The sequence below is a fragment of the Podarcis cretensis genome, assembly GCF_951804945.1.
Source record: "Podarcis cretensis genome assembly, chromosome: 13".
NCBI classification, from domain to species: domain Eukaryota; kingdom Metazoa; phylum Chordata; class Lepidosauria; order Squamata; family Lacertidae; genus Podarcis; species Podarcis cretensis.
In genome coordinates, this window is record NC_137182.1 from 22,928,271 (window position 1) to 23,000,359 (window position 72,089).

At 44.1% G+C, this 72,089-nt stretch overlaps 1 protein-coding gene and 3 long non-coding RNA genes across 4 annotated transcripts; 2 read left to right on the forward strand and 2 right to left on the reverse strand.

Annotated features, from left to right (window-relative positions):
* The first annotated feature begins 11,553 nt into the window (after nt 1-11,553).
* LOC307200249 lies at nt 11,554-12,208 on the forward strand. The gene is made up of 2 exons (XR_013832354.1): nt 11,554-11,708; nt 11,858-12,208. It is a non-coding gene; the product is annotated as an uncharacterized lncRNA (long non-coding RNA).
* An 8,731-nt stretch (nt 12,209-20,939) lies between these two features.
* LOC307201156 lies at nt 20,940-35,735 on the reverse strand. The gene is made up of 3 exons (XR_013832596.1): nt 35,677-35,735; nt 25,115-25,226; nt 20,940-21,059 (listed from the first exon to the last, which is right to left on the reverse strand). It is a non-coding gene; the product is annotated as an uncharacterized lncRNA (long non-coding RNA).
* A 21,265-nt stretch (nt 35,736-57,000) lies between these two features.
* Nucleotides 57,001-65,713, forward strand: HOXB13 (homeobox B13). The gene is made up of 2 exons (XM_079948664.1): nt 57,001-57,884; nt 64,395-65,713. Exons 1-2 carry the CDS (start codon nt 57,194-57,196, stop codon nt 64,697-64,699), a joined length of 996 nt encoding a protein of 331 aa, XP_079804790.1. The 5' UTR covers nt 57,001-57,193; the 3' UTR covers nt 64,700-65,713.
* LOC307200251 lies at nt 64,909-68,866 on the reverse strand. The gene is made up of 3 exons (XR_013832355.1): nt 68,793-68,866; nt 67,359-67,426; nt 64,909-65,027 (listed from the first exon to the last, which is right to left on the reverse strand). It is a non-coding gene; the product is annotated as an uncharacterized lncRNA (long non-coding RNA).
* Nucleotides 68,867-72,089: the final 3,223 nt, after the last annotated feature.

Consider the following 72,089-nt stretch of genomic DNA (forward strand, 5'->3'; position numbering starts at 1 on the left):
TCTGTTGTTAGAAGTTGAGGCGGCACAGGAGGTAAAAAGGAATATCTCCTTTTAATATTTAAAATATTAAAACTAGGATCTCCTTTTAATATTATTTCGGGACCTTGGAGGGACCTGTAGAAGATCAGCTGTTAGCCCCGGAACCGGCGTTCAGAGCTGAAGTTTTGCCCCCGATTGTACAGCGGCTTAGTTAGGTAAGGGATCTCTCCCACATGCTCCGTTTAGATGGGAATGTGCTCACTTCCTTCAAAATGAATTAAGCTAGCCCTGCAGGGTGTGGTGTTTTTTTTGGGGGGGGGGCTCCTCCTGTTCATTCTACGAGTTGGGGACCCTGGATCTCTGCCCCCTAAGTCCTGCCCTGAGGGCACCACTGAGAATGTAAGAAACTCTTATCAAAAGGAAGAAATGACTCTAAGCATGTGCAGAGTGCTTTCCTCTCCCCGCGGAGTTAGCTACATACACTTAGTTCCTTTTCACACATCTGGAATCAGGTGGGGTGTGTGTGGACAGTTTCCATGCGTGGAATGGCAACTCTGAGCCCCAGCACCTATCTCTCTCTTTTTCGATAGGACTCCTGTTGATCGTTCTTGGTTTTTACACAGTCCAAGGTCGGATAATGTCTTAGGTCAAATAAAGGAACGAGGATGAGATCTTGCAACAGCAGGCCACTTTGATCCCATGTTTCCTTGGAAAGAAGCCCACTGAATATTAATAATAATAATAATAATAATACCCCGCCCGTCTGGCTGGGTCCCCTCAGCCACTCTGGGCGGCTTCCAACAAAACACTAAAATACAATAACCTATTAAACATTAAAAGCTTCCCTAAAGATGTCTTCTAAAAGTCTGGTAGTTATTTTTCTCTTTGACATCTGGTGGGAGGGCGTTCCACAGGGCTGGCGCCACTACCGAGAAGGCCCTCTGCCTGGTTCCCTGTAACTTGGCTTCTCGCAGCAAGGGAACCGCCAGAAGGCCTTCCGAGCTGGACCTCAGTGTCCGGGCAGAACGATGGGGGTGGAGACGCTCCACTGAATTCAATTGGGCTTCCTCAGTCCCAAGTAAGTGCGCACAGAACAGCAGCCTGAATTCCCAGGTATTTGTATTTTACTTCTATGTTTTTTGTTAAATAAACGCGTGCAAGAGTTGGCATCCTTCTGATGCCTGCCCTGTTATAAAATATCTGGGGGATATTTTAAGCGAGAAGGACCCAGACTGCAAGGGCCACAACTCGCACGTCGCCTTTGATGATCGAAGGTTTTGAAAGAGCTGCGGAACGACTGCCATTTACAACGCCGATTTTATTGATGTCTTTATTTCAGAGGATTACTGTATTCCGCCCTAGAAGCAGCGGTCGAGGCGGCTTACGGCAGTTTCAAAAACGAATGAATAAATAAAGTCGAGTGCACACAATGGACACAATCAGTCCGTAGTTGTTTCTGAATGAAACACGCCACTCATCGCTTCCCATTGCGAGTTTTGCATGCCTGCGTTTCAAAATCAACAATTTAATTAACACACGACTTTCCATTCAAAAAATTATGCACCTCTACTGAGGCCAAGCTGGGCTGAGTCAATAATTATGAGTGTTAAGCCCTGATCCTGAACACCCCACGGAGATACAGTGGAAATGGGGCTTGGCCCCACAGCAGGTCCGGGTGACACAGTATACAAGGAATAAACGCCTGTAAACAAAATAATACAGTAGCTGTGGGTATAGATACAAATTAGTTATAGGTAGATGCGGTTGCATAACGCGGCATTAGAAAGAAAATAGCTCCCTTATTCATTTCTAAGAATCGCTTGCAGTTAAGTAAGTTTACTGAAGTAAGTTCCAGGTCGGGTTGTTTCTGTACCCGCCTGAAAAAAATTGCAGACAATACAGGCAAAGAACATACTTGGTTTTGGTGGGAGAGAGAGGTGGAAGCGGAATTAAAAAAACTGGATTAAACATAAAAGAGAGGCAATCACGTGTTTAATATAAAGCTTTTGCAAGAGGTTCCTGTTCTTCCGCATCTCTGGTTCATTTCAAGGTGGCTTACCTAATAGATCTTCGAGATGGTTATTATCATTATCATTATCAACATTATCATTATCAACATCATCATCATCATCTTTTGGGACGTAGGAAAATAACTTGCCCCAAGAACGGAAAACAGAGAGTGCTAAAAGTTTTAATAAGTAATAGTCGCTAGTGCGTAGCAAGCGAAATAAGGGACATTTAAACCGACAACACAGTAACTCAAAGCTTAAGAATTAAGATGTGTTGGGGGGGGGAATACCATGTTAGAGGATATTATTATGGGAGATATGCAGCCCATAATTAAGGCCAGTTAGAATTAAATGATTGCAACTCAGTAGCAATCATTTCAGTTGCGATGAAATAGTTGTAACCAGGGGTGTTTTTTCTTGGGGGGGGGGGTGTTTCTTTAATAAATAAAACACCTTATGTCAGGGGAGGAAAAGGTACCGGCTGTGTTCTGTAAGGAAATGTGGACCTCCAGGACAGACCTGTGCTACATTAAACAAAAATAAATCAGGAAAATCTTATGCGAACTTTTTTTAAAGGTCAGCAACGCTGTCGCAGGGAAAGATTCCGCTCGACTTCTCTTCATTTCTCTCTCCCTCTGGCTGAAAACTGTGCATTGTAAAAACGCAGAGAGACGGGCAGGCATTTAAAAGAGAACCTCGCGTTCATTTAATAAAAGGAAACAAAAATGGAGATCAAGAAGTTTGCTTTCTTGGTTAACAATTCGTTTAAAGGTAGAAAGAAAGAAAGAGCCTTCGCGTAGGGTTGGAAGCGTCCGTGGCAGGTATTGACGGCAAGATTAGCAGCAGTTTAAAATGTGGATTTTTATTTGTTTATTGACCGCTCCTGTTATTTGAAGTCGCGATTAGTACAAAATGAAGTTAATTGTTGCTAAGCTGTTTAATACGCTCGTCTAGAGAAGCAAGGGGGATGCATTGTAGTAGACAGCAACGATCGTTGTTGTTGTTTAAAAAATAAGGGCCGAAGCTTTATTTATTTGCTATATAATATGCAGCTTGCAATAAGAGACTGACACGATTTCTAAGAACGTCAGCATCTTTAAATATAACAGGGTTATCTCCCTCGCCTACATTAATCCTCTTTACAACCAACGGTTTACTTTACAGATTCATTTTTCAGAGGTGAGTATTTTGGGACATTATCTTGGTCATCTGGCTGGGTTAAGTGGAACACCACGCCAACACCCTAAAATGGGTTTTTTCTGCACCAAGAAAAGCCGGCCTCTGCTCCCTGAAGAGGAAGAGCCATGTTGCAACTTAAGAAAATAATAGACGTTAAATTAAATGCATCTATGAGGAAGCTCCTAGGTGTGGTTTTGGTTTTTCTCTTTAATTAAAATAAATGTTTTCAACAGCTATTTTTGGGATTTTCTGCTCTAGTAAGTGGGAAGGTTCTTTTCTCTGTTCGGGAAAATTAAAATTAATTACTCTCCTCCCCCCCCAGCATTTTGCCTAAATAATAACTGTTTTCTCCCTTCTCATTTATCGATATAATTAGCAAGCTAATATAATCCTGCTTGGCAGGGGGTTGGACTCGATGGCCCTTGTGGTCTCTTCCAACTCTATGATTCTATGATTCTAAGCTGTGTTCGGAATCCAGAGGGGAATTCTCCTGCGCAGACCCCATTGCAGAATTGATGGGAACTGCGCAAGAGCTCTTTAAACAGTAACCTCAGGGCTCGTGTACTGCTTGCGCAGGAGAACGTCCCCCTCTCTTTCCCTGTGCCTTTTGCACAGATTCCTGGGAACTGTTCTGAAAAATATGCCCCCCGCCACCTATTTTTCAGCCTAGAAAATTCCACGGGCTGGGAAATTTGCTACAGGGGGGAAAGGAGGAGGAAGAGAGAATGATCTCTCCGGAAAAAGCAACCCTTAGAAAAACTCTATAAATTCGTGAAAAGAATGCTGTCCTGGGGGGGTTAGGGCTGTCCAAAAAGCTAAGCTTGTTTCAGGGTCAGCCTTCGACAACTACAGTAACAGGAAGCGCTCTGAAGCCCATCGGTGCTCCTTGCCAGCCCCAAACTTTGTGCGGGCCAAAGGCATCGCCTGTCCGCCCACACCTCACCCGGGAAAACAGGGGCGGGGGCGGCGTTTGTGGCACCCATGTGTTTTCGCTGACCAGCATCGCTGCAGCTGAGACGCGCCCCACACCCTTCCTATTAATACAGCTTGCTGAAGGCCCTGCTGGGCCAGGGCTGAGTGACTCTGCAGTGGCCCTTCCCACTGGTTTAAAAGGCAAGATGGAGTTTGCTCTCTGGGTTAAAGAGATCCTGGGGGCGGGGGACGCGCCATCGTGCTCCCAGTGTGTTCTGCAGAGTGCAGTATACCTCTGAAACATAGCTCCCCAGGCTGTCACTACCATGTTTTTATATGTGTTGGAAGCCACCCAGATTGGCAAGGGCAGCCCAGTCAGATGGGCAGAGTACTACTACTACTACTACTACTACTAATAATAATAATAATAAATGTATTATTTATACCCCGCCCATCTGGCTGGGTTTCCCCAGCCACTCTGGGTGGCTCCCAGCATAATTATTGATGATGATAATAATGAAACAGTAAAACATCAAACATTAAGAACTTCCCTATACAGGACTGCCTTCAGATGTCTTCTAAAAGTCAGATAGTTGTTTATTTCCTTGACATCTGATGGGAGGGCGTTCCACAGGGCCACTACTGAGAAGGCCCTATGCCTGGTTCCCTGTAACGTCACTTCTTAAAGGGAGGGAACCACTAGAAGGCCCTCAGAACTGGACCTCAGTGTCCGGGCTGGATGATGGGGGTGGAGATGCTCCTTCAGGCATACTGGGCCGAGGCCATTTAGGGCTTTAAAGGTCAGCACCAACACTTTGAATTGTGCTTGGAAACGTACTGGGAGACAATGTACTGTAGGTGTTGTTGTTGTTGTTATCATGGCACCTTAGGGTGCTTCCAGATGGGGGCTATTTATACAGCAATGCAAATGGGTCTCTCAGTTCTGCTTTTTGTGCATGCCAGTCTGGCCCACAAGCTTCCATGCATTCCGCATTCATTGCTGTGCAGACATTTGCCATCCACACCAGGAGACAGAGCTTGATGGAATGATGTGTCGGCGCTGCAGTGTTTTGTCACAGCCCCTCAAACGCTCCCCTGTACCACCACCATCTTCCACTAGCCTTTTTCTGTTCAGGACATGCCCACAGGTATTTCTGCACAAAACTTTCCCTCCCCTATCACAGAATCATAGAGTCAGAAGGGACCCTGAGAGTTACCCAGTCCAACCCCTTCAATGCAGAAACGTGCGGCTGATCGAACCTGCAAGCACCATGCTCTAACCAACTGAGCTATCAGAGGTGCGCAAAGAGCGCATGCTACCATCCTTTGTTTATATCACGTGTCACAATAGGCAACATGGAGGCTTGTGCTTTGCAGGTGGGATATAGCCATTTATTTCTCTCTTTATTAAAAACTGAGTTTTGCACAAGAGTGATATTTAGCTATACCAGTCTGCTGCTTCCCTTCATCTACCCTAAAGAACACAGCAGCAATGATATACTGGGATACAATGATATACTGGAATTTTGATCAAGAGGTCATGCGCAAAATCTCTCTTCTTTCTTTCTTTCTTTCTTTCTTTCTTTCTTTCTCTCTCTCTCTCTCTCTCTCTCTCTCTCCAGGGTGCTCCTCCATACATCATATTTTATTGTGTGTTCACGATGAGTTGTACTCACGATGCTATTGCGGTGATCACGCATGATTCCGCTTTCAATACTATTTGTACCCGCGAAAGTTCTAGGGTGGTCACATGACTTCATTTCCACAACTTCCCACTGAAATTTCCCTTAACTTTTAATACCACAAATATTCTGTTTTATTTTCTTCACTTTTGTTGTGCTGCAGCCCCTTCAGGCAGCGATAGGGTTGAAGCATTGGGGAAGCATCACGGAACTAATTAAAGCAATATAAAGCCACCACAAATGCAATATTATTGGGTCAAGAACTGGTTGCAGAGTACACCTGCAATGAAAGAGCAGTCTGGAGAGGGTGTATCCAGAGGACCTGTTTATTGAGCATTGCTCCTAAGTTGTTTGCAGGGAGGTTACATGCTGTTGTGTCAAAGTGATTTTTTATCCCATAGTTTCCAGTGCATTTCCCTGGTCATTTTCTTCATTGAGTGAGCCAGTGTGGGGTAGTGGTTCAGAGCGGTGGACTCAGTGGCGTAGCGTGGGGGGTGCCAGGGGTGCCGGCCGCACCGGGTGCAACATCTGGGGGGGCGCGAGTCCAGAGGGAAGGGACAAGTTCCTTCCTCCGCCGGGCTCCCCGCCACCACCGCCAGCCTTGCGCCCTAGCGTGCGCGCGCCCCCCGCCGCCGCCGCCGCACTCCACTCACTGCTCGCAGGAGGAGCAGCCGCTGCAGCAGCGCCGACGCCGCCACCAATGCCTGGCCGGGCACGGGCAGCCTCCGCACCCCACCGACATCCCCTCGGCCCAGCCACAGGCGGCGGCTGCTTCTGCCGACTGGGAGGGAGGAGAGCTCCGAGGGGCCTCGCCGCGCCCTGCTCTCCCCAAAACCCTCCGAGAGGAAGCCGGCGGGCGGGCGAGAGTCTCCCGGCGGAAGGGGGCGCCGCTGGCTCCGGCTCTCAGCGCAAGTCTCAGCCGCGGGGGGGGGGGGGGTCGGGCGAGGACGGAGCGCGGCTGGAAGCCCCCGGACCAGGCCGGGGGGAGGAGAGGCGCTCGCCAAGCCCGGATCTGGAGCGCCTCGGAGCGCGGGCTCCACCTACAGCCCAAGGAGAGGAGGGGGCGGGGAGGCGCCCGAGGGGAGGGGGCTTCGGCTGCCTCGGCCTGCGGGGGCTCCGCAAATAATAAATTTAATAAATTCCTGCTGAGCCTTAAGGGGGGGGGGTCCTTGGCTCCTTCACTCGCCCCCAGCCCCAGTGGCGTAGCGTGGGGGTGCAGGGGGGGCGGCCGCAACATCTGGGGGGCACGCTCGCACTCGAGTGCTAAAATCCAGGGGTTAGGGGGCGCAAATTACTTGCCTTGCCCCGGGTGCTGACAACCCACGCTACGCCACTGGGTGGACTCGTAATCTGGTGAACTGGGTTCGCATCCCCACTCCTTCACATGCAGCTGCTGGGTGACCTTGGGCCAGTCACGCTTCTCTGAAGTCTCTCAGCCCCACTCACCTCACAGAGTGTTTGTTGTGGGGGAGGAAGGGGAAATGTTAGCTGCTTTGAGACTCCTTCGGGTAGTGATAAAGCGGGATATCAAATCCAAACTCTTCTTCTTCATTGCAAAACATCTGATATTTTGAGGAAGTGGAACCATTGCACAATACCTCCCAATCAACCATAACTGAGTCACCTGAATTTGCTGGTTTGTGTTTGAATCTCACCCAAATATTGAGACACTCTGGAAGTCCCCACAGTTTCCAAGGCAATCCCACACTGTCTGCCGAGAGAGCAGGTCCTCTGAGCCAGGTTACTGAGATTCAGGTGTGCCTTCAGCATCCAGCAACTGGTGGGTATAGGCATGCTTGCATTCTTTGGGCTGCCAGAGTGTAGCTGGTGCTCAGGTGAGGAGCATAGAGAGCTAGGGGTGTGGCGACAGAGGTCATCCACTTAAATTCCACATAACAACAACCCACCCCATGCAGATGAGCCTCCTCGCCAGTAGCAACAGGATGCATAATGTTTTTTATAAAAATTATTTATTTGGATTTTCAGATTAAAATTTTACAGTCACATATCCAACACAAATCATAAAAATAAGATTCCAAATAATCTCCTGGACTTCCCTCCTCCCCTTTGTGGGTTCTATTGTTAATCATTTCCTCCTGCATCTTTTATGATAATCCAAATCTTTTACCTCTCCACTGTGTCCAAAATTCACAATTAAACTACAAGTGATAGTCCAATCCTACTAATGATTTTAACTGTCTTTAAGATAAGTTATAAATTTTCCCCAATCCTTATTAAAATTTTGGTCTTCCTGATTTCTGATTCTTCCGGTTATTTTAGCCATTTTGGCATAATCCATCAACTTGATCTGCCATTCTTCTCTGATAGGGATTTTATCTTCTTTCCATCTCTGGGCCAATAACATCCACACAGCTGTGGTTGCATACATAAATAGTCTTTTCTGCTCCCTTGGGATTTTGGCACCTAGAATTCCTAAAAGGATAGCTTCGGGGTTTTTTTTTTTAGAAAAGCTTATTTTAAACATATTTTTCAACTCATTAGAAGAGTTTGGATTTGATATCCCGCTTTATCACTACCTGAAGGAGTCTCAAAGCGGCTAACATTCTCCTTTCACTTCCTCCCCCACAACAAACACCCTGTAAGGTGAGTGGGGCTGAGAGACTTCAGAGAAGCATGACCAGCCCAAGGTCACCCAGCAGCTGCATGTGGAGGAGCGGAGACGCGAACCCAGTTCACCAGATTACGAGTCTACCGCTCTTAGCCACTACACCACACTGGCTCTCATTTCCCAAATTTCTTTTACTACCGTACATTTCCGCCACATATGATAGAAGGTGCCAACAACAGGATGCATAGTGGTTATTTTTTGCCGATTGGATTTTCTGATGAATTGGGAAATCTGAATTAAATGAAGAAAAAGTGCAATCTGGCATTTTGATGATGACATCATGTGGACGATGTAAAAAACCTTTGACCATGAGCAGCAGCAATTCTATATATATCAAAAACCTTATACCTGAAGCATCCTAATTGTGCAGCTACTTGAGATTATTTATGCCCTAGAGATCAGATGAATCCACTCCACCTACTCGGTTCTAAGGAACCTGGGGAGGCAGCTGAAACATCCTAGAGAATGACACCTGGAGTATCTGTAGCAAAAAAATGTAAAGGCATCCCTAAAAGGGAAAAAATAGAGACAGTTGTTTACCATTGACAGGTACCAGAAAACAGGGACTATTGCGAAGTCAATAGCTACAGCAGGAAAAGCAGGTGCTCTGAGGGCCTTCTGACAGTTCCCTCATTGCAAGGAGAAGAAGAAGAAGAGTTTGGATTTGATACCCCGCTTTATCACTACCCGAAGGATTCTCAAAGTGGCTAACATTCTCCTTTCCCTTCCTCCCCCACAACAAACAGTCTATGAGGTGAGTGAGGCTGAGAGACTTCAGAGAAGGGTGACTAGCCCAAGGTCACCCAGCAGCTGCATGTGGAGGAGCGGGGAAGCGAACCCAGTTCACCAGATTACATCTACCACATTTAACCACTACACCACACTGGCACACTGAGGTTACAGGGAAGCTGGCAGAGGACCTTCTTAGTAGTGGTGCCGGGGCGGAGGAAGAGGGCTAAGGTGGGTGTGGGCCGCCCCGGGTGTCACTACTGGGGGGGGGTGACAAAATGCCGGGCACCACTCACTGCAGGGCCTGCAGTGCATCCGAGCCATGCCTTTCTCCTGGGAGTGACGTGGTGGCTTGGGCGCTAGCAGGCTCCACGCTGCCCCAAACAGTCCACCCGCTGCCTCCCCCTCAGCTGTAGGGTGGCTGAGTGGGAGGAGGCAGGCAGACTCCTCTGAGGCCCCACAGAGTGTCTTGCCCTGGCTTGCACCGCCCCACAGGTGGCTGGCCCTGCCCCTGGGTGCAAGGCACGCACGCCATCCCAGGCGCCCAATCGGCTTGCTCCACCGCTGAGTGGTGTCGGCCTTGTGGAACACCCTCCCATCAGATGTCAGTGAGATAAGTAACTATACAACCTTTAGAGGAAATTTGAAGGCAGCCCTGTATAGGGAAGTTTTTAATGTTTGACAACAATGAGATATCAGCTCCGCCCAAGGCATGATGGATAACAGCAACAACCAGGGGGAAAGAAAGACATAACATCTTACAAGGACATGAAGAAACACCACAGACAGAATAATTGCCAACACAGGAAGAACAAGGATATTGTTTGAGTTTCTCACTTGTAGTTTTATAAATCGTTTAACGTGTCAACACAAATTGAAGTTATTAATACTGCAGATGTTGTATAAGGGATTATTATTATGACTGGAATGTAATGGAAATTAATGGGATTTTGGAACACAGAAATAAAGCAAATAATCAAATAATCAATTCTAGCATGTGGGAGGCGGGCACTTTATCTAAATTATATAATTCAGTATTTGAACTATAAATCGGTATTGTTATAATGAGGCTATTATTGGATTGTAATTGAAAATGAATACAGTGGTACCTTGGTTTGCAACTGTTTTGGATTACAACCACGTCAAACCCTGAAGTGTGTGTCCCTTTTTTTGGATTACAGCCCATTTTTTTTTATTACAACCCAAATTTTTGGATTACAACCCATTTTTTTCTTGGAGGCCCCATTGGCGAAAGCGCGCCTTGGGTTACAACCTGTTTTGGTTTACAGCCGGACCCAAGGTATCACTGTAGAAATTATTATTTTTTGAAAAATGTTCGATGTCGTACTGTGTTTTAATTTGTTGAAGCCGCCCAGACTGGCTGGGGTAACCCACCCAGATGGGTGGTATATAAAAAAATAACATTAGTAGTAGTAGGAGTATGGAGGCACTCAATCAGCGATCCTTATAATGAAATAAAAATAGGGTGTTGTAAGGGTTAACAGGGTCTCTGCTCAATGGCAGATTCAATTCCTGGCCAGGCTGGTAAAGACCTCCTGGCGCTGGAGAGTCACTACCAGCCTGTGTAGATCAAGTGTGAGGAGCCATTCAGCCTCCAGATGTTGCTGGACAACAACTCCCATCAGCCCCAGAAAGCATGGCCACCAGCCAGGGATGATGGGAGATATAGTTCAGCAAGCTCTGGAGGGTCAAAAGTTCCCCACACGTGGTGTAGCCAATACTGAGCGAGAGAGACCACTGCCCAGAATCAAGCACCTTCCTACTCTTGTATGTGGGGAAAGGCCATGGTTCAGGCCTACAGGCATACAGAAGGACCTACATTCAATACCTGGAATCTCCAGGTTAGGGCTGGGAAGAATGCACTCCTGTCTGAAATCTTGCAGCTGCCAGCCATTGTAGACCAGCCTTTCCTACTTAGACTAATAATAATATTATATTATTATTTATATGCCGCCCATCTGACTGGGTTGCCTCACCCACTCTGGGCGGCTCCCAACAAATTATTAAAAACATGATAAACATGAAAAACATTTCTGTACAGGGCTGCCTTTAGGTGTTTTCTAAAAGTCAGATGGATGTTTATCTCCTTGACATCTGATGGGAGAGCGTTCCACAGGGTGGGTGCCACTACCAAGAAGGCCCTCTGCCTGGTTCCCTATAACCTCACTTCTCACAGTGAGGAAACTGCCAGAAGGCCCTCGGAGCTGGACCTCAGTGTCTGGGCTGAACGACGGGGATGGAGACACTCCTTCAGGTATACCATTCCCATCTTTCCCATGCTGACTGAGGTTATTGGGAAGTGTGGTCCAAAATATCTGGAAGGAACCAAACTGGGGGGGTGCTGAGGGAGACAATACTAACATGGATGGACTAAGGATTGTTGACTGTTGCCCATTGTTACTGGTAGGGTGGAATGCAGGGAGCCCAACAGTAGGGGGAGCCAGAGCCAATGAGAGATTAGAGCCAACTAATCCTGGTTTTGACCCTCTCCTTTCTGAGTTATACAAAGGCAACACTGAGACTTAAGCTGGAGGAAGCTGACAGGCCGTTCCAACCCCTGGACTGGTTGTATGTAAGGAGGCAGGCAAGTGGGATTGACTGACAATGGAACTTGGTGGGGCCCTGCCCCACTTGGCCTAATAGAGCAGTCTCCACAGAATATAAGGTTAGACACAAATCTAACAGCAAAAATCCTCTTTGTTCTATCTCACTACCAGAAGAGTCTCTACTAGCTGAATTTCTGCTTCTCACCAAGGCACTGCCTCCACCTGTGGACACCTCAAGGGCATCTGCACCCACCTGAAGGACATGCTGTTCTGGAGAATAGATAGATTACATCTCTAGCCTTTTGATTCCTTCATTAGAATGCACATGACATCTGCCATATAAGGTTTAAGGATCCATTTACCTAGGAAGCAAAGTACAGTGAGGGTGAAACTCTTGTTAAAGCTGTTGAAAAGGCACTTTCAGAGCATTGGGGTTTAAGTCATTGGGGCTTAAATTACCTGCTGTTGCTTTAAAAAAAAATTGCTTGCGAGGCGACTAATTAAAAACAACAGCCGACACCATTTCTGTTCAGTTCTTCTGTCTCCTCCGTCAAGAAGACTTTTATAAAGCCACTTTTATACTAGCATGATTTGTGCACACATCATAAAGGGCACCCAGGCATCCAGGCAAAGTTATGATCATTTTGTGCAACTGGGGCAGTTTGGTTAATTAACTGTGAACTATATTGAATGGAGGGTGAGGATAAATTCAGGTGGAAAAAGAACGCCAATAAAGAAGGTGGAGGGCAGCCTGATCTCCACATGAACAAAAGGGGATAGTCAAATGGACTGTACTGTTTCATAGTGTGGAGAGAGGAACCATAATTTTGAATGTTCCTCTAAAATAAACAAACACGCCACATTCCCTGCAAGTAGAAAACTAGGGCAGCAGGAAGTTGATGGGTCTAAAATATCCTCTTCAAAAGTACTAAGTTGCTTTGTTCCAGGTTGTTGTTTTTTTGGCAGGAAGTTTGTTTGTTTTTGTTTTCTTACATATGCAAGCACTCAAAATGTAATTCCAGACCCTCCAAGTGTCCCTATTTTCCTGATTTAGAGAAGCTATCCCCATTTCTGATCTGATCCCAGAATTTCCCTCTTTTCCCAAGGATGTCCTTATTTTCACTGGAGAAATGTTGGAGGGTATGGAGTTACCCAACCCCCAAGCTGTCTGAAAGCAATCCTGTATAGGGAAGTTTGTTTAATGTTTTATTATGTTTTTTATATATGTTGGAAGCTGCCCAGAGTGGCTGGGGTGACCCAGTAAGATGTGTGGGGTATAAATAGTAAAATTATCATTATGGAATGGGATGCCCCTATTTTCATCAGAGAAATGTTGGAGGGTATGTAATTCCTCACATCTGAAGTATGAAATGGTACTATTCAGTTTACCATTTTTATTTTCTGAGGGGTGGTCCACACATTAGACAAAACAAGGTAGCAGATTGAGGTGGCAGAATTCTGAGCTGTATGACTTCAGGCTGAAGGAGGGCATGCCATATTTTGGAAAGCTTTTCCATTAAAACAAACAAACTTCATGCATGTAGTAAAGTAGTTCTTCAAGGAGAAAGGTTTAGCACAGAAGTTTTTCCTGCTATGTTAGTTTTCTACCTACAGGAAGGTTTTGTTTTTGTTTTATAGGTGGGGCAGCATTCAGTGACTCACCCCACACTTTGCACACTTACGACCTGAAGCCATACAATACAGAATTCAGCTGCCTCTGTTCACCACCAGTGTGTAAAACAGCTGGATCTTCATTTGCTGTAGAATGAGGGGTAGAATCCTGACAACGTGGAATGGGCCGAACCACTTCATACTGCAAAAGAGAACCATTCCGGTTCCCTAACCCCCTCAAACTCTTCCTGAAAATAGGAAACTTTTGTAGTAGTGCCATTCTTACTGATGAGCTAGCTTTCTGTTTGCAGAGAATTGTTGTGCACAGGAAAGTGTACAAAAATGCCCTGCAGGTAATCTAAAGGGACACTTGACCGCAATGGGACTTTGCCACAGTTTAGCCCCAGAAACTGGTCTGGAAGCCCCAGTCCTAGAGCACTGGTGAAGCTAAGGCAGTTTGGGCTTAATCGGTGCCTTAACAGACATTAACTAGAAAGCCCCATGTAAGCAGCTCTAAACATTCCAATAGGTAAAGGTAAAGGGACCCCTGAGCATTAGGTCCAGTCGTGGCTGACTCTGGGGCTGCGGCGCTCATCTCGCTTTATTGGCCGAGGGAGCCGGCGTACAGCTTCCGGGTCATGTGGCCAGCATGACTAAGCTGCTACTGGCGAACCAGATCAGCGCACGGAAACGCTGTTTGCCTTCCCGCCAGAGCGGTACCTATTTATCTACTTGCACTTTGACGTGCTTTCGAACTGATAGGTTGGCAGGAGCAGGGACTGAGCAACAGGAGCTCACCCCGTCACGGGGATTCGAACCGCCGACCTTCTGATCGGCAAGTCCTAGGCTCTGTGGTTTAACCCACAGCGCCACCCGAAACATGACAATAGGTAATCCCTAAATTATGTAATGTCCACCTGCCTAAATTAGGAGCACAGTTTGGTGGTGGGGTGTTCTTTTATGTAAGCCCCATCAAAATGAATGGGAGTTGTGCAAAGGTCACAGTACTGTGACGTGCCCAGACTGGAGACTTTAAAAATATACAATCCAAAGTCCAAGGCTCAGTACATGACTCACTTGACCGTGTCTTCCTCCTTATGTGCTGTGCACGCTCTGTGTTGCTTTTCCCGTCCTCAGGGGAATGCTGGGTATGTACACATGAGTGGCTTAAAACACAGCAAGGGCATTTCTCCCACAGCGTTTCAAGTTGTATTTGCACAGTGCTGTGCACATCAGAGAGGGGGCAGGGATGCCTTAACCCATGGGTAGGCAAACTAAGACCCAGGGGCTGGATTTGGCCCAATCGCTTTCTAAATCCGGCCTGCAGACAGTCCAGGAATCAGCGTGTTTTTACATGAGTAGAATATGTGCTTTTATTTAAAATGCATCTCTGGGTTATTTGTGGGGCATAGGAATTTGTTCATTTCCCCCCAAAAAATATAGTCCTGGCCCCCACAAGGTCTGAGGGACAGTGGAAAAAGTTTGCTGACCCCTGCCTTAACCCAAGGCACATGGCCTTTTTGGTTCCTCTGGCCCTGCACACCGCCCCACCCACCCCAATTCCTGAAGCTGTCTTCTATGCATGCGCTGTCATCTGTGTATGTGCAAATTATACTGGAACCTCTTGTGCATCAACAAGTGTGCTAACAGGGGGGAGGGGACTCCCATCACCTGCATCCCACCACACCCTGAAGGCTTTACATTTCCCTTTTTCGGCGAGAGGCCAAGAGGGTAAAATTCCAGCCTGGCCAGTAAAATTTAGGTCGGAGCAGGCCTCCTTATGTGCAGAGAGAGTGCCTTTCTTCACCAATAAATAATCACTAAGAGCCTATTTACGGAGAACAAAGAATTTCCAGGTCAGAGGGTGTGACTTCCTCTTGGCCAGCCTGTGCTTGACACCTCTTATTGTAGAAACTATCCACTTCCTAGTGCCTATGTACAGTTGCCTCAACTGTGGCCTCTTTGGCTTCGTGGTGGGAGACCACAAGAAATGCAGTTAATGGTCATAAAAGGCATTCTTATTTGCGGTAGGAATGGTTTGGCCAGTGCTATTTTTCTAGAAAAAGTGGTGCCAGGACTCACCACGAACTCCTCCCTTGTTCTCTTATAATGGCAATGGTGCCCACCTGAGAGGTGCCAGAACTGAGTTCTGGCGAGTTCTGACTGGAAAAAAAAGCCCTGAGTTTGGGCCATCCATGTGCTGCACTCTGAAGTATTTGTTTTCAGGGCACCGATGGTGTGCAGTGGCATAGCGTGGGTTGCCAGTGCCCAGGGCCACGTGGGGGGAGAGAGGGAAACAGAGGGAGCATGCATGTGTAATCAACAGCCTAACAGCATCCGCGTCACCCAGTTGATTGCAGCCACGGAGATTGGAAAAGTTGTTCCATTGCCTAGAGAGGCCACTTCCTGGTTTGCATGGAGAAGCCGTTTTCAATGGAGCCCAGAAACAGAAGCTCACAGCTGTATTGAGGCAGCACTGGGTATTGAAATTTAGCGCTCCTGACAATTTTGTGCCCGGGGCAACCGCTCCTGTGCTACGCCACTGATGGTGTGTTCAGACCATATCTTCTACACCCCAGATGTTGATTTGTCCTCACTCTAAATAACAGAAACTGTTTGTAGTCGGCATGGTTATCTGTAGCATGGTTTTTTGCTCTCTGAGCAACCACAGAGGGGAATTCCAGTGAATATGTTATCACATTTTCACCTCACAACAACCCAGTGAGGAGGGTTAGGCTAATGTGTGAGGCATATTCAAAGTTTGTTTAGCTGAGCAGCCTTGGGCTGGGGGGTAGATAGTGTGCTAAGCAGCCCAGGTCACCATCAGGCAGTTTCGAATTGAGTGCAGAATCTCAGATTTCCTAGCCTTTGTGCTTGCAAAGCATGGAAATGAGAGCTTTCGGGCATGATACAAATTGCTAGTAAACAGGGCTTCAAGGTTTAATTGGATCCAGTGCTGGATGAATCATCAGATAAAGTTCAGTTACTCCATGGAGACCAGTTTTAGTCAGGAGGGCAGAGAGTTCAGAGCAGAGTTTGTTTTTTAAATAGCTATTTTGGTCTTGATCTTTCACCATTAACAGGGAACAAAATAAGATGTTAATGGGGAACAAAATTTCAAAGATGTCATTTCCTTCTGACTCTTGAGTGTATTTTTTTTTAAAAAAATTGAAATTACTGTACCCTTCCTTATACATCTCAGAACATTGCTACTTATATTGAAGTTTTAGCAATATGCACTTTTATTACATTTATTGTTACACACACACGAGAATGAGATGCAGAAATGGGGCAAACCAAATTTAAGGGATTGACCTAGGCAGATTCATCCACCTCTATTTATAATGCCAAAAAATCCAAACTAGCTGCTTGAATTGTGCCTGGGATAGGAAGCCAAGGCCAGCAAGGAAATCGTGTTCTCTCAGGATTGGCTCCAGGTTTGAAGGCCTGGACACAGCACCGTCTAATGGGCCCCATACATCACCTCAGGCGTGGGGAACCTTTTTCAATCCAAGGACCATATTTTTTGTGTGGGGACTTTCCAGGGGCCACATGACAGACGACATCTGTTGGAAGTGGTTGACAGAGACCTGTGAAACAGCTCCAGATCTGCCCTACTCCCTTGGTACATAGGTGCAACTTTTAGGTCGTAACTTGTTGATGAAATGAAAAGAAGGCTGATCGCCAAAGAATTGATGCTTTTGAATTCTGGTGCTGGAGGAGACTCTTGAGAGTCCCATGGACTGCAAGAAGATAAAACCTATCCATTCTGAAGGAAATCAGCCCTGAGTGCTCACTGGAAGGACAGATCCTGAAGCTGAGGCTCCAATACTTGGGCCACCTCATGAAAAGAGAAGACTCCCTGGAAAAGACCCTGATGTTGGGAAGGAGAAGGGGATGACAGAGGACGAGATGGTTGGACAGTGTTCTCGAAGCTACCAGCATGAGTTTGACCAAACTGTGGGAGGCAGTGGAAGACAGGAGTGCCTGGCGTGCTCTGGTCCAGGGGGTCACGAAGAGTCGGACATGACTAAACAACAACAAAAAATGAAAAGGTGGTGTCTTTGGGCAAAATTACCTTGGTAAGCATCTCTCATAATAGCTAGGGTGGAAAGATACACACACACACACACACACACACACACACACACAGGAACTGGCTTTTGCACCTTCAATCATTTTGTGGAAGAAGGAAGAGGGACTTTCAGAAAATAAGCATAACAAACTTGAAGAAATTGCTGTGTATTGTTGTGTCAATCAACATGGTGAAGAAGGCACAAAAATCTATACTATGTGTTTATAACCACCTTACAAATACTCCGAATGTGGGTGTGCATTTGCAGGGGAGAATCAGCTGATGAGAGTGGCAATTTAATTCTCCCCTGATTTTCTTACACAGTCTGATTCCTCTTCCCAAATAGCCTTATTTTCAATTTCGAAACCCCACTGGGAACTGCTTTTTGATCAACGGTACTAATGTTCCCTGTGATTCCATTCAATGTGAATTAGAGTTTATTGAAGGGCACTTAAGTACATCTAAAGTAATTTTTAAAATAGATAACTGTCATCCAGAATAGCAGCCTTGACGCCCATGAAATGGTTGAGAAATTTTGTCGATTCAGAGCATGGAACATGGGTTGGGACCTTCAGACCAGGGACTAAAAGCAGCTCTCCTGTCTTCTTTATCCAACCTTCAAGGGTGTGTTCACACTGCTGTTTACAGTGGATTAAGGGCATCCCATGTGTGCCTGTTTTCCACTGTTTTCCATGTGATGTCATCTTCATCAGAGAGACAGTCCGCACTTCCTCCTCCCCATTTAATTTGGATTTTCCTGATCCTCAGAAAGAGGATCTGACCTATTACTACTCTAAATTCACTTTGAGTCCTATGGTGACAGATGTTGCCAAATAGTTTTTGCAAGTACCCCAATCATAAAAGGTCTCCAGGGTTGCATTTAGCAATGTGCTTTCTGACACACGCACACACAAAATTCTAAAAGTTTAGTGAGACAGGAGCTCCTCTTGCAAAAGCCCTGGTGATTCATCTCCATCAAAGCTGTTTTCCTATATGTTTAACAGTTCTGGCTTTGAGAACCCTTTCTATCCATTTTCTTTGAACAGAAGCCAGATTGAAAGGTTCGGAATTTCCCAGTTCCTCCCTGGATTCCATTTTTTAAAAGAAAAACAAACCTGTGTTACAATTCTTAATCCTCGGGTTGATTTTAATTATATTGGTTAGTGCTGTTAAAATGTTAGTATTTGCACACTTGGAGACTTTTGCCTGAATGCAATTTGACCTTGGCAACTTCTTGGTGAATTTGCCCGTTAGTTCTAAAGATTCATCCTTCGTCAGCTCGGTTTGTCATACTAGAAAATACTGGATCAGATATCATCACGACCAACACTTCCACGGTGAAGGCCAATGTAACAAACACCACCACAGAGTTACTCTGCAAATTCTGGCCTAATTCAGAACTCAAGCCCTCTTTGTAGGTTTCCCAATAGCCATCTGGTTAGTCAATTGAAGAACAAGATGCTAGACTCAGTGAACCTTTGGGCTGATCTACCAGGATTTTTCTTATGTTCTTATCATGCCTTGGCCTTTTATTTTTTGTTAGGTCAGACTGTGTTTATTTAGCAGCGAAGGGAAGACACATCCTCAAAAGACCCACACATATTCTAGAACTCAAGCACACTACAGTGGTACCTTGGGTTAAGTACTTAAATCGTTCCGGAGGTCCGTTCTTAACCGGAAACTGTTCTTAACCTGAAGCACCACTTTAGCTAATGGGGGCCTCCTGCTGCTGCCGCGCCGCCGGAGCACGATTTCTGTTCTCATCCTGAAGCAAACTTCTTAACCCATGGTAATATTTCTGGGTTAGCGGAGTCTATAACCTGAAGCATATGTAACCTGAAGCGTATGTAACCCGAGGTACCACTGTACTGAGACATATCCTTGGCTTCAGACCTTAGTAAGAGATGCCCACAGAACCAAGTGTTTGTTACTCCATCCCCCAGTCTCTCTCTTTTTCGCACATGCACACATACAGCTCCCCTCTTCCATGCAAACAAAGAGGTACATGATGGGTGTGTGCCTTCAAGCGACTGAAACCTTCTCCCTTTGACCTTTTAAAATTCTTTACTTGTCTGGCTGGCTACTATACATACACCTGCCCTGTTGACATATCCTCTGTCAACCTCTTAAAGGGCCCTGCAAATAAACTGAAACCCCTCTGAGCTGTCTGGGACATTTGTTCCGCGTTATTTTTGTGCATCATTTTCCCCCGTGGAGAAAGTGCTCCTGAGACATTATTATTTCTCAGCCTTGGCTTGTAAAAGCAAAGTTCGGAATGGAAGGTCACTCTTCATTCACGACTACCTGAAAGGACGATCGGACTTTGTCAGTCTATGTGGAAAGGGGTTAAAAGTGGGGAGGAATAACAATATCAAATATGCGATGTGTTTTTTTCATTTTAAAAAAAATTAGTCGCATTATTGAATTAGTCGTTAATATCCCACCCTTCCTCCTGAAGGAGCCCAAGGTAGCAAACACATCAATAATGAAACAATGGGGTTTTTAAAACCGCTAAAATGTTCTAAAAACAGTGATCCAATGCTAGTTCTGCTTAGAGTAAACTCACTGAAATTCAAGGACCTTACTAACTTCAATTTATTCACTTCATCAGGTCTAGTGTTGGTCACAACCCAGTCACACAAATATTGGTGTTAATTTCTAGAACTGGAGGCCGGCAGCAAGAATATTATTGGCACAAAAATGGAAGCAAGAAGAATTACTGACGAAAGAAGAATAGAGGATGAAATTAATGGACTATGCAGAACTAGATAAACTAACAGAAAGGATTCTTAATCGGCAGGACCAGAAATTCACAGAATACTGGAGTAAATTTACAGATTTTATATGAAAAGTATTTGTGATGATCAGACTACATTTGTAGGTTTGCAAGAAGTTTTGTGAGGAGCATTATTGGAACTATTGCAAAAAGGGATTAGAGGAAGGACGGTTAGCTAAGATAATTAAAGGCATTATGAATCTAAGAAATGCATAAAAAGTGGTTAAAATGGTGGATCATCAGAGGTGCTGATGGAAGTCAAAAAAAGATTGTATAAGGGGTGAAGCTTTGTGGTATGTTTTATAATTTATATGTTAAAACCAATAAAATTTATTTTTTTAAAAAGAAAAGAACTGGAGGCAGTTTCTCTACAGTAACTGGTTGACAACTGTGGAAGGAGAAATGTGTTTTGCACAAGAGAATTTCCTATCTTGATAAGAAAATAAAAAGGGAACAGAAGAGATTCTGTTGATCACATATTCTAGGAAGGATCCTAGGGCTTAAGTCAAACACAGGCACAAGAAAACCTTCTAACTCACTTAATGACTATAGCAAGATTTGGCACTGCTAAATTCTGGAGAACTTTGAATATAGACCTTTTGAAGCCCGATTTTTACAACTTTGGAACCTAATTTTAATGAACAAACCAAGCACTTGCATGCGAGGAAAAACCGAGAGGCAAAAAATCAAACCCTCCTTCTTCAGCTTGGTATAGTTTGCTTTTATACGCAACATCAAAGGAGCATGGCTACAGACCACCAGCAGCACACGGGAGTCTGTGGAATGACACCTTTATCCAACAAGCAAAATAAATTTATTATCCAAGGCTACTAATTTTGTGCACTGTATTTCTGCATGGTAGGGTGGAGGGGTTGCTCTCTGTTGTAGTCCCTTCTTTTTTGTATTGTTATCTGAAAAATAAAAATAAACAAATTTACGAATGAATTTTTAAAAAGCAAATAAATGAATAAAGCAAAAAACAAAAAGACCAGACTGGGCAACCTTTTGGCCCCTGGCGATGACATGTGGTGATTGGGTGGGTGGAGTGCTATTTTTTCTAGAAAAAGAGGTGCCATAACTTGTCATGAACCTCGTTCTCTTACAATGGCAATGGCACCTACCTGAGAGGTGCAGGAACTGAGTTCCAGTGAGTTCCGGCTGGAAAAAAGCCCTGGTTGGGTGGAGGCTGCATGCCAGTGGGAATAGCTGGACCTGGCAAAGGGCAGGAAGGAGGAAACGGTTGTGTGAATGCGGATATGTGCACACATTCACATAAACTCACAAACATACACACATACTAGAAAAGTTAACCAATAAACTGAAACTGACACGGGGACAAATAGAAGAAGATGCCTTCACCCCAGTATGGCTCCCCTTTATCACATACACTGCCCAACAAGACATTGACAAAAATCCACCAACAGCATACCAATAAATATGGCTAATCTGATCCAAAACACTCACCCACTCCACTCACACATGAAAACAAAGATCACCACAGCCAATCACAAACAAACAGCCACACCCTAGGCCAACCCCAACCTCTCTCACCACCAAAGGAACACAAGTGAATAGCACAGAACCTGCACAAGCGACGCTGACACAAAACTCCACATATATTAAGTGTAATAGAAACATTGCCACCCGACCCCCCCCATCTCCCACCCCCTTTCCCCTTCTTCTTCCTAATGTCTCAACAAATGAAACTGATCTGTAAAAAATGTTACTTGGAGGAAAAAGAGAGAGACATAGCACATACTTTTGTAAACTAAGAAAATATTTAATAAAAGTACATTAAAAAAACCATACACACATATTCATAGATGCATGAAAGGCAGGCGTTTAGCTACTGAAGTTGGTCCTCGTCTCTCCTTTTCCTTGATGGTGGGAAACCAGCCATAATAATAATAATAATAATAAACTTTTATTTATATCCTGCCCTCCCCGGCCGAAGTCGGGCTCAGGGCAGCTAACATCAGATATATAACATTAGTATAAAATCAAACAATAATTAAATTACCTCCTAAAAACAGGTCAAAATCAAATTACCGTATTTTTTGCTCTATAAGACTCACTTTTTCCCTCCTAAAAAGTAAGGGGAAATGTGTGTGCGTCTTATGGAGCGAATGCAGGCTGCGCAGCTATCCCAGAAGCCAGAACAGCAAGAGGGATTGCTGCTTTCACTGCACAGCGATTCCTCTTGCTGTTCTGGCTTCTGAGATTCAGAATATTTTTTTTCTTGTTTTCCTCCTCCAAAAACTAGGTGCGTCTTGTGGTCTGGTGCGTCTTATAGAGCGAAAAATACAGTAATTAGATGGCTTTCCGCAGGGTTGTGGTTGGGAACAGTAAGTGCTCATTTGAATCTTTGCCTGCCATACAGCTGCTAAAGAGATGTAGTTCTGCCATCGGTGAAACTTCCAACCTAAAGAAGCAAGAGAGGTGCTTTAAGAATGTCAGAGCTTTGGTTGGTTATGTAGGATTCCAAGCCTTTGCCCATAGATCTGGTATTCTTCATGATTTTTAAAGCACATCAGTAACACAGAGCTGCAAGCACCCAGACAAGTATATCACCCTCTTATCCTCCATTGCTGGAACCCAGTGTTGACTCAAAGGAAATATGCTTTTCATATGCTCACTCTTTGAGTTTTCTGTTTTTCCACCCCTAGTACTGTCACTAGGAATGGAATGATCTGTCAGTTTGGGTTTGCTCAATTTCTCATTTTCCAGTCTGAAACTCAGTTCTCCATGTTTCTGCAGCAATTTGCAAATTTAAAAAAAATTAAAATCCTCTTAAAAATTCTTCAGCATGTTAATTTCTACGAATAAACAGATTTTTGTATGGTGTTTTGGTGAACATTTTTTCAAGCAATTTCTCCTAACATAGTACATTATTTTTTTACTAATATTTTCATTTTTAGGCACATTTCCCCCTAATATGTGCTGTTTTGTAAACACTGGACAAATGCGTTGCAAAATTCAGACAAGTGTGAATTTTGACAGATGGCCTTGTTTAGGTTCTCCTGTTGTATCAGAAATTGCGAATTTCTTGAACTGGGTTTTAAATGAAAGCTGAATCAAATTCCTCCCCCATCCCTAACTGCCACCAAACACAGTTTGCTATTTAGCATTCTGGGAAATGACTGATCAGCACCTGTTTTCTTCTTGTTCCAGAGAGGTAGCTATTCTTGCCTGCTGCCAAAAAAATACGAAACCCAAACACTTAAAAAGTAATCGATTTACTTTTGCAGTAGCTTTTCTGGGTCTGCTTCATGATGAACTGTTTGGGAATCCATGAAAATTTATGCCACAATCAATCAATTCACCTTAAAGGGGCCACAAAATTCTGTTTTCTTCTCAGGATGTAGCTATTTAGTGTGTTCCTTCAGAGAAGAGAAAACTTGCCCATTGATTCCCATGAGGAGCTGCCTCTATGAACCAACCCAAAGAGCGTTGAGAATGAAGATCAATTTGCAAAGTCTAGGATAAATGAGGGTTTGTTTCGGCCTCCAAGTGGCTTATCAAATCTTGCATTTTAATATATTTCTGCAAAAAAAAAAAAAAAAGGAATTTGCTTCTTTATGTATTAAAAAAATCTATTTATTTCAGACATTTCCTCATTATATTTTGAAATACACAATCCTTCTTCTGTGGGGCACAATTTAGAATGACCAAGGAATATAAATTAGCAAACAAGCACCAATAAACATAAATAAAAACAAGGAGGAATGGTTAGAAGTATTTTTTAAAAAAAGGTTTGCTTGAATACATGTATAAAATAATTCAGTAAATCCTATTCCAATTTGTTTTAATTGTTTTTAATGTTGAATATTACATTATTGTAAAATTACAAAGCTTGAAATTATGTGTGTGCTCTCTCTCAGTTAGAATCTCTCTGATTCTACGAATTAAAGTATATCCAGTTTATGGAGTCAATCACACACACACACAATTAATTAGTTAATTAATTAATACCTGTTTTAAACTTCCTCTCATCCTTATGGGGATCAAAGTGGTATACAGTGGGCAGGACTAAGCAAATCATGCCAGGATAAAACACAGTAATGAAACATCAAAATGCCTAACTGTATGAAAAAGTTTTTAGCTTTTATGTTTTTAAATGAAAGTTGCTTGGAGACCTTCAGAAGCTACTAAGAAATCTGATCAACAACAACAGCAACAACGTCCCCAAAAAGATTGTAGTGTCAGTGCCAGTTTTATCGTTGTGGGGAGGATATTCTGCAATGGGGGCCACCACGGAAAAGGCTCTCTCTCTCTTTTCTCCCACCTTCCACGGCAAAAGTACTCAGAGGAGAGCCTCGAGTGAGAATCTGAGAACCTGGCATCAAGCTCTTACAAAACTATAATCCAATTTGAATTAGCTGTAGCCTGTAATTATTGTGAGGTTTTATATCTTGTTAATATTTCCCCCCAAAACTTATCATACCACCTTTGGATAGTAGGAAGGTTTTTATCTCTCCCCCCACCCTCCCACCTCGTATTTTGCTGTTCCATTTTGGAACTCTGTAGCTTTTATTATTATCGCTTCTCTGATCACCAAACCCAACAAGACTCTGATAGGATCAAAGGGGGACTGAAAGCTCTGTAAGTTGCTTCGTAGGTACGAGTATTTTTCACCCGATATCTTTGCACCGTAACACACGCTTCCTCCAACCGATATACGAGCCTGTTTTGCTACACGTCTTCCAAATATTAGTGCCCCCCCACCATTGCTTCTTCATAAATGGCATTTTATGGGGTGATGCATAGAGATGCCACCTTGAAAGCAATTTAAAGGCAAACTCTTCAATATTCCAGGATGTGGATTTGAGAGATTTAGAAGGTTTGAGAGGTTTAGAGGGATACAGTTTTCACAGTAGTCCTTATCCCCACCCGCTTCTTGCATGCAGTCCAAACTGGCAGTAAAGTTTGCTGGCGACTCTAGCACTAAAAGCAAATCACAACTCACCGGGCAAAATCTTGCGGGCTTGGTGCGTTAATCCCATCGCAAGGGTCCACTTCCTTACCCTGCGCTGCGCTTTTCCTGCGCCTCCGACATCGCAGGCGCCTCCGCGGGTGCGCTGAGAAGAAAAAAGCAAGACCTCCATCCCTTCCCCATTTAAGTCTAATGAAGGGACTCGAATTTGGGACGAACCCCCGCGTTAAATTAGATATTTGAAATGCATAAATAATTATGCTCTTTGTCTACTTAACGATCGTTATTTTAAAAAAACTGAAAACACCATATTTTTAAAAAATGATCTTGCTTATGGTGTGTGACGTTCTCTAACGCTCTTTGGTTGTAAACCGTCCTGCGCCCATTTTTTCTGGTGAAAGGCGGTATAGAAATATAATAGCTATAAACAAGTTTTGGATGGGATGCGCCCCAAATTCCCTCTCCCTTAGCTTTTGTTTTGTTTTGTTTTACGAATATGCTGCGGTGTTGTTTACTTCAGAGGAACCTGAGTCTAAAAGAGGAATTAAGCCGCCTTGAGTACCGGTTCTGGGGGAAAGGCGGAATAGAAATAAATTAAGTACAGTAACTATTTTTTTAAATGCCAGTCGAATGCTCTATACATTCCAAGCTGGGTTCCCTCCTACCCACCCATAGTTGCAATGACTGTTATAGAAATCTTTGGCTATACAGATGTCTGCTTGGGTGTTGTTGCTGCTGCTGTTTTTAGCGTGCGCGTCGGTCTGTCTGTCTGCTTCTTTGCAGAAACTACACCTGCCGCACTGAGAGAGCAAAAACCATTCCTGCAGCTCAATACTCACGCGCGCTCATTTGTAAACCCCGCGGTCTTCCGCGGAGCTTATGCCAAGGTAAATGCGAATAGCATCGCAACTTACAACCCCCTATTGTGTAGCTATTTATTTTTATTCTTTTTGTATCTATCCAAGCCACTAGCGTCAGCAAGTAAACGATCCAACCTTCCCCACGCCTTGGTGCCATCTATAAGCCAAAATCTAAAATTTAAAAAGGGCAGATCTATCCTTTCTCCAGCAAAACACACAACATCCACCCCCTTGAAAATATGCCTCAAGTTGTGAGTTTCCTGCCTATTAATTTCAGTTTTGAAGAAGGTAAATAAGTGTCCATTCTACCGTCCATCCTTGTATGGTGGGGACTATCTATACTAGAAAACCATCCCATTCCTTGTATGGGAATATATAGCCTGCAAATGAGTCGGGTGCCCAAACCTAGCACTTTAGCCATTTGCGCTATAGTAGACCTCAATACTTGAGGAAAATTGTTCTCGTTCAGGCTAACGCGAGCCGCCCCACCTTGTCCGATGCAAATCAAGCCTTGGAAAGCTAATACGCGCCAAAGGCCAGCCTGCAGCGCAATCAATAACAGCAAAAGTGGACATTCGTTTTAGGAGAAGTGGACAATGATCTCTGGTCGCTGTTTAGACAAAGTTAAGCAATTGTAAGAGGAATTAGTTCAAGGGGAAGTGATAGGCAGCCAGATCCAACACACACGGGAAGTCTCACCAAATTCGATGGAGGGCATACACACACACACACACACACACACACACACACATATATATGCAAGTTTAACAGGAAAGCACATACAAATTAACAAGGAAAGAAAAATGGAATTCAATAACTGTAGGAATGATAATGATAACAATGCAAAACACACACACGTCAAGTCACAGTAAAGATGAAAGAGCCATCAATGCATCCAATTTAAGTCAAGCATCTAAGTCGATATAAGCCCAACAGATTTCCAAATAGGCATCTGCACGAAATTGGCCTTTACAAGAAAGGATTGTAGACTTAAATAAGCGCTTATTAAACCTTCGCAATGACGCCAGTAGGATTTCAGATCGTGCCCCTTGTGGGTCTGGGAGGAAGAATCGTGTGACAATGAGAGCAGCGTGGCACTAGTGCGTCTAGTCCTCAAGAAAATCGAGGAGTCGTGGGATTTTGAGGCTTGGGAGGAAATGTCGGAATGCATCAAACCTAAGAAGAGGAACTGATCTCACCCTCTATTCCGCACTGTACCCTAATATGTATATGTGCGCACGTGTGTCAGAGAGAGAGGGTGTGAGATAGCGCTTTTTAAGAAAGTGCATTGAAGAAATGTCCTGGCTCAGTAATTTCTTTTTTAAATTACTCAGTTCCAGGCGATGGCTTATAACTGAACTGTGGCACTGACTCGGCCTTAGTCTCCCCCATCCCATCCCACCCCAAATAACCCTGCTGATATTCTTTTAAATCGCGTAGACTTTTTTATTACATTAAGAGGTATATAAATTGACTAAATAAAATAAATAAAAATAGGGACTAATAATAATAATAATAATAATAATAATAATGTGATATATATAAATATTACTATCGTTATGAAATAATGCATCATTCTCATCTGATAATTTATCCACTCTAGCTGTAACTCGAAAAAACTAACCAAACACCTTTTCTGCCCGCTCCTTTCCTTCTCAAAGATAGATTGTAGGAAGCGTTCATTAGATCTGGCGCTTTCCAGTTGCTTCTACCTGGCGCTTTAATTTCTAAGCCTCCGGAGGGCAAAAGAAAAGCGCAGCTGAACAATCCACGTGCCATGTGGGAGAGAAGTTGCTAGACAAACAGCGTATTGACGCAGGTGAGAAAGAAAGAAAGACTGCCAGGGTCGTATACCCACTTTCCTGGGAGTAAACATCATAGAACTCAGTGGAACTTAACCTCTAAGGAGGCATGCTTAAGATTGTTTTTGAAAAGGAGGAAGATTTGGTTTTATTCCACCTGCCGTTTCGACCCTCCCAGTTATTTTATTTTGGGCACAGTCTAACAGGACTTGAGAGGGAGAACTTGTTTTCTACTTTGCTGTTTTCAAGAGAAATTGTATCTTTGCTTGCTTGCTTGCTTTTATCTGCTTCTCCAAGAAAAAGCAGTCCGGTGCCTGCTATAAACCCACCACTAATGCTCTAACATGTTGCAGAACACCAAACTTGCCATCCTATACCCATTTGCCTGGAGTAAATTTTCTTGGGCTCAGTGACACTTACTTTTGTGTAAGGGCTGCACTGTAAAACTGCTACTTTTTAACATAAGTCCCTAAAAGGTTTCGGTAACCCTGTAGAATTATCTTAAGCATGTTTACTCAGAAGGAAACACGAGACTTGGTGCTACAGTAAGCGTTTGAGGATGAAGATGGATGGCTGGAAATACAGCCTTACAGCCTGACTTAGCCAAGAACGGTTTGTTTTGTTTTCAATTTTAGCTTATTAAAGATGCAACCCAAAGCTGAATTGCTTAGAAGTCAATTTAATTTATATCAGTTGTGTGTATGTGTTTTGAGACTTGCCGGCTTGTTTGCTTCTTTGTTTAATGTACTAGCGGTACCACCCTTAGCTGAGTTGCTTAGGTGTGACTTTCATCAAAATCAGTGAAATGTGCTTATGGTATTGCAGAATCAGCACCCCATTTCCCCCCTTAAGCTCTTCTGTTTAAGAACTGTGCCTTCAAAATACCCTTATGGCTTCCTCCTCTTGGCCCAATATTTGAGGTTTCTTTTTGGCTCCAAATTCAGCAAAATAAATGTGACAAATCTGACACCTTTGAGCTCGGTTTTAAAAAGGCAGCCATGGAATCCCGTGGCTGTCATTGTGAATAAATTATCTGTTACTGCACATACCGAAGGCAACTTGAAAGAGAATATTTCCAAATGCATTCCACAAAACCTCTCTTTAAATAGCAAATCCAATTTTGTGTATGTATTCCTTCCAAAATTTATATCAGCCTGGTGGTGGTGTTTTTTAGAAGACAGTGATATTTCCAAAGCTAAGAATTATGAAGGTGGTGTTCAAAAGGCAACAAGTGTTTAGAATTAAAGTTCTCTTTCAAAACTTTCCAAGGTGCCAGTACTTTCCAAGTGTTGTACATTTGGGGGGGGGGGAGTCTGGGTTGGACCAGGGTCTGACTCATACTGTTTGGATTCCATGGTGGAAAATTCAAACAGCATTCTCAGCTCCTCATCAGTAAACATGATGGATAACCCATAAAACCAGTGGATCTTTTTCCTTAACACTGAAACATAGTGCTCTTGTGCAATTCCCAGTCGTTTCATTGATGATTAAAAGGTAAAGGTAAAGGGACCCCTGACCATTAGGTCCAGTCGTGGCCGACTCTGGGGTTGCAGCGCTCATCTCGCTTTATTGGCCAAGGGAGCCGGCGTACAGCTTCCGAGTCATGTGGCCAGAATGACTAAGCCGCAAACCAGAGCAGTGCACAGAAACGCCGTTTACCTTCCTGCCAGAGCGGTACCTATTTATCTACTTGCACTTTGACGTGCTTCCGAACTGCTAGGTTTGCAGGAGCTGGGACCAAGCAACGGGAGCTCACCCCGTCGCAGGGATTCGAACCGCTGACCTTCTGATCAGCAAGTCCTAGGCTCTGTGGTTTAACCCACAGCGCCACCCGCATCCCATTGATGGTTACATAGGGAAAAAATCCCAGTGGATTGTGTCCATTCAGGTAAATCCTACTCAGTTGGCCCAATGGTGGCCAGGATCTGACACTTGAGGCAGATGCCCCAGTTGATGGTGAGGTCGCCTCTGAGGGAGTGGGGGCCAAGTTAGGTTCAGGTGTTGTGAACCAGGTTCAGTTCCATCCTTGAGCATGAAGTCTACTTTAGACTGGTCACTTTCTCTCAGCCTAATGTACCTCACAGGGTCACAGAATCATGGAGTTGGAAGGGACCCCATGGGGCCATCTAATCCACAACCCTCTGCAATGCAGGAATCTTTTTGTCTAACGTGGAACTTGAACCCATGACCCTGGCATTAAGGGGCTTATGCTTCACTGATAAAATCTAGGAAGGGATGAGTATATGGGCCACCTTGAGCTCTCAGTAGGAAATATGGGATATAAATGTAACAAAATGATAAGGGACTTATGAGGGAGAGATTATTTTGCTTACCCACTTAAGTGTGTGCAGAAATTGTTAATAATAATATTAATGATAAGAAACGTGAACATTTATATAGCACTAACAAGTGTCCAATGTGTTTCATCTCAGTTCTATCCTTACCAAGACCATGTATGCTAAGTTAGTACTGTGATCACTATATTAGATCTGTGTCAGGGCTGACAGAAGTGTGGCTTATCTAAGGCCACCTAGATGTGGATAATCTGAGTTTGTGAATCAGACACTTCCTGGCTAACAGGTCTTTTATTTTATTTTATTTAAAAATAGTTTTTATTGAAGATTTTTTAATGTGTGATATAAAACAAAGAAGCAAGCAAGGAAATGTACATATCTTGCCTCTATGAAGTCATAGAGTCTTTTTCACAGTTCATTTACATTTGGTATGAGACACTGTTGTCTTAGACATTGGGGGAAAGAGGGGGGAGAGGGGGAAGGAGAGGGTTGTGGGTAGGTCCTACTCTTAAGCTAGAATCCTATAGGCAATACCTGGTACTAAGCCTCACTGAACTCATGCAACATAATTCAGTGCAGGTGTATGGGAATTGTGCTGTAAGCTACTCAGGAGGATTCCCCCCCCCCAAAAAAAAAAAAAAATTCAGGTTATGTTCACAGGCAGAGCTGTAGCTTGGGGTGATGGAGCTAGTTTATGGTTACCAGATTTTTTTCAATGAATCCAGGGACACTTTTTATTTTATTTTTGAAGCTGAGTAGCAACAGGAAGTCAGTAGTGGGAATGACCCTGACCCCAAGCAAACATGCATATTGAATAAAGGTGCAAAGCCTTCTTTCGCACCTTGTGAAACATAAATGCGCAGAGTTTTTTTTAAAAAAACTGGGCAATGGCGTGCCACCCACCCATAACTCCTGAGCCGTCCCTGATCTCCTTCCCCCTTTGTTTTGACTGATCGGTGGAGGCTCAGGGGTCACAGATGGGCGGCCGTTGCCCAGGAGGGGCCAGCCTGGTAGTGCAGTTGGCTCTAGCTGGCTTCAGGAGCTGCTCACAGCTTGCTGCCGTGGTGCAGGAAAAATAGCGGGCGCCACAGCAGCAGGCAGCAAGCAGCTCCTGAAGCCAGCCAGAGCCATCTGCGCTACCAGGCTGGCTCCGGGCTGCTGAGGCTGCCGCTGCCACGTTTCCCAGGGAGAGATTTGCAAATCTGGGGAGATTCCAGGGATGGAATTTGTCCAGGGACAGATTTGCAAATCCGGGGACTGTCCCTGGGAACTGGGGATGTCTGTTAACCCTAGGCTAGCTGGGTTTTTTGCCCCAAGTGAAGCCTCCAAGGGGTACCATTGAGGTTTCCAACCTTTGTGTGTAAGCAATTGGGGGGAGGAGTCTTTGACCCAGGTGAAACTGGGTCTTTTACTCGGGTGAAATAAAGCCTAGTTTCGCCCTTGCCATAGGAAATACTAGCACCAGATTTTCAGTTCAGAGAGGGGTTTGTGGTACCATCATTCTAAGACTGTTCCACTTCAGTGCGCAGGAGGGGGAAAGCACACAAATGAATGTTCTCTCACAACAGAAGTTCCCACCCCATAGAAAGGTAGCACATCAGTGCGGTGGCTCCCTGTTTGTGGAATGCTCTCCCCAGAGGCATTCGCCTGGCTCTACGTGGGGCTACCTTTGAAGGTGACTCGGAAACTACAACTAATCCAGAATGTGCCAGCTAGACTGGTGACTGGGGGCGGCCGCCGAGACCACATAACACCGGTCTTGAAAGACCTACATTGGCTCCCAGTACGTTTCCGAGCACAATTCAAAGTGCTGGTGTTGACCTTTAAAGCCCTAAACGGCCTCGGCCCAGTATACCTGAAGGAGCGTCTCCACCCCCATCATTCTGCCCGGACGCTGAGGTCCAGCGCCGACGGCCTTCTGGCGGTTCCCTCATTACAAGAAGCAAAGCTACAGGGAACCAGGCAGAGGGCCTTCTCGGTAGTGGCGCCTGCCCTGTGGAACGCCCTCCCATCAGATGTCAAAGCGATAAATAACTACCTGACATTCAGAAGACATCTTAAGGCAGCCCTGTTCAGGGAAGTTTTTAATCTGTGATATTTTAGTGTATTTTTGGTTTCTATGGAAGCCGCCCAGATGTTGCTGGACTCCAACTCCCATCAGTCCCACTTAACACAGCCAACGGTGAGGTCCTTAGTCCAGCCACATCAGGAAGGCCACAGGTTCCGCAGCCCTGATCTATGGGCCTGTTTGAACATCAACGCACATCAAAAGCACCTTATTTGAGCCCTTCTCCCTTCTTGTGTCCAGTATAAATGCAAATAGGGAGGAGAACATGAATCCACATTGCAAACTGACTCAATCAATCATTCCTCGGGTAACTTAGCAATAGAAAGCACAGAAAGGCTTTTAAGAAAACCATTCACCAGATCATTGTGTGCAAATATTTATTTTTCCCAAATGCGTGTGATTGCTCCTCCATTGGTGGGCCTCAGCTCAGCAACACAGGCAATTAGAGAGAGCAGGCTGTGCGTCTGGGTGATGCAGGTAAGATGCCACCCTGGCTAGGAGACAGGGACTAGGGATGGAAGAAGAAGAAGAAGAAGAAGAAGAAGAAGAAGAAGAAGAAGAAGAAGAAGAAGAGTAGTTTGGATTTGATATCCCGCTTTATCACTACCCTAAGGAGTCTCAAAGCGGCTAACAATCTCCTTTCCCTTCCTCCCCCACAACAAACACTCTGTGAGGTGAGTGGGGCTGAGAGACTTCAGGGAAGTGTGACTAGCCCAAGGTGACCCAGCAACTGCATGTGGAAGAGCGGGGAAGCGAACCTGGTGCACCAGATTACGAGTCCACTGATCTTAACCACTACACCACATCCAGCAGCTCCATTCAGGTGGATGGGGCACTGCCCCATCAACCTTAGTCTACCAGTCTGTCTGACTTACAGCCAACCCAGGGGGCTGGCCCTGGTTGCCAACTTCCCCCTTTTCAGTCTCAGTTTTGACCTTGTAGAATGCAGCAGGAAGGCGGATGGGACAAAAGTAGAATTAGATGGCTCTGACTGCCATTGTCTCTGGTTCCACTTATCATCGTTTGCCTACCAGCCCCAATAAGCACCAGGTGCCACTGGGACTCATATCACTTTGAGAGAGAAGACGCAGAGGAATCAGCAGTGTAAGTGCCAATGATTTAAAACAGGGGTCAGCAACCTTTTTCAGCCGTGGGCTGGTCCACTGTCCCTCAGACCATGTGGTGGACCGAACTATATTTTGGAGGGGGGGGGAGAACGAATTCCTATGCGCCACAAATAACCCAGAGATGCATTTTAAATAAAAGCACACATTCTACTCATGTAAAAACACGCTGATTCCCAGACTGTCCGCGGGCCAGATTGAGAAGGCATCACCTGGGCCTTAGGTTGCCTACCCCTGATTTAAAAGGTTGCAATGTATCATGCCTGCCACAAGTCAAATATCAACCAAAGCCTGCCCAGTATGCCCAAAGAACCTTCCTAGAGTACTAAGTGGCCAAGAAACTCTATGAATGACATACAGGTGGTATTTGACGCCAAATAAACTGGCTATGATGTGACTGTGTCAAGTAAATGTTGGTAATGTAAGCATACTAAAGGGTCATTTCTTTCAGGTGTGGTGGACGTGTGAAAAAGCCAAGGGGTTTTAGGAAATGATATATAATGAAATGAAGATGTTATAATTGATAATCCCCCCCTGAGACTTTTCTTCTAGGGATACTGGGGACAAATGACCCCAAAAATATGACTGAAATATTTATGTATGCAACAACAGCTGCCAGAATCCTATAAGTGCAAAATTGGAAGGAAGAAAAAGTCCCAACTGAAGAGGAATGGACTGCAAAACTAATGAACTATGAGGAACTGGGAAAGTTGTTGTTTTTAAATATATATATATATATATATATATATATATATATATATATATGATTTATTAGTTTACAAAAATACATGCCTTGTCTCTTTTTCCAAGTTGTGTTTTCTACAAATCAGTTTCATTTGTTGTGAGACATTAGTGTTGAATACAGTGGTACCTCGGGTTAAGTACTTAATTTGTTCCGGAGGTCCGTTCTTAACCTGAAACTGTTCTTAACCTGAAGCACCACTTTACCTAATGGGGCCTCCTGCTGCCGCCACACCACCGGAGCACGATTTCTGTTTTTATCCTGAAGCAAAGTTCTTAACCTGAAGCATTATTTCTGGGTTAGCGGAGTCTGTAACCTGAAGCGTATGTAACCCGAGGTACCACTGTACATTGTTAGGTTAGGAAGAAAAGAGGGGGAAAGAGGGGGAGGGGGAATGATGAGTGGGGTGGGGTGGGGTGGCATTGCTTCTATTCTTCTACTTAGTGTATGTGTGGGGTTTTGTGTCAGTGTCACTTGTGTGGATTCTCTTACTATTCACTTGTTGTATTTCCTTGGTAGTGAGAGTGGTTGGGGGTGCGTTAGAGTGTGGTTGGTTGTCTTTGGTTGGCTGTAGTGAAATTTGCTTCTGTGTGAGAGTGGGGTGTGTGTGTGTGTGTGTGTGTGTGTGTGTGTGTGTGTGGATCAGGTTAGCCAGATTGATTGGAACTGGGGAAGTTGACACCAAGAGTGAGAGACCAAAGCGCTGAACTTTTTATTGAAGAATGGAAACTTCTTCTTTTTTAATATTTGAGAAACAACTATAGTCAAATGAATTTGTGGGCAGGATTTCAGATTATGAGCAGTGGATTGAGAGTGACAATAAATGTAACAGAGGAAATGTGTATTAGATATAGTTTGACATATAATTCAGCAGATTATGGGTGGGAATAAAAACACCACAGAGGTAAGGGTAGGAAGTCACCTTGTTCATTTTGCAAGAGAAACATATATTGAATTTGAAGTTAATGTGTTTTAAATTTTCAAAATTGAATTAAAAAAAATTATTAAAATATTATTTTTAAAAAAATAGTTAGTGACTTATTGAATAAGGCCCACAGGATCTGCTTATCTGTGACACCATTTTCCTTCACCCATTGTAATTTACAAGGAAGGGGAAATTCAGCTTTTTCATTAATGTTAGTATGAAAGAAACCTATTTTATAGGGGATGACTGGTTTTGAAGTGCCCCTGCATCTACCCTGACATGCTGGGGGCTGGCTGACAATCTCCAGTTTCTACTATCATTAACTAACTCAAAAAAGAAGACTCACATTCTAATTTTATTAGAAATTCCAGTACTTTACATCAGACACAAGGCTAGGATGAGCATGCTTAGGATAAATATATTCTTACTGAGCTTCCCATTTGTGACGACAAAAGCTACAATCTACAGAAGACTTTTAAAGTTGAAATTAAACCTTTTGGTGGCTGGAATGTGTGAATCCATGAATGCACCCCTCCCGGCGCTATTTATTCCACAGCAAAATGAAACCCACAGAGTGGAAAAACATCTTGAAGAAAAACCACCACATTTATATGGTACTTTAATTACTAGCTCTGAAAGCCATCAAACCCTCTAGACTGCATTCAGGACTCTGTAAAAAGTCTGGCTAGAGATTTCCTGTCAGTTCCCTCCAAATATGTGTGTAAACATTATTATTATTATTATTATTATTATTATTATTATTATTATTATTATTTTCACCTTTTCTAGTAAGAGAGTCCTATGCTCCACCTGAAGAAGATATTGCTTGGTGTGTGAAGTCTGAGGGCAAAACACAGCACAAGAAATCAATATTCAAATTGGCTCGGCTGAAGAGGTTGCCCATTTCAAATCAGTTGGCAGTTTGTCGGTTGCGTACAAACAGCTGCTGCTGTTGCTTTTCTCCTTTGGGAACCTAGATCTTATTAAGGTGGGAACATAGTTCATATTTTAATACTGTATGATTTCAGCGCTGATTAATCTTACCCTCATCCTACTGCAGATAATGTCTGAGCTGGATAGGTAGATAATTAGGAATGGATGAAGAAGGCCTTTATGGACATGGACTTTTCCCCTGGCGGCCTGTAGAGCCATCAGGAATCTGCTTAGATGATGTCACTTCACCAAATGCTCCCGCTGTCAGTAAATCATGGTTTCCCAGCACCAGGACTGCTAACTGCAGTTGCTGGGAAGCAGCAATTCTCCCCCAAGCAAATGTCATGGTAATATGTGCTTTTTCCTGTATGGATTGAGCTTGTGTCAGTCTAATGGACCCAGGGCGTCTTCTGCTAACCTGCATCATGTCAACTGCTTTATTTCTTTCCATTTTCTTTTACCAAAAACAATTGAATTGCACTTAATAATACTGAATTGCAGCAATCAATAATCTATGTAGACAAACTGAGAACAGAGGACAATAGAACAGTAACAGCTACATTTTCTATCGCTAGTCCTTGTTATCCGCATTTTATACCAATATTCAGATACTTCCCTGGCATACACCTATTGATGAAACAAATTCTTCTCTTTCCACAATCTCATTTTCAGCATGCTGTGCTATTGGTTTGATCAGTTATGTAGCTTCAAATAGTGCTGTACCTTGTTGTAGCATATTACAAAAAAACTATTTTAAAAAATGAATTGATTATCTTGTGGTTGTCCTCTTGTTGTTGTTTAGTCATTTAGTTGTGTCCGACTCTTCGTGACCCCATGGACGAGAGCATGCCAGGCACTTCTGTCTTCCACTGCCTCCCGCAGTTTGGTCAAACTCATGCTGGTAGCTTCGAGAACACTGTCCAACCACCTCGTCCTTTGCTGTCCCCTTCTCGTGCCCTCCATCTTTCCCAACATCAGGGTCTTTTCCAGGGAGTCTTCTCTTCTCATGAGGTGGCCAAAGTATTGGAGTCTCAGCTTCAGGATCTGTCCTTCCAGTGAGCACTCAGGGCTGATTTCCTTAAGAATGGATATGTTTTATCTTCTTGCAGCCCATGGGACTCTCAAGAGTCTCCTCCAGCACCATAATTCAAAAGCATCAATTCTTCGGTGATCAGCTTTCTTTATCGTCCAGCTCTTACTTCCATACATCACGACTGGGAAAACCATAGCTTTAACTATACGGACCTTTCACCATATTTGTATGTTTAGTTTAGTAAGTTTAGGCTTCCTGCCTTCCTTCATGGTGGTTGTGTATCCATTTTTTCTTTTGCTTGTTCTCCGAAAAGGACAATTAAAACAAAACAACACAACCTAACCTAGCTGTTCCATGGGATCAAGTCTGTCTCGGTATCAAGGCTAGCTCCACCCCTTTTGGGGTGGAGGGCAAGACACTGTTAAAAGGTGGGAAGAGATTCAACAATGAATGAAGACCTTGTCTTAGATACCTTCCAGACTCCCTGTAAATATTTATAGTGAAGATGGATAGCAGGCATGCACATTGACTCGATATGTGAGCCAGATAATGAAATTAGTCTTCCTGTACTCCTAAACTGAAGTATGATGTTAATAAACCCTCCAAGTTGGATCAGGACCCTACAAAAGCTTGTGCTGCTCTGCAGGCTCAACATAAAAGTCTGGTAGACCTTCATCTTGGTATCAGATGTCAGCATCACATTCTCCCATACCCTTTTGTAGAGGTGAGCTATTGCAATAGCTGCCTTGCCAATGTGGTTGTCCAGCTTGGCACTGATGGAAAGTTTGCTAGTTATGATGGAGCCCAGGTAAACAAAATGATCTACCACCTCAAGTAAGCAGCAGAGCACATTCCCTTTGCAACTTTCTTCCAATGTTTACTCACTAGCGTGAGTGAGGAGGGATAATATCAAAACTATGTATCCTTTCCTACCTTCCTTAACATTCCCAAAAAGGGTTATGGGGCCCAGAGTTGATTTTTTTTTAGTATTTTTGGTGGATGGCACCGGATTGAGATCCTGAGCTGAAAAGCATTTTTCATTGTCAACTTCCTGGTAAGCACATGGTCTAATGTTCCATTGTGTGTGGGGGGGTTAAGCCTTACCCCCCCCTTCCCTCAGAGTTCATAGTAGCCATGCCAGTGAAGAGTTGTTTTTAATTTTTTGAGATTTTGATTTTGAATTTTGGCAATTTTCTCAAAATTTTAATTTTTTGATTATTTTTTCAGATTTTGATCTTGAGATGGCAAGTGGAATCTTCTTCAGTGATGCAAGCTTTAGAATGCCTAAATTAGAAGAAGGAATTTTTATTTTGTGGAAAAAGCATTTGATAGCAATTCTTCAGGCAAAGAAAGTTTTAAATGCAATTACAGTGGTACCACGGGTTAAGTACTTAATTCGTTCCAGAGGTCCGTTCTTAACCTGAAACTGTTCTTAACCTGAAGCACCAATTTAGCTAATGGGGCCTCCCGCTGCAGCTGCACCGCCGGGGCACAATTTCTGTTCTCATCCTGAAGCAAAGTTCTTAACCCGAGGTACTATTTCTGGGTTAGCAGAGTCTGTAATCTGAAGCGTATGTAACCTGAAGCGTATGTAACCCGAGGTACCACTGTACTAATCAAAAGTCTACTGGCGAAGATTAAGATTCCATTGCAGCAATTAATCTATGGGAAGATCAGAATGACCAAGCTGGAGCTACCATTTTAAATGCAATTACAGATGTGCAAATGGCACGGGTTAATACATTAGATGAATGCCACCAAGATCCTTAAAAATCTGGAAATCATGTAGCAGCAAAAGGTCTCACAGAGAGTTGATGTGAAGCATTCTCAAATTAAAATTAGATTCAAAGACAGACTTTCTGAATCATGTAAATGAGTTTACAGCAATCATTCAGAAACTTGAATTGACACAGTATCCTTTGGTTGAAGAGCAGATAATTTGCTATTTCCTAGGGTCACTAGGTCCCACATTTGATACTTTTGCAACTCTGATGGATGCTAAATAAAAGTTAACATTTAAATAATTAATTTCATATTTAAAAGATGAATGTGAAGGAAGAGATGAGTCTCCAGTTAGGAGGGCAAGGGTAAATGACTCTAACTATGTGTCTAGACATCATGTGAAGGCCAATGCCACATCTAAGAAAGTTGTATGTTTTAATTGTGACCAGGAAAGCCGCATTGCAAAGAACTGCAGAGCTCCAAAGTCACAGAAACCCTTTCCTTTTAAGCAACAAAAGGAAAAGAAGGGAAATGGCTGTACTGCATCAAAACAAAATGTCGACCTTTACTGACCTACCTCCTGGGAAGAAGTGTGGGAATGTTCAGGGAGGCAGAAGAGGATATACTGTTTATTAATAACCTTCCTAACTTGTGCTAACAAGTTATTTTACTTAGCAGAGTTTTACATTCCCCTTTTAAACGCATAGCAGATAGATGGTTGCAGGCTTGTGTAAACCGCTCACTATTAGGTTCCTGATAAGTTCCCTTATATCCTTCTTAAAAGAATAAACATGCCACAATCTTGTTTAAAGTATATAAAAGAAATTTACTCACATCAGTTCACAGATGGATCCCTGAAGACAGACTTAGTTACAAAGTATATACATGTGGATCTATCCTATATGGGGATAATCCCGGTGTCCTCTGTTGGCTGAAAGTCAACAGAGCATTTCTAGCTAAAAAGCTGGTCCAACGACGGAGAAAGTCAAAGAGAGAGAGTGTGCTGTGTGTCTTATCCTTTTGTTATCTGGACAGGTAAAGTCATGCCCACCTCTAGTCACATGCAAAGGAAGGATGTTTTAGCCCAGGAGGAAACAGGAAGTTTTCGACTGGCTGGACCAAACATTCCCCCACATGTCCGCTCTAGGAAAACAAGGAATGTTGTACTTGACTGCTTCTTATGTATCACATCCCACAAGAAAGCCATAGGAAGTTAGTGGCCTTTCCTGGCCCTTCCTTTAAACAAGGGGCAGAAGGGGAAGTGCAGCACTACAAAGCCAGACTTGTGGCTCAAGGTTTTAATCAACATTTTGGGGAGGACTACAATCGAGTCTTTGCACCAACTGTCAGATACAGCAGCATAAGAATGCTTCTAAGCATAGCAGCCTCTAAACAAATGGATGCGAGGCACATAGACATAAAGACTGCTTTCTAGCACGGAGAAATTCCAGAGGAAATATACATGAAGCAGCCAAAGGTTTTGTTAAACTACATGAGGCATGTGCAAACTGCAAAAAGACTTTATGGATTTAAAAAGGCTGCTAGAGCCTGGAATCAGAAGCTACGTAAAATGCTAACGCAGCTTGGGTACAAGCAAGGCCATTGCCACAGTAAATAAGAGAGACTACACACAGGTTGTGAAATATTTAAGCAAATATATAGAAGTCAAGGAACTGGGAAAGATCCAGTACTAGCTTGGAATTCAAGTGGAAAGAGAAGAAGACGGTTCATTTATTCTTAGCCAAAAGCAAAAGATTTCTGAACTGATTGAAAGCATACAGATGACGACTGACTTTTTAAAGAATCAAGATGATTCAAAGCCATTGCCAGACAACAATGAGTACGGGTCAGAGATTGGAAAGCTTTTGTATCTTGTTACTACATGTAGACCTGACATAGCCAGTCAGTGCAGTGGGAATTCTAAGTAGAAAAGTAAATGCTTCCACTGAATATGACTGGGCGGGTGTGAAAAGGGTGATTTGGTACTTAGGGGGTACGGTAAACTATAAATTAAGATTACCAGCTGTTAGTAATCCTAAAATGGTTGGTTTTACTGATGCAGATTGGGCTGGATGTACAACTGATTATAAATCCACAGGCGGATATGTATTTATGCTTGGAAATGGTCCCATTTCATGGGGTGGTTATAAACAGAATTACAGTATATAGCTTTATCTCCCGCAGAGTCTGAATACATTGCAGCCACAGAAGCATGCAGAGAGATGGCCTGGCTCAGTCAACTAACCAAGGACTTTGGGTTGGTGAGAAAGGGGCCTGTTAGTGTGATGGAGGACAACCAGAGTTGCCTAAAGCTGTCCCAGAGTGAGAAATTCCACGCAAGGACAAAGCACATCGAGGTGAAGTACCACTATGTGCATGAGGCCATCCAAGAGGGACTTGTGGAACGGTTTTATTGCCATACCAAGGAGTTGACTGTGGACATCCTGACAAAACCCCCTACCAAAGGAGAGCTTCCAGAACCTTCATGTCAAGCTGGGACTCTGGGTGGCTGAATACAATTGATGTATATAAATGCATGTTGTATTGCCTGAGAAGGAGTGTGTGGGATGTATTATTACTAGAGCAGTCAAGTACAACATTTTTCTATTGCCTAGAATGGACACACAAGGGAATGTGGCTCCAGACAGGGAGGACTTCCTGTCATACCTGCTCTGGAGCCACATTCCACTGTGTGTCCATTCTAGGCAACAGGAAAATGTTGTACTTGACTGCTCTAGCAATAATGCATCCCACACGAAAGTGTATTATGCTCATGTCCTGCTTGTGACCTTCCTATAGGCATCAACTGTGTGTGTGTGTGTGTGTGTGTGTGTGTGTGTGTGTGTGTTTAAGGATTATCATCAGAAGGTGTGTTGGGGAATATAGGAAAGGTTTTCTGCTGCAGAGTATCAGAGGAGCGGTCTGGTCACAAAGACTTTAGAGGGGACTGTCGCTCTGTTCAACATACGGAGTTCATCACACTCATCAACACATATTCTAAGACCAGTAAATCCCAGACAATATTCCTATACTGTGAGAGAACAACTGTCTGGATGCTGTGAGACCTCCCCTATCTGGACAGGGCTGCCAATTAGTTTCTGGGCCCAATTCAAAGTGCTGGTGTTGACCTACAAAGCCTTAAATGGCTCAGGACCACTATTCCCCAAGGACGGTCTCTCCCCAGATGAACCAATCTGGACCCTGTGATAATCATCAGAGGCCCTTCTTTGTGTGCCTCCTCCGCAAGAGGTCCAGATGGTGGCAACTCCAGAATGGGCCATTTCTGCAGTGGGTCTCCATTTGTGGAATGCTCTCTCCAGGGAAATTCACCTGGTGCCTTATTTACATATCTTTAGGCACCGTGCAAAAATGTTTCTGTATAACTAGGACTTTGGCTGATTAACATTCTATGGTCTTTTAACTGTGTTTGCGGGTGTGGGGGTGCTTTTGTTTTAGTATGTATTTTGTGGTGGGAATGTGGAACCTGTGGACCTCCAAATTTTGTTGGCCCACAACTCCCATCATTCCCAGACAATGTGGCCAGTGGTCTGGGGTTATAAGAGCTGTAGCGCAACAACGCCTGTAGGACTCTACGTTGAAGAAGGCTGGTCTAGGTGATTAGGTAAGGAAGGTTATAGGACTCTGCTGTGTTATTGTCTGAATGTTGAAATCTATTATATTTTTCTAACCTCCTCTTCTCTCTCCCTGCATTTTTTGCCTCTTATCTTAAAATTTATATGGCAGCTCAGCTATGGTCTATAATTAATTGAGAGCACTTCTATTGAACCAAAGCTTTGCTTTTAAGATGAGACACTCCTAAGGATGCTTATTAATACAATCCCTATTAAATTTAGTGGGATTTAACTTCTAAGAAGATAAGCTGGACATGTTGAACCTTCACTTTTGCTGCATTCCATGTGCTCCACACCCTGGGTGGGGGGGGGGGGAGATGCAGAGAGTGATCCCACAAGAATGGGTCTTTTCAGTGGTGGCCACCATCTGAGGAATGTTCTCCCCAGGGAGAGACTCCTGCCTGGTTCTATCCTTGTCACTCTTTAGGCATCAGACCGAGACCTTTCTGTTGACCCAGCCCTATGGTTAATAATCTTTTAGTGGGGTGGTAGGACTTGTCCTTAGTAATATGTTACTGACCGAGCAAGTGATGAATTTTGCATTATTTGTTGTATTAAAAAAGATTTCTGGCTTTAAAGTGCTTTTATGTGTTGTATTCTACTTTGCCAGGTCGCTTTGGGACTTTTTATTTTGCATAAATGTTAATAATCGCCCAACCCCCATTATTCCAAACTGAAAATATTGCCATTTAGGCTCCTGTCTGCCCTCTGTGCTGTTTCAAAACGGTGAGAAGAAGCTTACCAGAACAAAGAAAATGCAAGGGAATGTTTCAAAACCTCAGAATTCCAATTAAAAAGGGGGGCTGGTTATTCTTACGTTTCCATAAGAAGTTTCAGATACAATAATAGAGCCTGAAAAAACTTAACAGAGACTTATATAACCATATTACATAACATTCTCCTTTTGAGCTATTTGGGGCGAACTCAACAGAGGGAGACTCTCCAGCTATGTGGTATCATAAGAAGAATGTTTCTTCTTTATGACTGTGTCTGCATCTATGTAGAGAGGGCCAATGGAGCCGAGCAGTGAAACTGACACACAGAGAGAGTCAGAGGATGTAGGAAGAGTGGTGAAGAGAAATGGCAAGTGCTAGGTACTTTACAAAGTACAGTATACAAAAAAGCAAACCATCTGCGTGTGTGTACCATGGCATGGCAGAAGTGATACAGAATGTAGCATAGTTAGCCAGACCAGCTCCCCAATCTTGATTTCCCTCCATCCTTTAAACAAGTAGACATGAGTGTAAATATTATATATATATATTCTCTGTACAAGCCATCATTGTGAAGGGGGGGTATTATTGGGTTATTGATTTTATTTTTATTTTATATACTGTGCGAACCGCCCTGAGACCTTCGGGTATAGGGCGGTATATAAATTCAATCAATCAATCAATTGATGATGATGATGATGATGATGATTTACTCCCACTCAGAAACAAGCCCCATTGCGTTCGGTGGGGCTTAGTTTCCAATAAATGCGTATGGGAATGCAGCCCTTAATGTGTTTACTCTTTATTTCAAAGCACGCAAAGATCCCCGCACAGATTTCTAACCTCCAGGTTTGCGTTTCTCTTAGGGTAATTTTCTCTTAAAGGTTTGTACAGGGAGCTGTGCAAAAGGCCTTTGCTCCAAAGCGTTAGATAACTAAATTCGTTCGTTTTACTGCAAGAAGGCAGGGGGCTAACCGGATGTTAGCAACAATAGCTTTCCAATGACGAGACAGTGGATGCATCCACATGTCTGTCGAAATACAAGCGTGCCTGACTGTTTCCTCTCTCGTCCAGCCACACACCAAAGAAATAAATAGTTTCAGATTCTGCATCTGTTCAGAAATGAGACTTCCAGGCGATGTGAGGAAGACGTGGGCTGGGTATAAACACGCTCGAAACACTGCTCTGCTTGAAACAACCGGCCAAAATAAATAGTCATGTCTTCTTAATTATATAAGGAATAATAATAATAATAATAATAATAATAATAATAATAATAATAATTATTATTATTATTATTATTCCTTAATGCCTGATGCTTTCAGATGCTGCCTGAACTGCAGGCGAATTATATTTTGGAATATAATTCGGACAACCTTTCAAGAATCGAAATAATAATAACAATAAAAGAACGAAGCGCAAGGAAGAAACATTAAGGCTTCAACCCCATTTTAACCGGGAGAAATTCCGAGTGGACGAGTTTATTCCTTCCCTTTTCGAGTATCCCCTGGGTTGTAGTATTGTGATTGCTCGTTATTATCTGTTACATGGCGGCGAATAATGCTGGAAGCGCTTTTGGAGTCCTTACGGTTTCCACGCTAAAAAGTAAAAATGCTAGGCATTCATGTATATTCGAATCCCAAGCTGTAGAGTCAACAGTTCCGTTTATTTCAGGGGTGAATTTAGAGTCTGACCCGTCCAAATAATTTTACTACTCTCCTCCAATCCTAAATGCGTTTAGTTGGAAGTCAGTCCCGCTGATTTATAAGGAACAGCTGGGACCTTCTTCCAGGAAAATATGCTTAATATTGCATCCATAAATAGGTGAACCTCTCTTGGATCCTGGAAGTGCTGCCGGGGAGGAATATTGAGTGCCCTTTATAGTAATTGGAAAGCAATCCCATGCATGCCTACTCAGGAGTAAGTCCCACGGGCTCAAATGGGACTTACTCCCAGGCAAATGTGTCTAGGATAGCAGCCTAACTCAGTATTATTGTGATTATACTTCCTCGAAAAGAAGTCCCATTTCATTCAATGGAGACTACTGTCCAGTCAGTATTGGTAAATAAGACTCCAATGTGTCCTTTTCGTCCTTGGAAGGAGACATTGGGCTCAGCAAGGACCAGCATTCAATTAAATGATCCAATCCGGCCAAAACGAAGCACTTTCAAATCCCACGGGTTTCAGCAAGAGATAGTCCACCACCACGTGCCCTTTTCTAATTAAAATTAAAAGGGACAGCCCAACTTTGAGATCGCAGCTGAGCCTTTGGGGTGGTAGTTGATCTCCTGATCACAAAAATAGTCAACGGGGCGTGCAGTGATTTGGGGAAGTGTAACGACCCACGCGATCCTGTACATGCCTACTGGGAAGTAAGCCCCGTTGACAACAATGGGATTTACTCTCTGAGCATATCTGTGTAGGATTGTTCTGCTATTTTCGTGGTGCGAATGCTCCCAGGTCTCTTACATTTAAGAAGGAAACAAGACACAGTATCGAGACGGTGCAAAGCGAGAAGCGCAACCTCCACATGCTGTTGGTTATCTGCCCTGATTAAGTTTCAGGAAGAGCAGTTTTGCTGTCCGGAATCTTACAGTCTCTTCGTGTAGGAAAAGCTGATTCGCGAAATAGCTGTTGAACAGGGGTGCATTTCGGGGGGGGGGGTGGCAGAAACTGCGGAGCCGATGTTATGTTTGCCAAAAGGATTCTCTTCCACGAACAGCAGCAGCACGCCAAGAAATAGAAATCAGCTGCCAAATCGGTCCTTAATATCTCCTTTTAGGGGAAAAAGTGAGCGTTTAATCATTGTTTGGAGCAGTTTAGTCGGCTGAGGTTCTTCCTTTTCACCGACCCCTCCAACACGCCCCCCTCAATCCCATCCACCCTCACCCCCGCATACAGGGAAGTTTGCCGCCCCCCCCCCCCAGATGCTGGTTTTATTTCAGAATGTCGAGGGGGGAAATAGTGCGTTTCAAAATGACTTTTCAGTAGATAAATTCGTCCTGTAACACACACCAATCCTATACTCATAAACCTCAGGGGCCTTGCGTTGAGTGGCGAGTCCTTAGGATCACACTGCGCGGCTGCACTACGGAGCGCAGCACAGGTACTTGGGATTTAGGAGCACATGCTCATAGCACCGGATTGTGGGGTTGAAATAATGCAGACTTTATTGAAAATAACATTAATAGTCCTCCACTTGGGGGGAAACGCATTGTAATAGCTGTAGCAGGAAATTAATTAAACTAATGATCAGACTGCCGTCTTCATTTACTGTTTTAGGTGGAAAGACGACGCTAAGGGGGAGAATTATTTATCCTCCCGCCCGCCCTACACACAATAAAATCTGGATCCAGTTAATTAAATTAATAACCAGACAGCCTGACAACAACAGTGAAATGCACGCTTCGTCGCCATTAATCTACCGTCCAAAGAGCGGTGCAATTAGGAGGAAGTCTTAGCTTATTAATTAAGGTGTCGCTAAAATGTGTAAATTCGTCAGAAGTGGTTTAGCTTGCGGATCGGTTTCGAAAGCCTAGTATTACTTCGGCGTAACTGGGATTCGAACTAAGAACTTTCATCTAGGTAGTATGACAGGTTCCTTGAAGTGCGGTGGCTGAGAATGAATTGAAAAAACTACAGGACGCTGAATACCGAGTTTTTACATTATACCCAGTCAGTGCTTTTTTTTTCTTAAAAAAAAAAGTTTAGGGGTACTCTTATTTTCCTACTGATATTGAAATATTGCCCCTCAATGAGGCCAAACTCAGATCCACAAAATGTTTGGGGGTATGAGTGCCTCTGCGTCCCCCCAGCAAAAAAAAGCAGTGTAACCAGTCCGAAAAAGATAAACAAAGATCTTTAGGAATTTCTCCAGGTAACAGGAAAGGTAATCTGTAAAAGGCAAAAGAAAACGTCTAAGGCAACCTTAGACTTAAACAAAAATAAAAAAACAGTTGAGAAAAGAAGTTTTATTCAGGTATATCGAGAACTTCACCAAACTTCTTCCCCCCACCTCGAGGCACGAACACCAAACATAGTTAGACAGCGAATATAACTTTATAGTTAAAAAGACAAATATAAGAGCAGGGCATCAGCCGAGCTATTGGCCGAACTTATTATGCTGTCAGCAAAACCAGCCCCACTTTCTTTAATATTCATCTGGCCATTTTGTGATAACATCTACAGGGTATTTGTTTTATTTTATTTTTTACTTGACTGCAGTATCTCTCAGGTTGCAGTTCCCAGCTTCCTCGTTGGTTTAACTTGTACCCGATCCTATGGACACGTTTACCGGGGAGTAAGTCCTACAGAAGTCAGTGGGGCTTAATGTCTGCAGAGATACAAGGAAGTCTGTTTTTTTTTGTTTTGGCTACGCGCTACCAGGCGACACGCGGTTAAAAGGGATACCTGCGTTTCGCTTTCTGAATGTTTTGCGCTTATTTCAGTAATAATGTTGGCATTTGAGACGGATCGGCTCTTGGTTTGTGAGCAATATGCGGATAGGCTATTTGCTTCTGTCTAGACTAGAGGCAGGCGATGTGTCTGTGGAAGTTTTCTTTGGGAAACTGAATAGCACCCTAAATAATACCCTGGCACCCTGTAACAACACAGCAATTTAGGACACTTTATTTGAGTGTCTCCCATTCCCACGTATGCATATTTAGGATTGCAGCCTGAGACCCTTTGCAGAATTATAGCGGGTTGAATCCCTAACTTTTTTCAATTGTTCATGTAGAAGAAGCTAAAGAAAAATGCATTTTTTCCTGATTGGGAAGTATTTCAAAGTCGGAAAGACAACTTTGGGCATGCACCTGTTCTGGACCTTTCGGAAACGGACCTTTTAGAACCGAAGCCCAAAGGACTTTCGAGCAGAGAGACCACTTAATCGGAAATATACGCTTGCAGCCTCAAGAGCAAAGCTGGACGGATAAATGTTTGATTTCTCAACAAGCAGAGACCTCGTGCAAACATTTACAGTCCCTGCTCCAACTGTGTTAAGAGTACTTTTCTTAAAGTTTGCCTTGGATGAGGTTCTCCTTCTATTGTTTTCCTGATAAACTGCCCGAAAAATAGTAACAACAGTTATCACCATCGTCATCGGTCAAGGGCCCATAGGAGCAGAGAATCTGCGGACAAAATTCCACAGAGTCTGGATGTGCATTATTGCTCCCCCCCCCCCCTATACATTAGAATAAAGGGCAAGGCTTGATTTTCTAAAACCAACGTCTGTGCGTTTATGCCTATTTTATTTACTCAGTTTTGCCCTCCTTTAGCCTAGTTATTTTTTTCATAACACAACTTTGCCCTCCCTGAAATCCACAGCCCTTTTCCAAAATAAATAAGGACTTAGACGGTCAGGCTGCCTAAATGGATGTCTTGGTCGTGAGGCGTTGGTTCCTGCTGGCTTGGAGAGGCATAGAGTGAATCCTGAAGTGATCGGCTGAATTGGCGGCGGCAGACAGGACGGGCCATGCAACAGAAGTCAACAGACCCTTGACTTTCAACTTGACCTTGAACTTCCGTCTCAGAGCTGATCTTTATGGGATGGCGCATCTTGAACTGTTCCCGTTGGTCTCTTCGGTTCTTCTTCCGTGGGTGTGTGTGTGTGTGTGGGTGTGTGTACATATACATATATATATACGCACGCGTTTGGCATAAGGTTGTCTGCTTCCAGATGTCAGGATGCAAAGAAGATTTAACACACACCCCTTCCCTCCCTCCCTAAAAGAAAGGGGAAATGAGAAATCAACGCGAGAAAGGTCAAAAACCCACTGGAAAAGAGATGGCTACTTTTTAGCCTTAAATGGAAACACAACGCTTCTGCCATGGATAATGTAGAGGCAGAGGAAACGGCTGTTTTAGATGCAGCAGAGTTTTTAAAGTGATGCCCATGATCTCGCACATCCTAAGGCAAAATGATCGGTGGTCCTTTAGTCGGGGGTGGGGCAGGAAAACAGAAACAAGAGTAATAGCAACAGTGACAGCGGCTTCGATGCTATCCCCTCATCCCCCCCCCCCTCAGCCGAATACAGCCTCTCCCTTTAAATAATTACGCTTGTTGAGGCCCGCAAACAGCAGAATGGCTAGGTGGAGTTTTTTTTTTAGTAGCATGCCTTTGTATAAGGAAGATTATATGTTATTGTGGGTAAAAAGATTACACCTGGAGCATACTGGTTCGTAAGTTAGATCCACTAAAAGCAGTTGGGGATCCGCTCCCAAGAAATCGGTTTGTGTTTAAATCAACAGTGGCAGGGTCTTCATCTCACCTCATATACACCATACCTTTCAGAGAAGGTCCATGACAGCTTCAAGTGTACACGCACGTGTGAACAGACCCTTAGCCCTTTGTATTGCCCGGAGTTTGCTTCCAAGTCCCAGGGCACTTTCGCAGGGCTCTTGCTACCTTCTGGTGAGAAATTGCCCTAAGCCCGGACTAGCCAGTATGATGCTTTCCAGATATTTCTGGACTACAACTCCCATAATCTCTGACCAATGACCACGGTTGGCAGGGGCTGATGGGAGCTGAAGTCCAAGGACATGAGCAGGGCACTGAGTTGCCTACCCATGCCTTAAGGCTTAAGCCATACACTCGCTGCCCTTATCTACGGCTGCGTGGACTCCCTAGTAGCTCTGTGAGGGGTAAACTACAGTTCTAGGCTTATTTGCTGCGGGGAATGTGCTTTAAATGTGTGGTATATAAGCAGAGGAGGGAATAACCTAGAATCCCAGAACTGGAGAGTTGGAAGGGACCCCAAGGGCCATCTAGTCCAACCCTCTAGAATGCAGGAATCTCAGCCAAAGCATCCATGACTGATGGCCATCCAACCTCTGCTTAGAAACGGCCAAGAAAGGAGAGTCAACAACCTCCCGAGGGAGACCGTTCCACTGTCGAACAGCTTTTACTGTCAGAAAGTTATTCCTGGTGTTTAGTCGGAATCTCTTTTCCTGTCACTTGAAGCCATGGGTTCCAGTCCTACCCGCCAGAGCAGGAGAAAACAAGCTTGTCCCCTCTTCCATGTGCCTGGAATCTGCCACAGTCAAGTAGAAAGTGGGAATGAAGAACAGTTTCAGATAGCAAGGGGGGGGGGTTACATTGGTTAGGCGTGAAGTCTTCCCTCCACCCGCGCCTTACCTCTCTATTCGGCCACTTCAGTTCCAGCTAGGAAGAAGAAGAAGAAGAGTTTGGATTTGATATCCCGCTTTATCACTACCTGAAGGAGTCTCAAAGCGGCTAACATTCTCCTTTCCCTTCCTCCCCCACAACAAACACTCTGTGAGGTGAGTGGGGCTGAGAGACTTCAGAGAAGTGTGACTAGCCCAAGGTCACCCAGCAGCTGCATGTGGAGGAGCGGGGAAGCGAACCTGGTTCTCCAGATTACGAATCTACCGCTCTTAACCACTACACCACACTGGGGAGATATAAAAGTCCATGGTGAGAAGAAGGCTTACCTGGTGAGTCTGACACGGGTGCTCACGGAGTCGCCACCTACACTAGGTAATACGACACAATGTTCATTTATTATTTTTTATTCATTGCAAGTGTATTCCACTCTTTTCTCCAAGGAGCTCAAGGTGGCGCGGATGTTTCTGTCCCCCTTCTCATTAACCCCTTCATCAGCCCTGTGAAGTAGGCTGGGCTGAAAGGCAGGCAGTGACTGGCCCAAGGTCATCCATGGAGTTTCATGGCTGAGTGGGGATTCGAACCCTGGTCTCCCAGGTCCGAGTCCGACAATCTTCTCCACTTGCACCGCACTGGCTCTCAGTAACTGCCTCGTATAGCTACTTACCCAGATAGGAGCCAACTCCGAGGGGCCGAGGTCCCTTCACCACCACCCCAATAAAGCCCTCTCCCCAGTTGATGGGCATTGCCATTCAAAGTGTGTTTGCACGCGTGTCTTGGGATTAATTATGCGAGGTGGGGTTTACCTACCTCCCCCCCAAATAAAGTTGTCACCCCTGCTTACACACTCCATACAACGCAGCACACCTTAGTGGAGTAAGGTTCGCTCAGAGCCTTACCAAAGGCTTTTGGAAATTCAGAAGCCTTCAGAAGTTTCGGTACTGCTCCTCAGAGTCTTCGTGCGCATATACATATCTGTCTTCACATGTGTGTCTCACAAAGTTAGCTTCTTCAAGTTTAAAGTACTGGTTCTTTCTTGAGAACCACTGAAGGCCTTTAAAATTTATTCACCTCTCGCTTTCTCTTTTACACACATACACAAAGAGAAAGAGAAACCGTGAGGTGCTCAACCTTGAATTGTTCAAAAGTAAGCAATTGTTCCAGAAGCGGTTCGGATAAATGAAGATGCCACAATATACTTGTTCGATCACCCATTCCGAATAGAGGGGGCAACAAGGGTTCTACATAGAGAAGCGCAAGCAAATGACAACAGGGGCAATCTTCCAGTTTCCGGGCCAATCGCGCAATTTCTCTGGAGATTAAATCTAATGAAAAATAGGCACAAGGAGAAGGGGACGGCAGAGGACGAGATGGTTGGACAGTGTTCTCGAATCTACCAGCATAAGTTTGACCAAACTGCGGGAGTCAGTGGAAGACAGGAGTGCCTGGTATGCTCTGGTCCATGGGGTCACGAAGAGTCGGACACGGCTAAACGACTAAACAACAACAACAACAACAACAACGTTGCCGTCCTGCGGAATCGTATCCGCTATGTTGTTGCATTCTCTCCTGAGAACGCTCTGAGTACATTCTGTGAGTTTAGCGCTTGTTCCGTTTTACTCAATCAAAAGATGGAGAGGCGCAGGTTTTCAAGTCCAGACAGGACGCAGGAGCAAACGTCCACCCAGCAATTGTTTCTAGGACAGTAATTTATAGGAAAAGAGATGCCGAGAATCAAGTCTGCGTGGAAAAACCTCCGCTTTTTCCTTTACTGCCTGGTGCGTCTGTTTGTGCGCGTGACTTTCCACAGTTACTGAGTGGCCAGAGAAATGCACTCTGCAGTTTTTGGGGGGATGTTCTTACTTCCCTTGTCCAGGTAGAGCCCCTGTCGTTAAATAACAGGTGTCAGGACTGGGCTCTGGCGCAGATCAAGCCCTGCCCGGATCTCAGCCCTACAAGTCCTCCTCTCCCACCCGCAAAATGGGAGCATTAGGCGTGTGTCCTGTCCCAGGACACAAAACGAGTTCATTGTTAAGAATGCAGGACCAGGTTCGCATTTACCATCCTCTAGTGCAGAAGCTCTTCAGATAAGGTGAAAGCTCATTCTTGCAATGCCTTGGTCGTGTGAAAGGGTTTGTAGAGGAACCAGAATGGCCTCCTTACGCGTTCAGCAACACGTGTTATTCAGTCCAAGTAAGATCAGACGCTACATCCCAGATACATAAGCTCTCTATGGATAAACCTGTCGTTTATTTAGCCTACAAATCCTGTACCTATTTACGTGGGAGAAGCGCCATTGAACTCCATAGGACTTACATGTGAGAAGACAGGTCTAGAATGGCTCGGTTCGCTTTTCCTGTCCCACACAAACTCTCCCTGGTGATATTATCACGTCATCAGAGATGGATATACTTTATTAGGAGGAATAACTAGCTTTCTCCCCCCCCCCACCCCCGTCAAAATGAACCTAGGACGGGGTTAATAATTTATTGCAATTCAGGTGGTGGGAAGCAAACTCCAGGAGAATCAATCGCTGACAAAGACGTAGGCTGGTCAGGCTCGATCCCCAACCATGGGATGGAATGTGCTGCATGGGGCCTTTGCGGAGAAGGGTGTGGGCACGGGAGGGCAACTAGGTGCATTGCAGAGGGTTGGACTACATGACCCTTGGGGTCCCTTCCACCTCTACAGTTCTATGACTCTACTCTACTGACCATGATCCAAGCAAGCGCACGTCAGTACTGGTTAGAGAGCAAGCTGATTGCCTTTATGCAATATAACCCGTCAAGAGACCGTGAAAAACGATGAGCTCCAAAGAGCTACATAACTAATCAGAATATCCTATGAAATGGACCGCAGACCATGAAAGATTGTGTCATAATAAATTCGTTCAAGGTTCCATAAAACTCTGTGTTGGGCGTGTGTTTTTGCTGCAAAACTCTTAACAAATACAGCTATTCCTCTGGAAATAACTAATAGGGTATATTATTGCACTAAAAGGACCCACCTGAAATTAAAATTAGTGGTGATGACATCTCTCCATGTCTTCAGAAACAGAAGCACGTCTGTCTGTCTGTCTGTCTGTCTGTCTGTCTGTCTGTCTACCTGCTTGCCTGCCTGCCTGCCTGTCAATCTATCTATCTTACAACTGAAATGTATGTGGGATGTATATTTAATTTATTAGCAAAATTCAGTATTCTGGTACATCAGCATAAATTACAATATTGAGCAAAACTGGGAAAGGGCTGAGCTCCGTGCCACACGCACACTTTCACTGCATAAAACAGTCCCGACTTCACATCCTGACATCTCCGAGCAGGGCGGGGAAAGGCCTCTTCTGTGAAACTCTGGGGAAGCTGTTACCAGCCAGTATATAATCTGAGTCGATATAAAGTGGCTTCCGGTTATCCTATTCAGTATGGTTTGAAATTAATGACATACTTTCCATGGTAAAACTAACAGAGACGCCTGCAGCACTTTCAAGACTAGCAAATTTATACATGCGTAAGCACTTGGTCACGAATGAAATCCGTATTTCACCAGTCCAGGAATGCTTATATCCCATAATAATAAACCTGTTAGCATCCAAGGCGTTTCTTTGCTGTTTTGGCTGCAACAGACTAGCACAACTACCCCTGGGAGCTCCACCTTGTGAGTTATCAGAAACTACCCTTTAATCCTAACCACGTTAATTCGGATGGTATGTCTCCCTGGTTTCAGTGGAATTTGCTTCTAAAGAAGGGAAATAGCCTGGATTTCTAATTACAGCACCATACTCAGCAAAGCAAGGAACTGTAGTTTGGATCTACTAATAAAAATACTCTAGCACTGCCACTATCAGCAATATATATTTATTGCCTATTGCATATTTTGCAACCCTCAAGGCCTCCAGGGAACATTAGCATTCAGTTCTGTCCCTTTACTCAGTATTCATTAGTTACATTTCTAGGTCTATTTGCAGCCAAACTGGTGGCCCTCAGTGTGGCTTGGAAGCAAAGGAATACATGTAACTTCACAGCACACACCCCATGAATGCCAAATCATTCTGTCCGAGTCAAATAAGGAACTCTGTCAAGTTGCCCCAATACAGTAAATAGGAAGCACAAATGTTTTTTCTTTCAAAATTTAATTTGAAATTTGTTTCCTGTAGATGATCTAATTTGTTATTCATTTGAGTGGAGGGGAGGGATGGCACTGATGCATATGCCTTAACTTAATTCATCTTCATAACAGTTCTGTGAAGTAGGTCACAGTTATTTCACATTAACAAGGAGGAACTGAAAATGAGAGCTAGTGATTTGTCTTAAGGTCAAGTTTAACCAGATACAGAATCCATAATAGTTTTCCCACTTTTCCATGTATGTAGAAAAACTCTTTCCTTCTTTCTTTCTTTCTTTCTTTCTTTCTTTCTTTCTTTCTTTCTTTCTTTCTTTCCCTGCAGTGGAATTTAACCCACTTAGAACAGGCAGATGAATCAACAACTAAAGTTTTAGCGGCAGATAAGAATCTGTGATGCCCAGACTTAAGGACTGGACAAGGCACAAAAATACACTGCTCCTTTCTTTCCTCTTCAACATATGATTTTAAATTAGAAGCTTCAAAGATTCCATCTACCAAGAAGACATAAAAGCAACAGGGGCTCTCAGTTTAAATCAAGCCTTGCCTCTGCCTATCTCTCTAACCCAGACTAATCTCTTTACTGGAGTTTTCAAATTTCTGTGCATTTAAATGCTGTAGGTTTCCAGTGGGATTTAAAGTACAGCCAGAAGGCATCACTTTCTCAAGGTGGCGCCTGGCATTGTGAGTTATTATTATTGATTTCTTTTTGCTTCATCTAGGTTGTGTCGCCCTATACCACCTTAAAGGCCCTGGTGGGGTGTGAGGGAGACCTCTGGCTCTCTGTTCTTTTAATTCTCTCAACAAACTTACCAAACAGAGCTTACTGCTCTCATAATTTCTGTTTTACAGAGGAGGTACAATGGTGGCTTTGCTCAAGATCACCATCTGAGCCCATGGATGAGGAAACATTTGAACTCAGGCCTTCGCCACCCTGTAGGCCCATCTCTCTGACTTCATTCACAACCAGACAAAACCTTATGCCACCAGCGAGATACACAGAACATTTTCCTGGCCTTGGATGAACAACAAGAGTTTGAAAACTGGAACAAAAGAATAAAATAGAATAAACTGGAATAAAACTAAGGCCTTGGTGTGTGGTGTGTATGTGGAGAGTTTTATTTTTCCTTCCCTTCTATGCATTTACACTTCATTCTCCTCCGAGAGAGGGAAAGGGAGAGATATAATGAATCTATATTTAAATCGTTATATGTGCATTTTAAACGTCCCACTCCCCTTAATGAAAAAGAGGCAGTGGAGTTCCTCGTGGATAAAGAAGGCATTTTTTTTGTCCTCCTGGCTCACTACGATTTCACTTTGCCAAGACAAAAATTAGAGGTGGAAACTCCTGCACTGCAATAGTTTTGGCGCCTTGACCGTGGCGATGAGTGTTGCGAGAGAGAGGTGCCTTTAGAAAGGGGGATATAATTCTAATAGACTTCGTGGGGGGGGGGGAGAAAGTATTTGGGGCGGGAGGCGCACTTTCAAGGCCAAAAAGAGATGGTTGGGGAGGCAGACTGACGCGGATGGGTGTGTGTGGTTGTATAAACGTACATCTTTACCCTGATTTACTTTAGAAAGTCAGATTTATGTATTGCAGCAGAACACAGGCTCTCAGCCGAGTGCCACGTAACATTTTCATCTCTCGACCACCCTTTATGTTCTGATTGCATTCACGGGGAGAATGCGGGGTTCCGTCTCCTGTCTCTCGCCTACACGTGCACGTACCATCTAGTACAGTATATTCCGTCTAATCGGACACCAGGGTCTCACTTTTGGAGCACGGCACTATTCGGTTCACCTTCCTCAAACCACTTAAGGTATGAAGATTTTGGGAAATGTCATTTCGGAAGGGCAGAGTTGCCGGCGGAGGCTGAGTTGGTGGGCTCACTTCCTTCCCAGCACCTAGTGCGAAGAGGAAAGGCCTGGTGCGTCTGACCAAGCGCAGTATCTCCGAACGTGATTTCTGCAGATATCTGAGGAAAGGGGGACACTTTAGCTTTGCACATGCGTTTTCTACCCAGTCCTTTAGCTTGCAGCTTCTCTCTCTCTCGCAATGCAGTCTGCAGTCTCTGCGAGATGTGTGTATTTATTTAAAAAAAAAATGCTTCGAATAAAATATGTCAGCCACGCCAAACCCTGGATTCAGAAGCACGTTCTTGCAAGGATGGGAAGGGATACCGGCGCATAAAACACTGACCATGGACTGACGAAGCATTCTGGGGATAGTTTGGACACTTCGCCAAAGAATTTCGAGGAAATCAGAAAGTTTCAGACAGACAGGATGCAGTTCCCATTTATCTCAGATGGATCTTAATTGAATTAATGGTTTTCTAGTGATATACCCAAAGTCTGTCTGTCTTTCTTTCTTTCTTTCTTTCTTTCTTTCTTTCTTCCTTTCCTATTCCAAGTTCTAAACACTATAGCACTGCAGACTATTCCTCCTAGATCAGCCAATGTTTCTCTTTCCATTCAATTGTGCCCACTCCGTGTGGAGCAGGGAAAGAGACGCTGGTATGTGGGGAGGGGGGCGGTAATCTCGTCTGATGGAGGAAAATAAATAAATAAATAAATAAATAAATAAATAAATAAATGTCACCACCCCCTTCCCGTGCAGAAGTCCGTCACGTGTGCAGGTCTTTCCCTCTCTCCCCTCACCCTTCCTTCTCTCTCCCTGTCTTGCCATAAAAGCATTTTCGCAATTTTTGTCTGGCCCCCTCCTCCCCAGCACGTCTCCAGTGGATGCGCCTCAGCCAATGAGCGCGCCACTCCGGGAAAGACGCCTCCTTTGCGTCGGGGGAGGGAGGGAAGAGGAGGTGGGGGTGGGGTGGGGGTGCGGGGAGAGAAGCTGACGCCGGGCGCCTGGGCGACCCTCCTTTGGCAGTCGCCAGCCTTTTAAAACGATCCTCGCCGCCTCGCCCTCCCCCCAGTCGTCCAAGCCGCGCGCCATCTGGTTACCCCGAGCGAGAGCGGAGCGGAGCAAGCCGCGGGCGCCCATGCGCCTTCCCGCCGCGCTCTCCGCTGGATGGACCCCGACGCCGCCTTCGGAGAAGCCCGGAGGAGCCTGGATGAGGTGCCCGCCAAGAGCATGGACAGCTTGCTGAGCTCGCCGACGGCCTTCCCGGGCGGCGGCCACTGCAGGAACGTGACCCTGGGCGGCCTCAGCCCGACGATGCACGGCTCCGCTTACCCCGCTCCGGCCCTGGACGGCCCTCCTTCCTCCGGCCCCGGAGACGCGTCGACAAAGCAATGCATTCCGTGCCCGGCCATCCCGCAGGCATCCTCGACGACCAGCGCCTCGCCCTTCTCCTGCGGATATTTCGGCGGTGCCTACTGCTCGTACCGAGTGGCCCGCGGTTCCCTCAAGCCGTGCCCCGCGCCGCCGCAGCCCGGCTACCCGACGGCAGCGGAGAAGTACCTGGACGCCTGCAGCTCGGCGCCCGCCGCCGCGGCTCCCGAGGAGTACCAGACGCGCCCAGCCGAGTTCGCCTTCTACCCGGGTTACGCGGCGGGGCCTTACCAGCCGATGGCGAGCTACCTGGACGTTTCGGTAGTGCAGACCATCGGAGGGCCTCCTGGCGACGCCAGGCACGAAGCGCTCCTGCCCGTGGACCCTTACCACGAACCCTGGGCCTTGGCCGGGGGATGGAACAACCAAATGTGTTGTCCAAAAGATCAAAGCCCAGCAGGGCACTTTTGGAAAACTGCTTTCGCAGGTAACCAATGCCTTTTTTTAAAAAAAGAAAGAACGAACGAACGAAAGAAAGAAACGGCCGCCTCTTTCTCTTCTCCCTCCGCCCCATCCCTGTCACCGCCGCTGCCCTACAAGGCCGCCAGATCCTCGGGGTGGATTTCGTGGTTTTCCAGGGAGCTGGGTGGACTCAGGGAGCGCTTGATCCCCAAAAGGAAAAGAGCTGGGGCCTCCATACTGTCTGCTTTTCAACCTAGACGTGTGTTTGTGTGTTTGTAGTGACTGCGGGTAGTCCTGGTTGGAAACTTTGCAGCTGCTCCAGACCATCTTTATTCTCCAATATTCACCATCTATTCTGGCGCCGATCCCTATATTAGCTTAGTTCTTGGGATACCTGCGTTGCATGTGTGTACGTGTTTATATATCACACCCACCCACGCTATAATAAGATACGATACAATATAATACATCCAGCCTAATTCCCCCCAGTTGTGTGATAAATTAATGTGGCCTCATCAGCTTCTAAGAGAACTGTGTGCGTGAGTGTGTGTAATTCCAATCAGTTCATATTGCGATGAAATCAGCAGCAGATTTTTACACCTTACGCGCTGCACGCGCAGATATAGGTATCAAGCATGCACCAGCAGGGTGGCTAATTTCATTGCTGTATGAATTGCTCTCAGGGTCACCTGAAATTTTATTACAAATTATATATGAGGTTAGACAACTATGTATGCCCTTTATGTGTGCGTCTCTATCCTCTTAGTTGTTGCTGCTTTAGTTTACGTATGAAAAATGCTGCTCACAAAGGCTGTGAAATCTCACCTATTTTTCAACACCCAATACGACCTGGCGGGTTAGAGCTTTTTTCTTTTTTCTTTAACATACCCTGGATCCTTCGGATAATAGCTAGAATTAAATATGAACCAGCTCTCCAACGGTGGAGCAGGCATGATGTAATCATAGCGTAAAAAACCACACGGGTAGTGTAATCATAAATGTCTCTGAGCATGTGTGGAGTGCCCTTCCCTCATCGCTGAGTAGTCCCCAGTCAGCCCCAATCACAAACCAGAATTAGGGCGAGGGCCTCTGTGTTTGAGCACCCTCTGTCTCCAGCACCTGCCATGCTATCAATATTGCTATCTCATTAAATCAGATCAGTCTCTACAAAGGAGCTGCAATATATTGGCATTGCTACAGGTGCGTAATACTCTATCTTAGATTTCCTACCCATCCAGCTTTCTGTGTCTGCATTTTCAGGGCTGTTCCTTTGTTTTTATAAAAAATCCTGATCCATCGCATCCATTAGAAACAGAAATACTCCCTGCCCCCGTAACATTGTACACGGTCAGATTGGTTCCAAGTGCCTTAGGGCAGATACAGAAAATTATAGGCAATGGTAAGGCTGGGAATTATTGCTATTCCTGCCGTGCGCCCCAATGTATCAGTGGGACACTGATTGTAGAATTGAGACATAGGAACCATTTATTTCCACTGGAAGTCTAATGTTGCCAGTCCTCAGTATTTCTGCTTTACTGGTCTGGAGACCCTGCTAGATGGACTGGAAAAAGAGGAGAGAAGTCCCTGAGACAGACTAAAGAAAAGATTATGGCAGGGACATGTTGCATCCACAACAACATAGGTAACTGTGGTGGGCCTAGGCAGAGGGGGTATTGCCTTAAATATATCATGCACAGACAGGGTTTTTTTTTTTTTTTTTTGCTGATAGGAGAGCCATCTGGATGCAGGTAGGATGGACTAGATTTCTGCTTTCAGCTACTACATTCCCGTGAGTCTCTGTGTGGCCTTCCAGTGACCACTCACCTAACTGGTGCTTAATATGACTTTGCCACAAGGGGTCGTAGAATCTTCCCCTGCTTTAAGCACAGACCTGCGGCCATTGCAGTGTGTGACTGCAACCGACCAAACCATTCATTCTGGCTCAAGCCCTATTAAATTCTGCAGGAATTCTCAGGGGGTAAGTGTGCCTTCAGTTGCATATCTAATGAGTAGCTGGTGGACTATCAGATATGAGATGTCTTAACAGAAGTGACAGATCTGTTGAGTCAGTCATAGTTAAGTGGCTTTCCTGAAAACAAATCTCCCAAGTCTATAACAACAACAACAAATTAAGTTGGGAGCTGTGTGTAAGGTTTGAGGTTGTGCAGAACTTTTCATCAAGCAGAAGAATTATGCAAAACCCCAGGCCTTGCGTACTCCGCACCAACTAAGCTTCTTCCACAAAGCATACCAATATATGTTTACACTAGCCCAAGCTTGAGGTTTTAATCCTCTTGCAGTGCAACAACAAATATTTAGTCAATTAAATGTTTTCAGTCAATTACCGGGGACCCAATCCCTACCTATGACTAATGACCTGACTTCTGGTCCACTTTTGCATTTACTTGAAAGAAATCTCATTTAATTTCCATGGGACATCTTTCCACTTGAGTTTGTTTAGAATCACTGCTAAACTTTTCCTAGGGGCAAAGAGAAGATCATTCATCTGCTTCTCTGCTTATTAATAGCAAAATTACACTGATCCACACTTACACCGCTAAGCGTTAACACAAAATACAAACTCAGTGCAGAAATGTTGCTTGTTTATCAATTTTCCTAAATTATTTCTAAATCATCTTTCAGGGCACATTGCCCTCACAAGGCAGTGTACAAAAATTCATCCACAAAACGTAGTGGTATATTATCCCATTAAATTAAAAATCACATCTTTGAAATTGGTGTAAAATGTATTGCAACCATTAATGAAATAGAAATTAAAATGTATTAAGATTTCTCTTAAAAACTGCCAGCAATGGGGCCACATATACTTCCTAATGTGTGTGTGGGGGGGGGGGAGTGGGGAGATAATTCCACAAATAGTGAATTACTGTTGGGGGGGGAATCCTGCCCCTAACACTCATCATTCTGAAACTTCTTAAAACTAAACCACAGAGCATGGTAAATCTGTATATTTACCTCAAAATGAGTGTCCATAATACTTTCTGTGAATGTAGTTGTAGACTGACAATCTCCTCATTACTTTTATTAACAGACACATCTTCCAAGCCACAACATAATATTAGCTTTGCTGCAGCAGCAACAATTACTGTATTTACTTTTATATAATTCCGCCAAAAGTTGCAATAATCTTAAAAGCAGGGAATCAAATTTATTATATAAAGCATTTATATGCCACCTTTCTTTTTTCCTTTTCCTTTTTTAAATATGCCACCTTTCTGATGCACAACCTCCCAAAACTGTTTACAAGATTCTGAAATAATATTAGAGCAATAAAATTTAATATGAGACAAGAGAAGAAGATTCCTGTAGGAAAATAAATAAATATGACAAGCGCATTCTATGATGACCTTATATTTATGAGCAAATAACTTTTAAAATTCTGCATCAGTGTAACCATTGTGGTGCTGTAGGCCCCGATCCACTGTATCCCAATGTTTTAGGTGTAGTAGCAATTTCACAGTGCTCTGTGCTCCCAGCAAATACCAATGCAATTTTGTTTCAGAATTGCTCATGTGAAACCCTACATTATCCATTATGGTGATTCAGTATTTCACGTCTCATGTCTTTAAGGCCGCCAGCACAACAAAAAAAATTAAAGGTGCAATAGCAGGAAGTTATGGAATATCCTCCTCCAGCAAATATGCCTGACACTTACATTTCTGCACCAGGTTAAGACTTACCTGGGCTTTTTTTGAGTTGTTAGCAGTAGCCTCTGTTGTTCTATTGAGTTGTGTTGGCTCCCTGAGATGTTTTTATGATTGATCTACAGCTGATTTTAGGCATGTTTTATCTTCTCTGCCTATTTCTTAGGTTGCTTGCATTGTAACTGATCTGTAACCCACATTGAGATTGTAAGATGAAAGGTGGTATACAATTATATTAAATAAATGCGTGTGTACATACTTATTTAATATTTAGTGTATGTATGTACACACACACATTTAATGTGTGCGTATACATACTTATTATATACACACACACTTATGTAATATAATTTTATACCATTTTTTTGCATGCAACCCCACACAAATGAATGGGACCTGCTTGAGTCCTTCCATGCATCTGAATGGGGAATGGGCAGGAGAAATTTGGGTTTGCTCTAATGTTTTTACTCTGTTATGCAATTGCTGTTAGTTACAGCTGACTGCACAGTGAACAGTGGGCAATGAAATAAATTCATAGCTATTCAAATTACGTAACAACAACAGCGTTTATACTGCAATAAGGTGTGCTGCCTTCGATCACCTCAGCATTGTATTGCTGTGGCAGTATAGCCCCCAAGGAATATAAATATTTCAGTAATGTATAACGCTGTGTAAGGTTATCCACCACCAGCATCTAGCATTATTTATTGGTGTCTAGGCAGGAAATAATTACTCCAGACAGACAGGACACACAAGCAAAAACCTCTGTCTCAAAGATTTAGTAAAGGATTTTTTCAAAATATTAATGGGCACATTTGAAGTTAAGCACTTATAAATCTATGGCTTCCAGTGGTAGATTTAAGCATATGCATACATCTCTTTCATTGAAGATACAATGGGAATTAAAAATATCTACCCTTGGCTGCATCATGTCCATGTTTTTAAAAACTCATTTAGTAAAATGTGCCAAAGATCATAAGACTCAACTGAGGACCTGGAGTGCAGATGATGGCTATAATTTACGTTAACTGATGTCCCACCCAAGATATTTCAATGCAGCATAGATCCCGGATGAAATCATTTCACATTAATTTTCAGATCTATGTGGCCATACACTGACCACCCAAACAGTTTGACTGTTGTTTCATAAAGATACACCACAAAGATTCTTAAGTGTTGGGTCACAAGCTTTTTTTTTTTTTTTTTTTAAAAAAAGGCAGCACATGATAAAATTAATAAATAACTCAGCCAGATCTTTTGTTTCTCTTTCCCCATTTTTACTTATTTTTGGAAGTAAAAGTTCTAGCTCAGTCTTGAAATTTCAAGAGAGCATCCTGCTTGTTAGCATCATAACCCAACAATTCCTCAGAACACAGTCTGTAAGAACACAGCAATCCCCTTTGTTAAAAAGCTTTATTACATTTTTAAAGAATTCCACACATTATGAAATTGTACGCTCCTATCTACTAAAATTATTTCAGCACTCACTTTATTTAGGTAACACTGCAGGTCCCAAAACAGCATCTGGCATTTTGCATCAGATACCAGTAACATGCAACAGCAAGTAACTATAACAGGAGTATTTCCTCGTACTATTCAGTTCTGCAGGTTATATTCATACAAAGTACCAAAACACAGTATTATTTTCTGTGAGCACTGTTCATTACTATAGTCTTCACCTACAGCCATGTCCAAACCCCAGTGACACACACAGGAAGGCTAGCAGTCTGTTTGGTGTTAATGATTACATAGAAATGAAAGTTACAGATAGGTAGCCGTGTTGGTCTGCCATAGTCAAAACAAAAAAAATTCCTTCCAGTAGCACCTTAAAGACCAACTAAGTTAGTTCTTGGTATGAGCTTTCGTGTGCATGCACACTTCTTCAGATACACAGAAATGAAATGAAACACTGACAATAATTTATTAATATACAGGTGTGTGTGTGTGTGTCTAACTAAATCTTGTGAATGTGAAGATGGTTGCTAAAACATATGTGGGTAATCAAAACCTAGTCCTGAATAATTTCCTAACACAACCCCCTTTCCTAAAAAATATATATTTGGAAATCAGTTCCATTGAAATCAATAGGGTTTTGCATCAAATTATTTACAACCAGTGTAAAAGTTGCTCAGCTGATCTGAACCCCCAACAAATATATTTTAATCCAGACTAATTTGCAATTTTAAGCTCTGCACTATTACTCTTTATAATAAATTAAATACCTACAGGAAAATATGTGGCACACTTTGCTTCTAACTCCCGTTGGTTAAAATGGGTTGGAAGCAAGTGAAAGGAATTGTTGCCAGGCAGATCAGTTAGGTAGAAAAATATCGATTTCTAAATTTCCCCACGTCTGTATTTGACAGCCCACATTTGGTCGAATTGGGTGTTTTGTTTTTACGCACAACCTCCACATTTATCGCGCCGTGATTTCAGCGGGATTTTACGCGCAAAGCAAACTTCTCTAAAATGGGGTTGTGCTCTCGCAAAGCAGAGAAACGGCCTCACCGGCATCAGAGGCGAGGGGGGGGGGAGGCATTATGGCGGCAGATCTGTGTTTCGGGGACAAATTCAATGCATGTGAGAATAAATAGGGCAGGGGGGGAATGAGGTGGTGAAAGATAACCAAGAGAGAATGAAATGAAACGGATAATCTTCTGCAGAGTCTTAATTCGTGAGTTTAGGGGCCAAGAGAAAGTCCAGCGGTTTTTAGAAGAGTCCATTTCGCTCGGCTGCGGCCTTGGGGGATTTCCTAGACAAAGGACTGGGCGGTATGAGTTTCATTCCCCAGGGCAGGCCTTCCTTCCTAACTCTCGTCTGAGTTTAACGCGCTCTCCTCTTTTCTTCCTTTCCTCCCTTCTGCCGGTCAGAAGCTGTAGGCCAGCACCCTCCGGAGGGGTGTACCTTCCGCCGGGGGCGCAAGAAGAGGATCCCTTACAGCAAAGGGCAGCTGAAAGAGCTGGAGAAGGAATACTCCAACAGCAAGTTCATCACCAAGGACAAGAGAAGAAAGATCTCCGCCGCCACCAACCTCACCGAGAGACAGATCACCATTTGGTTCCAGAACCGCAGGGTCAAAGAGAAGAAGGTCGTGGCCAAGGTCAAAGGCACCAGTGCGCCCGCGCCTGCCACCACCAACAGCAGCGGCGCCGGCAGCGCCAGCAGCACCCCGTGAGACGCAGGGACAGACTCGGAGGAGGAGGAATCCATGGAAAGGCGGCGGGAAAGAAGCTCCCCCCGCGAGGAAGGGAGGGGGAAATTAACGCAGGCTTCTCTGCTGCCTCCCCAAAGCCTTGCGGGAACAGGAGATGGTGGGGGGAAGGAGGCTGCGGGCGGAGGAGGAGGAGGAGAAGGAGGAGGAAACGAGAGCAGAATTACGCACGTGGACGCTTCAATGGCTTCTCAGCTCTCCAACCTCCCACCGTCTCCCTTCTCCACCTCGGTGGAAGCCAACGAAATTCGCTTAGGGCTGGCGTGGCTGGCGGCCTCTCCTAGCCTCTCTCCTTTAAAAAAAAAAGTTAATTATCGTCGTTGTTATTGTTATTGCTGTTTCCTCCAATAAGTTAAAACCCGATTTGCAAAGCAAACGGTGTTTTCTATTTTATTTTTAAGCGATGCGTTGTTGTTATTGTTTTTATTATTTTATTATTGGGGGGGGGAGCTGGGAAGGGGAGAAGGAAGCCGTGTGCAATTTGCAATTCATTTTTATGTGTTGTTTTTTCGGGGGGAGGGGCGTTGCCGCCTTAGCGCCATTGCTATGCGAATTATATTCTATTTTTCTTTGTACCAAGTTCCGTAATTCAGAGCTGCTTTAGGGGGTGGGGGGAAAGACGAAAATAAAACCAAGAAAACGACAACTGCCTATCAATCGAACCGAATGTTAAATAAATTCTCCATAAGCACCACGATGGCTCGGTTTGCTTTCGGTTCCGTTTGTCTGTTCGTCGAATGGGAACATTTTGCAGAAGCGAAGGAACAGACTGTTCTTTCATCTGTGTGAAATATTGATAGGAATTTTTACCACGAAAAAAATCTATTATACATACAACATAATCTATGTTTTAGGGGACTGGTAAATTTGAGAGGTTATAATCTATATTTAAATCTCAGCATTGCATATGACGAAATTAATATTTTAGAATGGCTTGTATGTATACGCATATGTATGTATGCATGCATGTATGTATGTATGTGTATATATAGGCTAACCACCGATTGACGATTTTTTTTTGGGGGGGGGAGTTGATTAATCATATGACAATGATCCCTTTATCGATTGCATTTAAATGAATTTGAGTACTACCAAAAGTTAATAAGTGCCTTGACACTGAACGATACGCTAGAGAATTTACAATACAGCAAACAGATAGTTGCAAGGGGAAGTCAACTTTAAATGTTTTATTTTTCATTCCCTATTTACCACTCCAGAAAAAGGACTTCCCTTCAAGCCCAGCCCCGCGGATTAAAAACCTGCTCCATCCGCTAAAGCGTGGAGGCCTATTTTGCTTGTCTGTATAAAATACAATGGAACATAAAAGACTGAAACCATATATGCACACTCAGAACGGAGGCAAATCGTTTTGAATCCAGCGAATCTTGTTGGAAAGTAAATATGGATGGGTAAATTATAACGTTGTAAATTGTTTCGGATGTTGCCTACTATTATTGACGTCCTGCTCCTTAGCTACATAAAATTGAGAGCTAGTTAGCTAGAGAGTTTGTGCGTGGGAGGGGGCGGTGAGAGGAGGACCCGGAAGCAGACGCTTCTCCGAGTGCCAGTGCATAGCACGAGGGTAGCCAACAGGGCGCCCTCTCTATGCTGTTGGACTCCCATCAGCCTCAAGCAGTACAGCCTATAGCCAGGGATCATGGGAGTTGTAGTCCAGCAGCATTTGAAGGCCACTACATTGGCTACCCCTGGTTTAGTCAATACTAATAGTGCGGTGACTGTAGGTCCTTAAAGAAATTATTTATCCGGGGCGTTGTGATGAGACTCTAGTTCAGAATCTCTTATTCTCTAGAGGAGAAGAGAGGGGGAGGTTTTCGAAATCGAAGAAAATACAGCCAGGCCTATACTTTGTTTACACTCCTGTACTAACCGTGCAATCCTATGAGAGTCTACGCAGAAGTAAACCACTTTGAGATCAGTGGGAGTTACTTCCAAGTAACTGTGTGTTTAGGACTGCAACTTTTACTATTATTTTGAAGCAATTTCCACTGAAATCAATGTGCCTTACTTAGGGGTGGTATTCCTAATCAAAGGAAATTCTTTTGCAGAACATGGGTTGTTTCAGCATGATTTTGGTACTGTTAAGCCCCTACAATCTGATTGTGGTGCTTAGAAGTAACCACCCACTGATTTCAGTGCAGCTTGCTCATAGTGTAGGAGAGTGTCTTATGTTCATCAGTTGTCTGTTTATTATTATTAGTGTTATTATTTGTACTTATATACGCATGTATATAATTTATTCTGAATGCCGCAGAGATTTCATAAGCAGTGCTCATTATCTGACACCACAGGACCAAACATTAATAAACGTAATAATAAATAACAGAAATAAAAGAATTGAATGCGCAAAAAAAAAAGACAGTGGAAAAAAGGTATTTTTCAAGTAGCCAACTCACCTGATTCTAAGGTGAGAAGATTCTGAGGGGTGGGGATTGTTTCAGTGTTTATTTCGCTCTGTTCCGTCACAAGTGTTGGCGACATTCCTGAATCCCCTCCCCCCTCGGTACCTCCCTTGAGTCGAACTGGGTCCTAAACCTCAAACAAAGCTTCATACTTTCATTTTAAGCCCCCCACCCCCAATATATGTGTATTCCTCGCCTCTTACACCTCACAACTTGCTCTGCCAGTGCTTGATCGTGTCAGATCCTTTCCGTTGTTCTATCTCAGAAGGACCTGGGATTTAAATACAGAACATCTAATGAGAAGTTCATTATCAGTGCGCACGAGTAAATGGAAGGCCAAGTTCAAGGATGAACTGCTCTTTCTCTCTTTGGTAAGACCGCAATGAGACAAGCTGATGATTATATATATATATATATATATATATATATATATATATATATATCAAAAAAAATGCATGCCTTTTTTTGAAAGAGAGATCTCCCCGCCCCCGCCCCCCCGCAAGACAATCTCAATCTGCCTGGCGTGTGATTTCGGAGACAATATTCAGTTGCATCTACTGTCAGCATGTACTGTATTGTGGTTGCTGGAGAGAGGGGCGGGGCTCGTCCTCCCCCCACCCCCACCTTCTTGTAGGTTTCCCTGGAAAGAAATTGTGTTCTGCTGTCTGCAGTGAGGATGTGCTAGCAACCCTTCCCTTTCCCCCTCTCAGTCGTTGAAACTGAGGAGGGAGGAGTGGCGCACCAGTGGATAAGGATTGGGTCCAGCCTGGTGGGGGTTGGGTGCCTAAGGGCTGAGGAAGCCGCTCTGTCCGCCGGCATGCGCCACCTCCAATAGCAGCGAGGGAGGAGCAGCTTCCCAGGCACAGTAAATCAGGCCTTAACTTTGACCCCAGAGGTCGGGTTACTCCTGGCACATAGGCGGTGTTGACCTTGACTCCAGCCCCCACCCCTACCCCCGCCTCACGCTCCACGGAAAAGGAGGTTCTTCAGATCAAAAGGAGTTTATTGCATTTATTTTCTCCCTCTTTTCGCGACGGGGATGGGGAGGTGGGGAAATGACGCTTTGGCGTTTGCTTGCAAGATTAGGTCAGGAGCTCCACCTTCCGGTCACGCGTATCAGTGTCATGTTATATATATAAATAATGTTATATATATATATATATATATATATATATATATATATATATATATATATATATATCCTTTTCCTTAGCTTCATTCTTCTGCGCTCCCTTAAGCACGCGCTCCTGCGCAATTTGGTGGGCGTGTGTCGTGTGGAGTAAGATCTGATCTTATTTCCAAAATCAGGTAACAGTTGGGACAAGAGGCGAGGCAAAAGAAGAATTTGGTGCAGTATATGATAAAAGAAATAGGCCGGTCCAATTGGCTACACAAAACTTCACACACATCCCAGAAACCCCCACCTAAACAAATGCGTTAAAAAGGGGATCGAATTGGCACCGGATTTGTCACGACCTAGACACGGGACCTCCTTGGAATGCCAGGAATATACAGAAGAGATTGCCTGTGTGAACCTTGAATAACCACATCATCTGTGCCCCTCGCAAACTAGGATTGCCATGCTTAGGTAACGCTTTCCTCCGAGGGAATGCATGTCCTGCCTCTTTAATCCTTACACTGTAAATTATAGCGCTCTCTTTAAGGCAGTCCTGTACTCTCCCCATTCTACAGATGGCAAGGCTGAGGCTTCTAGGTAAATGACGGGCACAAGGCCACACACACTGAATCTATAGCTGTGTGAAATTTTGAATTTGGGACGTTACAAACTGTAACTCATGCGCTCCAAACGGTATTTCCAATTCATCTCACCTTCCAGTACTGCTGTTTTTTTCTGGGATTGTTTGCTGCTACTATTTATTTACAGTTATGTTACTGAAAAATCAATATCTCCTACTTGGGGATCAGGTTACATGTAGGATTTTTGAACTGCCCCCTTTATTTTGTGCCCAAGATATAATTTTGACTATTGATATTCCAGACCTCACCGCTCCCCATGTGGGATTTGGTGCTAATCAAATGTAAAAATCCCAATTTTGGGAAGGTGGATAGCCCAGTTTTTATTCATTAAAAAGCTCCTATTGGAATGCTTTACTCTGTGAAACCGAATCCCACCTGCCTGCAAATCCGGGTCAACGGTCTTTAGGAAAACATCTTCAAATGCGGGCGTTGCATGGACAATCTTTAGCAAGTCCAAAATCTTGGGAAACGATAGTCTTTGGGAGTGAAAAACCTCCTTCTATGAGGAAATTAAGCAAGTTGCAGAAACCATAACATTTTGAAATCTACTCCCTTGGGGGGGGGGAATTAAACCCCAGGGGTTGTAGTAAGTGTAAGTGTACACAGGCGTGGTGTGTCAAGTTTTCTCATTCTAGCTCAGGCGAAAATGGAATGAACCATAGATGTGTCATATTATTATTTGGTTACATTGGATGAAGAAGAACCTATATTAAATGATAGGGGGGAAATATTCTGTGTATCGTATTGACCCAAAATGAATGATCCTCAAATAAATAACCCTCAAACACTTCCCTCTTCTGATACAGACCACAGTCTAAAATTCTGTACCAATTTTGCTCTGGCTCTCCCTTCCTTCTCATTTAATGGAACGGTTGACAAGGTTCCCTTTTAATTCTGATTCAGTTTCTCTACGAAGCTTCCTCTCGGGGAAAGTCTGAATGGAGTCGTTGCCTTTTGTTTGGAGCCTGGAACGTAAGACGTAGGGGAGACCAAACGTGCTATCCAGAAGATCAATCATTGCTCTCTGTTCTGTATGTGAATCAAATGGTGAGGAGTAGAGGCACATGGCAAAAAAGGAAGAAAAAAAGTGGAGGGGGTGTCATGGGGTCTGTGTGCGTGTGTCTGTATCCCTGTGCCTACATTTTCTTGGGTTTGCTTTACGGCCTGCCTTCATAGCCTTAAAACAGGCCTTTAAAAGAAAGAATATGGGGCTCAAAGCAGCACTTTAAAATCTCTCGGACTCTCACTGGCGTGTTTATAGCCACAACACTGAGATCGACGGGACTTAAAAGGGTTTAAATTTGCCTGCAATGTTTGCTGTGTTCTGAAATACAAAGAAATGCTCCTTCCCTCCCACAAGCACGCTGGGCTTCCCAGGCAAACCCTGCTCAAAGAGGTACCTTTTAAGTCCCATTCATTCCAATTGAAATGATGTCACGGTCTGCTTGACACCCATCGTCTTTCTTTCCTTCTCAAAATGCAACACGCGCAGCGCGCTCCTATCCATGCCTGCTCGGAAGTAGGTCCCACGGAGTTAAAAGGAGCTTACTCCCAGATAGGTGGCTACAGTATGGCAGTCTCCACCCCCACTAAAATACCACCGACTCAACATTCAAAAACCAATGCCTTTGTGGTTAAGTCTGCAATCCTAAGTACGTTTACAGTATTATGGAGTAAACCCCACTGGATTTCATGGGACTTGCTTTCGAATAAACATCCTTAGTTAGCCTCAGGCAATTAAAACCCTTTGCCTCGATGGCGCCCGTAGTCTATGCCTCAGTCCCAGAAAACCTGTTGTGCAGAACAAGCACACAGCAAAGGGCCTGCGGGAAGTCTGGGTGTCGCGCAGCCTGCAGAAAGTGGGTTGCATAGGGTCAAAACATCTAGAGAGCCAGGGACCTCCAGAAATAATGTGTTGGTGTTTGGGGTTGTTGTTTCTCTTAGCAAGAGTTCTTTATTGCCCAGTGCATGCAAAACAAGCTGCGTGATTCTCTACGAGGACTACAGTACTTCTAAAGCAGCTGACAGCTGATCACCTTCCTGCACAAACCCCTCAGAGGCTTCTGGGGATCAATAGCTTGTTTATTACACTCTCTCTGCCTAGAAACAAACAAAAGATTAATTCTTGCTCGCTCGCTCGCCTTCCTCCTTCCCAGAAGATGTCTTAGAATCATCACTTGCTATGCCATAACTTGGCAGTACATACAGGAGGGCACAATTAATAACACACTACTCTCGTGCAACCCTACTGACTTTTAATCGAGCCACTGTGGAACACCTGAGATGGATCAGGTTTTCTCCCTGTTCCAGACAGCAAAGGTTTTCACATTCCTTCTTCCCATAAATTGCACACCCCTTGATTGTATGTGGAATACATGGGTTTTGAAAATGCATCTGTTCTTCCTTCCTTCCTTCCTCTTTTCTTTTCTTTTCTTTTCTTTTCTTTTCTTTTCTTTTCTTTTCTTTTCTTTTCTTTTCATCTGAGAAGCAGGAGGGAGAGGACCTTCCCAATGCTACAGAAATTTGGAGATGGTGAGGGGGAAGTTTGGCTGAGAGTCATGAAGATCTTACCCAGCGGTGGATGAAGCACGCCTGAAATTCTTCTTAAAAATCCTAGAAGGAAACGAACACGTCACAATCAAGAATTTTCCAATGTTTTTATTTTTTTAAGAATGGTGGGGAGAATGCCTGGATCCTTTCCCTCCCGGTTACGGTGTCTAAAAGTTCTTCCCCCCCCTCTCCAATTTAGCTATTTTTCGCTCTCTTTCTTTTTAACCTCCTCCCTCAACTTCCACGTTTTTGACCCTGTGAATGAGGCTTTACGAAGACCTCCCAGGGCCTAGTAAACAAGAGGGAGGGGGAGGGGAAGAGAGATCGGGTTTTTGTTGTCAAGTTCAATGGCAAAAACCGCCATCCAGCCGTTTCCGGAGGAGAGAGACATCTATCACTCAGTTCTGGGAAACAGACTGGGTGGAGGATGGGAGAGCGGTTGTTGGGGGAGAGGGAGGAAAGAGACGGATGCCCACTGAGATTCATGGAGTAGACATAGATCTCTACACGTGTGAGTGTGTGTGTACGAAGGGGGAAGAAAATCTGGAAGTGAAGTACAATCCTGTGCATTTTTACTCGGTATTATCCCTCTGTGTCCAGTGAGGCTTACTCTAAGGTAAAGGTGC

Bases quoted from the DNA above. Each gene is read 5' to 3' on its own strand.
- HOXB13 (XM_079948664.1), top strand. From the start codon at position 57,194: ATGGACCCCGACGCCGCCTTCGGAGAAGCCCGGAGGAGCCTGGATGAG. The intron at 57,885-64,394 runs GTAACCAATGCC...TCTGCCGGTCAG, and splicing joins TTGGAAAACTGCTTTCGCAG to AAGCTGTAGGCCAGCACCCT.